Source organism: Mustela erminea, chromosome 3 (assembly GCF_009829155.1).
Source record: "Mustela erminea isolate mMusErm1 chromosome 3, mMusErm1.Pri, whole genome shotgun sequence".
In the NCBI taxonomy this organism is placed as follows: Eukaryota; Metazoa; Chordata; class Mammalia; order Carnivora; family Mustelidae; genus Mustela; species Mustela erminea.
In genome coordinates this window covers 158,456,960-158,526,382 of record NC_045616.1, presented here as the reverse complement: position 1 = coordinate 158,526,382, position 69,423 = coordinate 158,456,960, and the positions used below count along the sequence as shown (strand labels likewise).

At 48.6% G+C, this 69,423-nt stretch overlaps 3 protein-coding genes across 14 annotated transcripts in view; 1 reads left to right on the top strand and 2 right to left on the bottom strand.

The window, feature by feature from the left end:
* Nucleotides 1-2,046, bottom strand: part of LOC116587090 (GTPase HRas-like) — a 7,439-nt gene extending 5,393 nt beyond the window's left edge. For 4 of the 5 annotated variants that reach the window (XM_032337797.1, XM_032337798.1, XM_032337800.1 and 1 more), the window contains exon 1: nucleotides 1,893-2,046. The gene's annotated coding sequence lies outside the window, so the exon portion shown is untranslated. Of the gene's footprint in view, nucleotides 1-1,210; nucleotides 1,456-1,892 lie in introns of all 5 variants that reach the window. The other variant, XM_032337799.1, reaches the window with a different exon arrangement.
* A 7,391-nt stretch (nucleotides 2,047-9,437) lies between these two features.
* FASTKD3 (FAST kinase domains 3) lies at nucleotides 9,438-19,715 on the bottom strand. Of its 3 annotated transcripts, none has more exons than XM_032337790.1 (7): nucleotides 19,633-19,715; nucleotides 17,271-18,744; nucleotides 16,582-16,667; nucleotides 13,412-13,586; nucleotides 12,165-12,234; nucleotides 10,744-10,858; nucleotides 9,438-9,810 (listed from the first exon to the last, which is right to left on the bottom strand). In XM_032337790.1, the coding sequence occupies exons 2-7, from the start codon at nucleotides 18,709-18,711 to the stop codon at nucleotides 9,712-9,714; spliced, it is 1,986 nt and encodes a 661-aa protein (XP_032193681.1). In that variant the 5' UTR covers nucleotides 18,712-18,744; nucleotides 19,633-19,715; the 3' UTR covers nucleotides 9,438-9,711. The 3 variants fall into 3 exon arrangements, with proteins under 3 accessions (XP_032193681.1, XP_032193682.1, XP_032193683.1); XM_032337791.1 differs by lacking the exon at nucleotides 19,633-19,715 and adding an exon at nucleotides 19,159-19,615; XM_032337792.1 differs by lacking the exons at nucleotides 9,438-9,810; nucleotides 10,744-10,858; nucleotides 12,165-12,234 and adding an exon at nucleotides 12,241-12,351.
* Nucleotides 19,716-19,801: 86 nt separating this feature from the next.
* On the top strand, nucleotides 19,802-50,565 carry MTRR (5-methyltetrahydrofolate-homocysteine methyltransferase reductase). Of its 6 annotated transcripts, none has more exons than XM_032337787.1 (16): nucleotides 19,802-19,903; nucleotides 20,980-21,140; nucleotides 21,804-21,964; nucleotides 23,687-23,840; nucleotides 25,605-25,722; nucleotides 28,233-28,617; nucleotides 33,811-33,933; nucleotides 35,717-35,870; nucleotides 36,806-36,894; nucleotides 39,219-39,399; nucleotides 41,703-41,745; nucleotides 42,340-42,526; nucleotides 45,657-45,775; nucleotides 46,790-46,882; nucleotides 46,997-47,179; nucleotides 49,994-50,565. In XM_032337787.1, the coding sequence occupies exons 3-16, from the start codon at nucleotides 21,836-21,838 to the stop codon at nucleotides 50,136-50,138; spliced, it is 2,103 nt and encodes a 700-aa protein (XP_032193678.1). In that variant the 5' UTR covers nucleotides 19,802-19,903; nucleotides 20,980-21,140; nucleotides 21,804-21,835; the 3' UTR covers nucleotides 50,139-50,565. The 6 variants fall into 6 exon arrangements, with proteins under 6 accessions (XP_032193678.1, XP_032193680.1, XP_032193675.1 ...); XM_032337784.1 differs by having other exon boundaries at nucleotides 19,810-19,967; XM_032337783.1 differs by having other exon boundaries at nucleotides 19,810-20,590.
* Nucleotides 50,566-69,423: the final 18,858 nt, after the last annotated feature.

The window sequence follows — 69,423 nt, the reverse complement described above, 5'->3', positions numbered from 1 at the left end:
GGCACCTCTCCTGCTCCATCCCCAGGTCCCACAAGGAGGGGACAGCCTCCTACGGAGCACACAGCAGACAAGCCCATGTCAGGATTCACGGCCAGGGGCAGCAGCACCACTCCCGTCCGTGGCGGGGTCACACTCATCCACAAAGTTGGTCCGGATGAGCTGGATGGTCAGGGCATCTCCCCCACACCTCCAGCGCCCACCTTCCTCCGCATAGATCCTGAAGTCCATTCTTGTCTCACATCACTGGGATGCTGGAGAAGGTTCTGGTCAGCCTCCTGGCTGTTGGCCCGTCTCCTGGACTGAGCCTTCCGGGCTTTACCCTCGTGGTTCCTCCCTGTCTCGGTAGCGGTCTAACAGGTGTGTGTATTTTACCTTGACCCGGGGCTTGCCCTGGTTCTCAGCGGGGCGTTGGCCTAAGTGTCTGCTCACCATCTCAGGAGATGGGACCGCCTTCCTCTTTTTGAGATACAGAATGCAACCTGTGCTTGGGATTCTACTCCAAGCCCTCGGGAGGCCCAGAGAGACACATTTCTGAGAAAGAGCTGTGACTCCTGTAATCTGTGCCTTTGGAAGTAACTAACTTAGGTTAGCCACTCACAATGGCCACCAGGTACCCAGACTGGAATGATCTCTTTCCCCACCCTCTTGGGAAGGAGACCAGAAAGGGGAATAAGTTTTCTGTTCAGGACTCAAGGATTTCCTGGAGGATTCATGGCCCTCACGTGTTACAAACATTACACTGATTTACAGTTCCTGGACCAGGCATCTCAGGTCCGCTGTGACCTGGCCTCACTTTCAGGACCAAGAATGTCACAGGGGCCATCCGGGTTCATAGGTACAAGGCGCCCCCCCTCATGCGACAGGTCTCTGACTGTCCCTGGGAAGACCCGGTCCACGGACGCCCCGTGGCTCCTCCGCTATTACTTCGGTGGCCCTCCAGGTCAGCCCCCCTCCCGGACCCAGGTTTTAAAGCACCTGGTCCAGCTACAGAGCTGCCCGCTCTCCACACAGACACAGCTCTGCCTCCCGCCCCGATTCACCTGCACGTACCCTGTGTGGGCTCACCCCGCTTTCCCGTCTCGCTAGTCCCCATATCATCTGGGTCTTCACTCACACCCGGAGAATCAGCACCAAACCCGGGATTCCGGTAAGGACAGACCGTCCAGAGAACCCTAAGGGGACTGGGGAGGCAGGAACACGGCCCGCACACCAAGGAGTCGCACTGAATCCTTGCAGGCTGGAGCTGGTGTGGGGGGCACGCGCCCACCAGGGATCCCCGTTTTCTAAGATGCATGCGGAGATTTCGACAGGTAAAATAGACCCGAGGTCTGGGGTTTGCTGGGACACACTGGCTGCTGGGGACGCGTGTGGTGAGCACAGGACCCGGGGCTACACCTGGCTGACCGCACTTGGGGGTTCGTCATAATATTTGTCTTTACAAACAGAGGAAATTGTCTGAAATAAAATGCAACAACATTCAGAACTGTAGAAAAACACCAAGAGGAGCTGTCCCTTTGACCCATGCGACCCTCATTTGGTCCATGTGTGTCCTTGTCCAGCCGAGTCTGTGCTGCCTGGTCCCCGGCTCCCCTTAGTGTCGCCGAACCACAGCCCTACCCTCTGTCCCCTGCCCTTCATATACTAGCTGCATGACACCTTTTGGAGTTCAGCTCACATAGGGACCCCGGGAGGCTCTCGACCTCAGACCCTCAGGGTGCGGGGAGGGGGCACCTGGCTCGTCCACAGCACTTCTACCATGTGGCAGTATTTTGTTTGCTGCCAACGTCCCCTCCTCTCCTCAGAGAGAACCCACGTTCCCCACACAGAAGCCCAGGGGGGTCCCCAGAGTATTGCCTGTGGACCCCAGCGCCCTGCTTGCCCGGTGACCTCACCCGAAGCCATAGCAATCCCAGAGCACGATGTGGTTGAGAAGGTCTGGTTTCAGTCCATACTGATCTGCTTCATGTCCCCAGAGAAGAGCGGGTCCTGCCCGGTCCTTGCCTGTGGGCAGAATGGGGGAGGTGGAGCCAGCAACTGCAAACGGAATCCTAACTGCCACCAACTGCCCTTCTAAGCAGGAAGTGCTGTTAGCTGCCACATGAGCGTGTCGTGCAGAAACCTCCTTCTGTCCCCTGCCTCTGAAGCTGGGACTGGGCACCTGGGCCCCACGTGCCCGTGCTGTCTGCGTCAGAGACTGTGCTCTGCCGCCCTGGGTGGGGAGGCGACTCGGGATGGTTAGCCCAAGGCCCCTCACCTCCCCCTGCCCCAGGGCCTGTCCCGCAGGACTGAGTACCAGCCTGGGCCCTGAGCTTGACTGCACTAGACAGCAGAAGCGAAGGCAACAGAAGCAAAACTGAACTAGTTTGACTCCCCCAAACGAGAGAGTGTCTGCTCAGCCACTGATGCCATCAACCAAACGGAAAGGAAATCTACTGACTGGGAGCAAATACTTGCAAATCACACATGTGATAAGGTTCATATTCATAAACATATAGAACTCATGTTACACAATAGCAAAAATAAAAACATTAAAAATAGGCAGACGGTCCCAACAGACTTTCTCACAACAAGCCCTACAGGTGGCCAACGGGAACATGAAAAGATGCTCAACATCCCCGGTCGTCAGGGGACGCAGATCTAAGCCACGGGAGTGACCGCCTCACCCCCGTCAGAAGGGCTGGCATCAGAAAGACAAGAAACACCAAGTGTGGGCGAGGATGTGGAGGAAACGGATCCCTGGGGCACAGTTTTTGGGAATGAAAGTTGGTGCAGCCCCTGTGGAGAACAGCGGGGAGTTTCCTTGAAAAATTAAAAATTAGAACAACAACAACAACAACAACACCCTCACCGAACAGAATTACCTTGTGAATCAGCAACTGTGCTTCGGGGAGTTTATCTGAGAAAAGCGAAAAGATAAATGTGAAAAGACGTCCGCCCTCCACCCTTACTCCGCGGGGAACGACCCCCGTGTCTGGCGAGGGAGGAACACACAGAGAGGACGAGTGTGGACACACCCCGGAATATTCCTCAGCCACGAGCACGAGTGAAATCCCGCTGTTGGCAGCGACATGCCTGGGCCTCGGGGGCATCGCGCGAAGTGAAATCAGTGAGACCCAGAAAGACAAACCCGGACGGTTTACGTGGTTCATGTGCTCCAGCGCACACGTGCGCGAGCGCCCGCAGGCACACGGGGCACCCCGTGGTCCTCAGATGCCGGGCAGTCTGACTTCCCGGGTGCCGCCCCGGCGAAACTGTCCCTCACAGGGGAAAGCCACCTGCAAGAAGGTCTCGGGGGGTGGGGGGTGGGGGCGCGGGATGATGGCAGCAAACCGCATCCAGCTGCGCGGTAAACACGCTCAGGACCACCCAGGTGCCCCCTCCCAGCACCCCAGGGTCTGCGACCCGCGGACCGAATGAGGGCCTCACGGATCGAAGGGACAGCACTCTTGGTGTTTTCCTATAGTTCTGAGTGTTGTTGCGTTTTGGACCCTTTCCTCTGTTTGTACAGATAAATAGGTGAGTGAACTCCCTAATGCCGTCCCGGTCCGGCCTCGGGTCCTGTGCTCACCACACGCATCCCCAGCAGCAAGTGTGTCCCAGCAAACCCCAGACCTCGGGGCTATTTCATCTGTCGAAATCTCCGCAGCATCTTAGAAAACGGGGACCCCGGTGGGCGCGTGCCCCCCACACCAGCTCCAGCCTGCAAGGATTCAGTGTGACTCTTGGTGTGCGGGTCGTGTTCCTGCCTCCCCGGCCTCCTTAGGGCTCTCTGGACGGCCTGTTCTCATCAGAAGCCCAGGTCTGGTGTTGATTCCCCTGGTGCGGGTGGGGCCCCTGACGGCACAGGATGCCAGCAGGATGGACGGGAATGCAGTGGGAGCCCAGGAGGGCGGGGTGCAGGCCGATCGCTGCAGGAGAGGCAGCTCGGTGTGTGAGAGCTGGGCGGCTGGCTGTGTGCTTCAGAGCCCGTGGGCCCGGGGAGGCTGACCTGGAGGAGCCGCCGCCGGACAGCCGTGGACTGGGCCTCCCCACGGGGCTGTCCCAGACCTGACTCGGGAAGAGACACTGATGTTCCTCCACTCAGGGAACCGCCCTAACACCTCCAAACCTAGGGGCCGTTGTGACAGCCTTGGCCCTCAGACTGTGGCCGGGTCACAGCTGACCTGTGATGGCTGGTCCAGGGTGAGCCAGCATCCAGCAGCCCTGCGGCCCCGCGGCACCCCCCCCCCATATCCATCACCCCATGACCGCTGCTGCACCACGCACCTCGCAGAGAAGGCCCCGATGTGAGAGGCAGGCCCGGCCCGGCGCTCACCTGCACACGGGATCAGGAGCTTTCTCTAGGCTCTCATGGCGAGTGCTGCGGCTTCTGGGTCGGTCTGCTGCCATCCTCGAAAGCAGCCTGTTCTCTCCATGGACTCGGGCCCAGCTGCATCCCCAGAAGGGACTCCGTGTGCAGCTCTACCGGCCTCACGGGGGGTGGGAGCGCATTGCGGGCATCAGAAAACCAGCGCACCAAGGAGGGTCAGGCCACAGGCTTGGAGGAAGAGGCTGGTCGGCAGAGGGAAGGCGAGAGAGGACTCCTGGGTAAACCGGAGTTTATTTCAGTTAGAAACACGCGCTCTGCAGAGCACACCGTTCAGAGCACGGAGGAGAGCTGTGGGCTGGTGGGGGGACATATTTCTGTTCATGCACCAAAGGCAGATGGAGGACATGTGGCTCAGAGACCGAGAGCCCGACGCAGTGCACAGGGGACACAAGCTCTGAGCAGACACTTGAGCAGAGAGGTCGCGCGCAGGGGGCTGGGCACGCATCCCGTGGGGGGGACAGCGTGAGGAACCAGTGCCCCACGCCAGGACCCCATCGACGCTGCACACACACCTTGGCTGCCTTGGGCTCAGGAAAGGAAGCCAGATGGCGTCTGGTCATGTCCCCGGGATCTGGAACCAGCCAGACCACAGGGAACAGGGACCTCAGGGGCTTCGGGGAGCAGTGTGGGGGGAGCACCTGGCCACCAAGGGGACGTTCATGGTGGGGCCGCTGGTCCAGGGCTAGAGGGCCCAGCTGGTGGCTCAGGGAAAACCCAGGAGCCGCCCAGCCCATGGCGGAGCTGTCATGGAGGCCAACGGAAAACACCAGAATGAAAATCGACTCTGTCACACTGGATGTCTGAGGTAGCTGCCTGTCATTGTGTGGAGACCGGGACCTAAAGACGTCAGCCATGGAGGTGCCCTGAAGACCGCAGGCCCCGTGCGGCTGGATTCTGCCCCGCACAGAGTGAGCGACACACCAGGTAAGGGAGGGCGCAGGTACGGGAGGGAGATGTCGGGCTTCGCGATAGAACATGTAGAAGTAGGATGTAACCTTTGTTTGGAGCCTGACTCAAACAAGCCAACAGTTAAAAATTATTTTTGAGACAGCCAAGGTAATTTAGAATACAGACCAGGTATTAAGTGACCGTAGAGAATAATTACTAGTTTTGTTAGTTGTAATGATGAATACCAGTTCGATTAGTAAAAAAAAGTGTGGCTGGTGATTGGTGGATTGTGCTTGTAGTGGTGGATGTATACTGAAGTATTAGGGTAAAAGTGTGTGATGGTTTGGATTTCTCTACGAACTTCCCAATAAGAGAAAAGGAAAAGAAATAAGGGGAATGAACAGATGAAACAGTGATCAGAAAATTGTTCTAATTTTTCCTGCTAAATAAAAGGACTCCCATGAATTCATTATGCTGTTCTGTCTCTAAACTTTCTGTCTGCAAAATTTTCCATAATCAAAGTAAAAAACAGAATGATTAAGAGATACTGTTTCTTGTAGTCATCAGAACCCAAAATATCACGGAGTGTGCACTCGATGCCAGGGACTTTGGGACGGGTGGGGAGACAGATGCTCGTCTTCTGAGAGGGATTGTGCGCGTATTAAGGTAAAATGTCCTAGGGAGGAGTCCAGCAGCAAAGAGCAGCCACGTGAAGTCAGGCCGACTGACTTTTTGAGCAAGGGAAACAGCACCTCAGGAGAACCAAATGGGGTGATCAGAGGACATGGAAAATGATGGGTTGGGGCAAAATTGAACGGAGCTGGGATAGAGATACTCTCTGCAAAGCAGATCTGCATGTAAAAGGGCTTAACATTGGGCCCGCTGGGGAAGCTGACTCAGAGTCCCCAAAAGTAAGATTAATGTGGGATGTTGTGTCCAAGGCACCCCCCCCACCTGAAACTCTGCATGTAGTTGGAAATGGAGGCTACTTCTTTGTGTCAGAGACCCCCCCCCCCACCCCCTGGCTCCGATCTTGCAGGCAATAAAGGGATGTTCCATTCTTAATGACACGGCTTCAGATGGCGGAGATTTTACAGTGGGAGGGACTCTCAGCACAGTGTCCTTGATGTTAACAAGAACCGCTGCCCAAGTTCACGGTGGTATCCCCAAGATTCACCCGTCAGCCCTGCTCCTCCTCGAGAGCATTCCCCACATGCACCCCTGCCCCTAGTAACAACAGTAAACTTGAACTGAGCGCAACATAACTCATGCACCAATGACAAGAGCTCACAAGCCTTTCCCAGGGTTTACCACTTTCCCGGGACTGGCCAAACAGGTGACAAGGTGTGCCCCATTTTCACTAACCTGTGTGAAGCCTTTAGACTCCGAGGTGTCTGGGCATGTTCCCGTTTGGGGAAATCTCAGCTTTTGGAGGCTAATTCCCCGAGCTCAACACCACCACCAAGCCCAGGTGCCTTCACTGCCCCCAAACACGAGGTCTTCGAGTGGGCACAGCACTTTTAGAGGGAAGGGAGGCCTTCTGGCCTCCCAGAAGCTCATCAAGCACACTGAGTTCTCCTCCTTCCTATTTCTCCTTCTGCCTAACAGGTGTTTACAAGTCTCCATACACACCTGGCCATGCAAGGATGGGCAGATAGGGTCCTGGTCTCCGAGGAACGCCGCCCCCCAGTGGGCATCCCCTAGCCGGAGTCCTTTACCCTCCGTGTCTGGGTAGGACTTGTTCAGGCCAAGCGCATTCCTTCCTTAGAGGCAGGTAAGGAAAGCTGCCTGCTTTATGCTGGCGTTATGGTCACCGCGAGCTCCCAGGGCTCCTACTCCCTGCCCTGACTTCACTCACCTGCCTGCAGAGGATCTACTGCCCCAAAGCTTCCCTTCTGAACTGCGGCAACCCAGGGAGGGTCTGGAGCTTTGCTGCCCCCTAGAGGTCTGCCTGAAGAATATCACCTGGTGCTTCTAGGGTTATGCTTGCGTGCAGAACAATTTTTCATTTTTTAAAATTTGGTTTGCTTTTACTTTTGAAAAGCTACAGCAAGATATTGAAAGATGTCATCGCTGTGTGGTAGCAAGAGCTATGGACTGGACATGTCATTCCAACAATACCATGCTTGTATGGGTAAACATTTCAGCTCAAGAGCCCTGAGGATGAAGTTGATGAGAACTCAACTTTATCATTTTACGGAGTTCGTCAAATTCACTTCCAGCTGGAGAAACCAGACACCTTGTGTCTATTCACTAGCCTAAATTATTTTTGGGACAAGAATGCACATTTTCAGGATTAAAATTGACTTTAAAACAAGGGTCAGTCTGTCTGGCCTCCTTAGGTCAGACTGCCCTGTCTTCGTGCGGGGGGCTTTGCGGCCAGGCCAGGCCTGAAACGCTCTGCATTGCCCAGACTCACCTCCTTTCCATCTAAACTTGGCTCACCAGGCTCTCTGGAAGCCTTCCCTCCCTCCCTGGGCAGGCTGGATTGTTTTCCGTTCCGAGTCTCACACTCTCTTCAGGGGCCAGCTCCTTTGTCCCGGATACTACTGGCGCACCGACTCACCTCACTCGACCCCTCGCCCCTCAATCCTGAGCTCTTTTCTGCTGCCTCTGCCTCTGCAGCATTCGGGGGGCCCAGCCTTGTCTGAGCGCCTTAATGAAGACCTGGCGATCAAGCGAGGGGGAGGGGAGAGCCGAGGAGGCGAGCCCACCAGGGGATGGGACCCCACGTGCGAGGCCGGAAAGGGGGCAGCGAGGTCGTGTGGGCACAGGACATGACAGCCTCAGGCACCGCTCCCCGTCCCACCTCCCTCTGCGTGCTGTCCTTCCTTCTCGGCAGTCGGAGGCAAGCCCTTCTCTAGCTCACAGACTGGGGCCTCCCTCGGCTCTGGGTACTCTTCCAAGTGTTTAATGTATTTGGACTAATTCTCATGTCAACCGTTGAACTGTGCCACCACCCCAAAGCTGATCCCTAGTACTGGGGACTATGCCCTTAGCTGGACATAGGGTCTCTGCAGATCAAGTTAAGAGGAGGTCATTAGGGTGGGTTCTGATCCCATATGGCTTGAGTCCTTGTAAAAACAGCAGAGTCTGGGCCAGAAAAACATACACAGGGAGAGCAGCCATGTGAACATAGAGACCGGAGGGACACAGCCACACACCAAGAGCGTTGGGGCGGCCGGAGCGGCTGCCCCAACGCAGCAAGAACACATCCTCCCCTAGAGTCTGCAGAGGGAGCATCGTCCTGCTGACACCAACGGCCGCCTTCTAGCCCCAGAGCCACAAGAAAGTTTCTGCCGTTTCAAGCTGCCCCATTTGTGGTACTTTGTGGTGGTCGTCCCCGAAAGCTATTTGCAACCCTGTTACAATGTATGATCAACCCTGTGGCCACAGAGGCCCAAGGACATCCGTCAGCAGGTGGGAAGCTGGAGCCCAGGCTGGAGTCTCAGCCACTGAGCTCTACTGAGCCTCAAGCCTAGACTGGAACCTTCTTTCATCTCTCGCGATGGATGAAACGGGTAGGACACTCAAGCTCGCAGAGCTGGTCCATGAACCTGCAAAGTGGGAACAAAACCCAGATCCGAAGGCGGGGGACTCGCAGGAGCTCCGCTGCGGAGCTCAGCAGGGGCTCGGCGTGGGCAGAGCGCGCTGAGGAGCGGAGCTCCCCGACGGGCACCGACTCGCCGGCGGAAGGGCCTGAGCGCCCCACTCCAGAGCTCGCCCGTCCCACCAGCCCGCATCCTGGTCCTCTTCCCTGAAACTTTAACCTGACCTCAAAGGGGCGAGGACGCATCTGGTCCGGGAGACAGTCTGATTCATTCTTGATTCAACACTCAGAAGCTTCTCTCTCTCAACCGAAAGCCCGGCCCCAAGCCCCAGCTGAACAAGTTAACTTTTACATCTCTACACCTTAGAAGGAGGATAGGTAAATAGCTCCATTTCCAACGGAAAACATTTTCCTATTAACTAAAGAGTCACTTCTGCATAATTCTGTAACTTTCCATTTCCATGCTTAGTCGTAGCCTCTTTTCCACTGCTCTTCCTCCTGACCGCGTACGACTGCCTCTAACGAAGCAGAGAGGGAAATAGACAAGATTTCTTCCTTACGCTTGTGACAAGAGGAAGCGAAGGTCTCAAAAGGAAATACTTTCAGTCAGCAAATAACTACCATAAAACAAGGATTTAAAAGTAAGGACAGTCATTACGTTCCTTTATTGTACTCGACCAGTTGCTTCATGTATAAAAGTCCCTCTAAAAGTATTAAATAAAAATAAAAATTTATTTTAAATTTACCACTGGTAAGTGTATACACAGTATAAGGAAAACTAGACCATTTCCAGATCACCGCAGTCCACACACAAACAGCTAATTCACAATCTTCATTCTGGTTTTGTCCTGAACCCCACGAAAACACCAGTTTTTCTGAGTCCTAAAGCCAGTCTTCCTTCCTGTTACCAATGAACGCCCACCTTTTGAGGAAATAGTTTTCTTTGTAAATACTCCACCAATTCCACTCTTGATTTTAGCAACTCAATCTCATAATAGGGGATCTGTAAAGGGAGAGAAATAAAAGACATCATAATGGGTCCACACTGTGAAGTCACCTTGGTGTCCTGGTTTCCTGAACCCCCGTGGCAGAGTGCAGGCTCCCGGGGGGCAAGGTGCACAGCCCTTCGTTGTGTGGCCCCAGGGCCTCCGACAGTGGCTGGCATACAGTTGGCACATAGTCGGGGCTCCAGGAGCCAGAACACGCGGGAACAGTGGTTGGTGCTCTAGGGCCGGCAGGAGCGCAGCCAGAGCCGGAGCATGGATACTCAGAGCAGCAGGGTCCAGTCTGATGGGGGAGGCAGCAAGGGCAGAAGGAGAGCCTGTGGGGGCACTGGGGGCGGAAAAGGGGCCACAGAGCTCGGCGTGGCTGTGGAGGGTCCTGAACGCTCAGGTGCAGAGGGCTTCTCGCTTTCTCCCATGAGCGGTGAATGAAAAATAAAGGCTTTGGACACGTAGTGGGGTGCGGGCTTGAGAACATCCGTCTGGGGACGCAGCTGGAACACGCGGTAGGGAAGGGACCAGACAGGACAGCAGACACCGGGCAGCTCCAGGCACCTTCCTCGCAGGAGCCCCTGGTGGGCCGCTGCTGACGCAACCACGAACGAGGCCGAGGCACAAGGGTGGGGGGGATCCTGGATTTAACGGGTCCTCCCGCCTACTCCCAGCCGTTGAATCGGGGAAACGAAAGCAAAACAGGTATTCTACTAATTTAGAAATTCTAGAAGCAGAGGTTAGCATAGCTTATGGAGAATACAGGGACAGAAGGTGTGAATGTTCTATATTTCCAATATACATACAGAGATTAAGCCTAATGAACAGAGTTGGCCTTTAAACTAGATGTAAGATTCTGGGTGTCCACTGGGACCAGCACCGTGGACAAAGCCAATCACAAGCAGCAACTGCTCTCGCAGCAAAGGCACCCGGAGAAGTCGTACCTGCACCACGTGGAAACCCAGCAGGCGCAGGTGTCTCTGTTTCATGGCTTCCTTTCCCAGTAAGTGTTTGGTATTCAGAGAAAACCTGTTTGGATCATCGATGCACAGCGCTACCCTGAAAAATTGGAGGGAGAAACTTAATTTTTTACTAGTTTTTAAAATTCCTTATTTAAATTCAGTTTCGTTAACAGTGTATTGTTAGTTTCAGAGGTAGAGGCCAGGGACTCCCCAGTTGCGTGCATCAGAGCTCCCAGTGCTCACTACATCGAGCGCCCCCTTAATGCCCATCACCCAGTTAGCCCGTCCCCCACCTCCCTACCTCCCCTCACAGCAACCCTCAGTTTGTCTCCAGTTAAGAATCTCTTACGGTTTCCTCCGTCTTTCCCCCTGCTTCCCTACGTTCATCTGTCCATGTGTTCAATTCCACATGAGTGAAATCATACAGTAGCATTTGTCTTTCTCTGGCTGACTTATTTTGTTTAGCATAATACGCTCCAGCTCCAGCCACGTTGCGAACGGTCATCCTTTCTGATGGCTGAGTAATACTGCACTGTGTATGTACACACCACATCACCCTTATCCATTCATCTGCCAGTGGGCATCTGGGCTTTTTCCACAGTTTGGCTTATGTGGACATCGCTGCTAGGAACACTGGGGGGCACGTGCCCCTTTGGATCACTACGTTTGCATCCTTGGGGTAAATACCTAATAGTGCGGTTACTAGGTCATAGGTAGCTCTACATTTATTGTCTTAAGGAACCTCCTGTTTTCCAGAGTGGCTGCACCAGCTTGCATTCCCACCAACAGTGTAGGAGGGCTCCCCTTTCTCCACATCCTCGCCAGCATCTGTCATTTCCTGTCCTGTTAATTTTAGCCATTCTGACTGGTGTGAGGTGGTATCTCAGTGTGGTTTTGATTTGTATTTCCCTGATGCTGAGTGATGTTGAACATCTTTTCATGGGTCTGTTGGCCATTTGTGTGTCTTCTTTGGAGAAATGTCTGGTCATGTCTTTTGCCCATTTCTTGACTGGATTATTTGTTTTTTTGGGTATTGAGTCTGAGAAGTTCTTTACAGGTTTTGGATACTAGCCCTTTATCTGATAAGAGGGAGAAATTTAATTTTTAAGACAATCCAAAATACTTATATATTCTTAGTGGCACAGATTCGCTTGGGATTCGGTTATTCCTATGTGTCAGCATGATTTCCAGTAGCTCACAGGTGTGCTATCCTTTCCTGTGTTGAAACGGCACTCAAGTTTATTAAGATTAATGTCTATGTTACACGGAATTTCCACAATCGGGATGCTGCATGCCAGTGCCTTCACTTCTAGAACCCCGTCTCCTCTCCCACCCTGGGAAAACAGCTTCGGTTACCAAGCCTGCCAAGTCTCGCCACATCAAACCACACCAGTTTTCTTTACCTCTTATGCACATCTTCATTGACTGTAAATGGCAGTACTAATCCTTCTTCGTCTAATTTAATTTCAACATCTGGTGAGAGAAGAAAGGAAACATTCTCCGTGTGATGCCCTCACAAACACTACACGCCTGTCCTCCTCCTTCTGTTCTGAATTCTTCCACACTGCGATGGGCCAGCCGCGCTGAAGTCTGCGAAGTAATGACCACACCAGACCATGGTGAGAATTGCACTTTAACCAGCTCTACAATCACCCAAGTCAGCCTTAAGTTGAGGCTCCGCCAGGAGAAAACCAGGAGTGGAGCCCTCTAGATAGCGGGCATGACAAGAACCTCGCCTTTCTTCTTCTCCTTCTGTAGAAAGTGGCGGGAATCCTTCAACCCAGAGAGTGAAGGAAGCCCTTTAAGCGAAGCACGAGTATAACCTCCGCAAGTCAGAACTTTCATCACTGCGGCTCCCAGAGCCTCCCCGAGCAACGCCTCCTGCACCCTGATGTGCGGTCGCCGGGCACAGCGGACCACTGCTTCCTTCCCTCTGACGTCCTGCCGTTCCTTCTGTAGAAAGAGCCTGTGAGAAGAAGGTGAGCTATGATTACCTGAAGCCGATAAGGCACTGTCACCTTTGAGCTGATTTTCTTTTACTCATTAATTAAGGAAAAAAACTGTGATGGGCATAAGAATGTGAACACTCTGGTCAGCCCCGTGCAACAGAACTTTCTGTCGTGAAGCAGGTGTTTTCATCTTTGCTGTCCACCACGGCATCCGCCAGCCTCCTGGGTGTTTAAGTGCTTGATGTGTGGCTCATGCAACCAAGGACTGAACTGTGGATGGGTTTTCAATCGAAGCTGATGGAAACTTAAGTAGCCACGAGTACTACTGGCCGCTGCATTGGCCAGCGCTGCCCTGGACGACAACAGCAGCTAACAGGGACGCAGCACGTACTACAGTCCCGGTACCACTCTACACTCTCCCTTGGTCCTTATGCAATTCTGGGTCACTGTGCTTCTTACATTCATTTTACAGAAAAGCAGCAAGCAGAGAAAGATTACTCTGCCCAAAGACATTCCGCTACCACATCCCCTGACTGTCTGGACTGCACCGCCCTACCCCCACCCCGTGTTCCAATGCGCCTTCAGGGAAGGGCGACCCCTGCTACATTTCCAGACCTTGCAGGGGCAACTAAATCCCACAGATTCCCAAAAAGGACAGCATGCCGAGGCTGGTCAGGCACAGCAAACCCCCTACTACTTACCTATTGTGTAACAATACGGCGTTAACACTTTCGGAGCAAAATACAATCTTGCTCCCAAAAGGTCAACCAGTCCAATCTTCACAAATTTGTAAAGCTGGAAATCCACAGGTGTCTCCAGGGAAGAACAAGGAGTAAGAAATGATCTCACTCGGTATTTAGGAAGAAGTTTCTGACCCTAAAAATTAGATGGTTAAACATGAGAAAGGAAGAAACGATACAAAACAAGAAAATAAATCCAATAGTTCAATGTATCTTATAAATATGTTTTAAAAGTAGTCAGTGGGGGCACCTGGGTGGCTCAGTGGTTTAAAGCCTCTGCCTTTGGCTCAGGTCATGATCTCAGGGTCCTGGGATCGAGCCCCATGTTGGGCTCTCTGCTCAGCAGGGAGCCTGCTTCCCCCTCTCTCTCTGCCTGCCTCTCTATGTACTTGTGATCTCTCTCTCTCTCTGTCAAATAAAAAATAAATAAATAAAAAAAATAAAAGTAGTCAGTGGTCACAGAAAGAAAGGGAGGGGCGGAACAATAATGCTATTACAGCTCCAGAAACATCTTTGGAACTCTTAGAATTACTTTAAGGGCCTTGAGGACACTCATGTTTTCAATAGAGGACAGTATGAAAAAGGTGACATTTCAAATCAGGGAAAACAGGATAGCTATACAGCAAATGCTGCAACTGGTAGTCCTCCTGGGAACGAGCTAAGTGAGAGTTCCAGCGAGCACTGTGGACTATCATAAATTCCAGGTGAGATAAAGAGCTAGATAAAGAAAGGGAAATGATACTTTTGAAAACTTAGAAAAATATTTATACTACCTTGGGACAGGTAAAATATTCTCAGTGAGAGAAGAAACCTTAAAAGATGGATAGATTTTACTACAGAAAACTTAAAAATTTTTATATAATAGAAAGATACCATAAACAATATTAAATTAAAATTAAAAAGTAAGAACTATAGGGGCACTTGGGTGGCTCAGTCAATTAAGCATCCAACTCTCGATTTTCAGCTTAGGATCTCAGGGTCCTGAGACGAAGCCTGCCGCCGCAGGCTGTGTTCAGTGTGGGTCTGCTGAAGTTTCTCCCTCTCCCTCTGCATCTGCATCTGCTCCTCCCCTGCACCATGCACACGCACACACACAACCTCTCAAAAAAAAAAAAAAAATTTAAGAACTACAAACCAGGAGGGCACCTGGGTGGCTCAGTGGGTTAAGCCTCTGCGTTCAGCCCAGGTCATGATCTCAGCGTCCTGGGATCGAGCCCGCATCGGGCTCTCTGCTCAGTGGGAAACCTGCTTCCCCCACCCCCTCTCTGCCTGCCTCTCTGCCTACTTGTGACCTCTCTCTCTGTGTCAAATAAGTAAGATCTTAAAAAAAAAAGAAGAACTACAAACCAGGAGAAAATATGTACAACATACACAAATATACAGGTACTAGTATCTCCATCTCACAATGTGTTCTAGGATGAGACAAAGAGAAAAAGGACAAGCAACCGAACAGGAGCGTGAGTGAAGAAACGGATTCGAAGAGGATTCGTAGCAAACGTAAATGACCAGGAAGCACTGTGGAAGTACGTTCAACTCGTTATTGCTCATGAAAATGCAATTTAAACATGTGACACAGTAGTGTTCCTCATGGAGCCGAATGGTAACAATTAAAGGACTGATAACACACAGCGACAGAGGGGCAGGGCCATGGCCGGGGAAGGGACATCTACAGCCATCAGCGCCAACAAGTGTGTAGGTAACTCAGTCATCTCACTTTCAGGAATCTAGTCTCTAGATTGAAAAACAAAAAGGCTCCAGTAGGGAAGGACACGTAAGAATGTTCACTACAGCCGCTGATGGAGAGAAACACTGGGGAAAAACCTGCGAGTCCAACAATGATGGAACAGAGTAAGTATCTGGAAATGGCGTGCCATTCCTAAAAAGAGCACATGTCACCTTTGTGTACTGTCCCCAAGGAATGTCCATGATGTACTGTGTATACATAAAAGCACCCTGTCCTGGCAGTAGCCCCATTCCAAGGCAAGAGAGAAACCAGGACAGTGTTCGTGCCTGTGTCCATTTGGACATAAAAACTGCGGTCAGCACTGCTCCCTCAGGGACGGAAGGAGGCTGGGCTAAGTCACTGCTCTTAAGCTGCCTCAGCACTGTTGAAGCTGCTTTAAACAAAATCGCTGGAGGTGGGGCAGGGGGGAGAGGGTGGGGGTAGCCTAGTTGGTTAAGCATCTGCCTTCGACTCTGGTCATGATCCTGGGGTCTTGGGATGGGGCCCCGCACCGGGCTCCCTGCTCAGCAGGGGGCCTGCTTCCCCCGCTCCTGCTGCTGCTCCCCCACTCCCTCCATCAAATATGTAAGTAAAATCTTAAAAAAAAAAAAAAGAAGAAGAAATAGTGGTATCTCCATTTTCACAACTTACTGTGAAATGAGCTACTCTATTTATTTATTTATTTGACAGACAAAGATCACAAGTAGGCAGAGAGGCAGACAGAGAGAGAGAGGAGGAAGCAGGCTCCCCGACGAACAAAGAGCCCAATGCGGGGCCCGATCTCAGGACCCTGGGATCATGACCTGAGCCGAAGGCAAAGGCTTTAACCCACTGAGCCACCCAGGAGCCCCTGAAATGAGCTACTCTTAAAGGCGATCCAATGTGACCCGGAGGACCAGGCAAAACGAGCAAGTCTGGAGATGCCATCTGGGACCCCACACACGGGGCCTGATTAAGTCAGGACAGTGACTCTCTAGAGGCCTAGATGGGAAGCACAACCTCCACCTCAACTAAACAGAGAAGAGGGAAATTTCTGGTCTGGCTTAAACAGGTGCTTGCAATCATTTAAGATTTGCTCAGTCCAGAGATTCGCAGGTTTGTATTCAACAGCTGTGGGGAGCGCTAAAGCCCTTGACAGCCCTCAGAGGGAATCTAGGGGCGCTCTGACTGCAGCACTTGATGAAATATTCCAAGACACCCTGTAGCAGGAAACGGTCCCAAGACGGCAGCAATGGGGTAATTTCTCAAAGAAATGTTACCTGGTGGCAAGTAACTCCAAGTGAATGAATGTTCTGCTTTCTGATGTGGTTAATGAGGTAAAAAGAGGACAAGCTTCAAAGACTAGGGGTGGGGACACAAAGCAAGCTGCCTGCATGGCGGAATCAGGCAGCACGGCTCTTGCTCTTACCTTATAGAAAGGGCATTCTAGGACTGCGGTTAAGAACAGTTGGGTCAGCTGTGCGAGGCTCAGTCTGTCCAAATATGATTCTTCACCTGAAATAAAAAGCGTTCCGGTTGTGGTTACATTTAGATTTTGGTCTGTGTGATGACAGAAAGGAACATCCAGGAATGTACAATGTATATTAACCGCCCCGGAAGTAATGTACTTTTAAACGACCCCGGCAGAAGAATGTGTCAGAGTTAAGTACACTTGCCATCCGTGAGATCTCATTTTAACTTCCACGGAACTCAAGCTCCAAATGACAAAATATAATTAAAAGAAACAGGTATGTTAAAATCAGTACGGAATCCCTTGAACTGGAGACATGGACACCCGACATGTCTGGGTGGCCATCCACTGAGATGACGGATGCAGCCTTTCAAAACCGGGAAGTCTCCAGTTGCCCTCACAGCTTCTGACGTGTTGTGATTATGACCGGGGCCACGTCATCCCACAAGACTCGGGCCGGCAGTCTGTTGAGCCAAAACTCTTTTCCCTGTGTGTATTCCATCACCCTGGAACTCTATGTTTTGATTCGCACCTGACACTCTTATTAAGGTTATTACAAAAGAGGCAAGTGTATGGGCAGATAGGCGCCTCAAAAACCTCACATGTTCCAGGGTTAATTTCCCCACTTGAACTTATAACCAACCCACCTTGCAGCTTTTGAAGAAAATAAGGGCTGAATATTTTTGCCATGAAGTTGACCGGATGGCATTCAATTAGTGAACACGAATGGAGAATTTTCAGTAGTGTTTTGGGTGGAAAATAATTGAAATGAGTGAGCAACGTGTTTTCTAGCTTTCTAAAGAAAGCAGAGGCATTGGGGGGCAAGTAATTGAGTTTTCCAAATGGTTCGATTAACTCAGAGATCTGATGAGGTGAGAATTTTTCTGATTGGCAAACAAAGGTTTCTGCCACTGCATCGAGGATGGGTTTTGAAAGAATCCGCTTCCTACTGCAGTACTCCGTGACCTTGCTGACAACCTCAGGATCCAAAGTGAGACACACTGAGGCTACATGCTGCTCGAGGGCTTTTGTAAAAAATCTGTCGTTGTGCCCAAAGTATATGAAAGCCTCTAAGACTTTTCTGAGCTCTTCATTAGTAAAACGAGGGATATGCCTCACAACGTATTTTCCCAATTTTATAACCAGAGGAAGTGCCTGCGTTTGATCAAGAACCACCAGGGCACTGAGGATTTGGCTCATCGATGTCGGACTCAAGCTGTAAACTACGGACAGAGCAAAGTTGTTTAGCTTATTAAGAAATGCTTGGTGTTGGCCCACTTTTTCAGTACAAGCCTGTAGGATTCTATAAAGAGCCACGATATCCTCAGGGGTAAATTCTTCCAACTTTTCCCTTTTCAGCTGACATATCACCAGTTCTAGCGTCGCGCAGCCCGGCCCCTGCAGTTTGATCAGACTTTCCCCAAGAATACAAAGACTGTGGACTTCCAGGCCACCCCCTTTGAGGCGACGCTGGCATTCTGCCACCAGGCTCAGACCCAAGCTACTGTGGGGATCCACATGCAACAGAGTCAGAGCTTGCAAAGTGGTCACCAAAACCGTGTCTGGCAGACCTGAGGGTTCCTGTTCACACTGAATGCACAGCGCCTGAAAGACATGGTTCTTTAGTATTTCTTTTGGCAGCTTTTCATCACCATCTTTTCTCTCCACTTCACAAATCCGCTGTAAGGCGCCTGCTGCTAGAGTATCAGGCAAAGTTTGCAGTTTGCAGCTTATAAAACTCAACACTTCTTCTGAGGACGTGAAGCTGTTTAGTCTCCTGTAAAACGTCTGCTCATCCACACTTGTAAGACTTTGTTCAGGCCTGTCCCAGTCGTGTGCTTGAGAGAACACCGGCTCATCAGCCGGATGAAGGTCATTTCTGTTTTCTGAATGGAAGTTTTTACAACAGCCGTGATGGAACCTGACCCGGAGAGGCTCAGCCTGCGGTGAACAGAACCACAGACACAGACGCTCCTCGGCTACCTTGTGAACATGAATCACAGGATGGTTTTTCAGAGCGGCCAGAGCTCGGTGGATCCGAAAATCAGATAAATGGCAAAGGTTCCTCCACAAGGTAATTAAGGCCATGCCATCAGATTCTCCACACTTCTTGATTTACCACTAAAGGAAATTAAAAAAAAAAAATGTTCAAATACATACAGTGCATAATCCAACCACATGATTGCTTAAGAAACCGAGCAGGAGTACTGGAGACAAGTGACTCATAAACCCAAGTACCCAACACCAGTCTCCGCAACGGCAGCTTGGAAAAGCGGCCGGCATCGAAGAGTAATCCTCACCGCTACCTGGCATCCTCCCGCCTCCCCCTGCTTTACCGGCAGCGCTAACCCTCACCACACAAGGCATCAAGTACTTCTACTCATTCTGCAGATGAGAAAACTGAGCCCAAAGAGGTTGCTTCATCCGGTTTGCACGGCTCATCCGCGGCAGAGCTGGGACTCACACTCGCGCGGTCCGCACCCCGAACACGCCTCCTGCGCGTCGGCTGGCCGCACTGCGTTTGGGAAAACACACCCAAAAGGGGCAACGGTAAAACGGCCCCAGTCCGTCGGGGTCCACGCAGAGCAAGGCTCCGACGCGGGGAAACGCCCGAGGCGTCGCCCTCCTCTCGCAGTTCAGATCCGGCCAGGGCTGAGCAAGAGCGGGCTCTAGTTTGGGGAAAAAGGCAGATGCGAAAGAAGTGACACGACGCAGCGCACGGAGGGGAAGGTGAGAGCTCCGTGTCCACCTAAGCGCTCGCGTGGGACCTGGGGACACGAGTGGGCAGGCCAGGGGGACGCGCGCCCCAGGAACCGCGTCTTAGGAGGGAAAGGACCCCACGCGCCGGGCGCCTGTAAACCCGGCGGCCCGGGAACCTGCGCTCCAGCCCGGGGAGTGCAGGGGCGGCGGCCGGAGAGGAGTGGGCGGGCCATGGCGACACGGACACCTCGGCAGCGCCGCGGGCTCACGTACGCGGGGCCGGGACACCTACCGCGCTGGGACCCGTACGGCGCTCAGACCGCGGGAGCTCCGAGCGGCGCCGAGCCACCGGAACCTCGTGGGCCTCCGTACGGGCAGATGCCCCACCCCCAGCAGCTAGGCGCATGCGCAGAGAGAAGGCCACGCCCGCGCCGGGAGCTCTGTGATTGGCTCCGTTCCTTCCCGAGCTCCTTATTGGTCTTGGGCGCTAGGAAGGTGCGCGCCGTGACGGAGCGCGCCGCGCGGGACCGCCCTCGCGTTCCTGCTCTTGCCCCGGGCGCTTCCGGCTGGGCACGGTCCGGTGAGAGCGCTGGCTGCGGTTCCCCGGGCTGTCGGTCCGCCCAGTTGGAGCCCGCGGGGAGGCGGTACGGGTGGGGGAAGGCACCGGCCTCTGCGCCCGCACGTCCCTCTCGCGGCCGGGCTGGGCCCTCACGGGTGGGTCAGGGACAAGGCCCGGTTGGGCGGAGAACGACTGGGCGGGCTGCGCCGGAGCCTGGGGCCTGGGTCTCCCGTCGCCTCCAGGGAGCGGGTCGGGCCCCGCGGCGGCGCCGGCACGGGCGGCGCCGGCCCCGCCGGTCCCTGTGGGCGCCTCCGTGGGCGTCTGTGTCCCGAACACTTCCCTAGACTGGGGGTCGAGGGGACCCAAGGGGGCGTCGGAAAGGGGTGCGGCGGCGGGGGTCACGCGGGGTGCTGCTTCCCCGCTTCTCCGCCTGCGGGAGCCGGGCGGGTGCCGGGATCCGCCTCGGAGAAACGGGGTCACGGACCTTTGTAAGGTGGTGGTGGGCCTGAGGGGTTCCTCCTCCTCGGGAGCGCCCGGGGCTGTGTCTGGCGCCCCGAAGAGCTCGAGGTCCTTAGCTGTGGGGACAGTAAGCGGTGACATTTCCATCACTGCATTTCCACAGTTGCCGCTGAGCCCAAAATGCGTGTCGATTCGTTGGTTCGGGTGACTTACTGACCGCCTGCTCGGAGCCAGGCGGCGTGCTGTTCCGTAAGGGCATTCCGTGCGCTCAGTGTTACCCGACACAATCCTTTAATTTCTTTGCGGCTTAATTTATCCCTAGACGTACCTGGCCAGTGGATATAAAACTTCTGATGGCCCATTCCGAAACGCCAGCATTTGATACGGATTTATTGAAATCTGCCCCTGCAAGTTGGCAGTCAGTCCCCCGGTTTTGTCATTATTTTTTTAAGTGTAATTTACTGAGTAATCTCTACACCCGTTGCGGGTGCTGGAAGTTCACCCCCTGGGGGTCAAGGGTCTCACACTCTGGACTGAGCCAGCCAGGCGCCCTCCAGTGCCCCAGCTTTAGATCCTGGATGAGTTTAGGGAGACAAGTCTGTGAGAGGCCCGTGTTTTACTCCTGGTTTTCTCTTCAGGAAACACATCTTAAGCTTGAGTGGATTGGAAATATTTCCTCTCTCTCCGTGCGTGTATACGTGTGCACTCGCGTGTGTCCGTGCCTGATACTGAAGTAGAGCGGAGTACGTAGCTTCATGCACGTCACTGCTGTGATTAGCTTATTTGGCATTCGGAACAGGTAGGAACAGAATCGTATACTTCCAGTGGAATTCTTACACTTTTTTAAAAGGAAAGCATGTATTCATCTGAGAGCGAGAGCATGCGTACAAGTTGAGGAAGAGGAGAAGCAGACTCTCCACCGCGCAGGGACACTGCCTCAGGGCTCCATCCCAGGGCTCGGAGTTTATGACCTGAGACGAAGGCAGGTGCTTAACGGACTGAGCCGCCCAGGCGCCCCATTGCATTTGTTAACATAAAAACATCAGATGTATTGAGCACTGCTGTCTCAGCTGCGGTTCAGATCTCCACAGCTGGTACATCTTTGTCGGGGCGGGGTGCTGTTACCCCATTTCACGGGCGAGGAGCTGAGGCACAGACCAGTGGAAAAGCTTGCCCACAGTTCTGCCGTCGTGCATGATGGGCGCCAGATTCGAGTGCGAGTAGTCGGACCCCAGCGTCCCATTTCTGAACCGTGGATTTAGAGCTTTACTCCTGTATTCTCCCTGGTTGGATGAATTCTCTTTTTTAGACTTGCTGAGTATTACACTCACGTACTCAGAGAAGCCTGTTTCATGTTATGTGTGGATATTGTCGGAGGCTTTTAGAAAGACTGAGGGAGAACACCTGTGGTGTATGCCTCAGTTAGGAACAAAGAGAAATCCCTGTCTCTTCTGTTCCACAGTGTGTTGAAGCTGTAGCACATGCCGTGAGGCGATGAGGAGGTTTTTGTTACTCTATGCTACACAGAAAGGACAGGCGAAGGCCATAGCGGAAGAAATATGTGAAAAAGCATTCGCACATGGATTTTCTGCAGATCTTCACTGTATTAGTGAGTCAGATAAGGTGAGCGGCTACTCATGGATTTTACTGTGTTTTATGCTCAGAGCATGTTGGTTGGGAGGTGATGTTAAACAGCAAAGTAGGCTGCTAAATGTCTCCATGCTCCCTTTTCTTTCAACACTTAGAAATTTATTTTGTCAGCTCTTGTTAAGATTTGTCATTTTTTTAACATACAAGTGTACATTTGAATTTGACCCAACAGTTTCAAAAGCAAAAACAAGTAACTACTCAACTGTGAGGGGTAGTCGTAGTGCTTCCTTTCTCTCTCGTTGGCTGTGAGAACTAAACAGATGAGTCTTTGCTTGCACTTGTGTGTTTTTCAACTCACGAATCCCAAGTGCCCCGTTTGCATTTCCTCAAAATAAAGACTTTGGCATTCATGTCAGAGTTCCTCCAAGTGAAGGACTGGGCAGTTCCTTTGTGGACTACAATTTAAAGCAGGAGTGGAAGGTTCTAGAGAAGATTCAGCTTCTTTACGGCAGGGAATGCTTATTTTTAGGCTCAGTCTCTGCAGAAATTCCTACCTTAGGTCATGGAAGATTGTAACAGATCTGTATTCTTCTTTCAGTTAGTGTGATGGAGTTTTCTGGATTTTACTGTCTTCTACAAGTCAGTCTGTAGCAACTAGCGGGAGCTTTTTATATAAGGACAAGTTGATGTGCCAGCCACTAACACTTTAAAAATATCCCTCAGTACTTTAAAAATTAACCTCAGTGTAGCCGGTATACTCAAGTTCATAGTCTCCTCTGGCCTTTTCCACATCTGTAGTTCAAAGGACTAGACTGTCAGCAGCACAAGTGAATTATAAACTCCACTCATGGGAGAACCTTCATGTTTCTGTATGTGTCAGGGTTAAGATGACTCCAGATGTAGCCACTAACCCCGCAGGGAGCATCCTGGAGGATTCTGCCAGTCAGCAGTTCCTGTAATCCTACAGCAACTTCGGTGTTGGTGTGGAGGGTGCCACACGCTAGAATATAATCTGAATCTGTTACTGTAAACAACAAGTTGTCAGCACCATATAACTAGCCCTGTTTGGCCCCTTGGGCTCACCTTACCACCTAGGCCAGCAGCTATTTGAACCTTAGGTGAATGCTGCCAGTCATGTTAGCGGTCCTGTTTGCTCTCCCCAGCTCATTGGTTTCTCTAGTTCTTGATCCACGTTTAAACAGATAGCTGTCTACTTGCTAGGTCATGGTAGTCCTTTTTAAGACAGAGTTACATGAACTGTAAAAGTTCACTATACAGGGTGTGCTGTCTCCTGTAAGCATTGAATCACCTAGTAATCTGTTAGCTCAAATCCTTGTATCAGCATTTAGAAGAAGTGAATCCCTCAGTCAGATTCGATGATACACATGAGCAGTAGAGATCATGGAGTCATTAGGAATAGAGAGGGTGAAGTGTTCTCTTTGGAATATTTAAATTAGGTGAGGCTTAGAGTGAAGAAACTTACCTGTAAGTTGCCGACTTTTCTGCCGATGGTTTCCATTCCCCCGCTCCGTATTCCCAGCTCCCAGGATCCGGAGGGGGTGAGGAGTGGGCCAGGTTCCATGTTATCTGAGGAGTAACCTTGCACTCCCCCCCTCCTCATCCTCTGCTGTGAAGCCTCGTGCAGCACACATGCCTGGTTCTTGATAGAGGAGATCTAGCTGGTTGCCTTGCTGATGTGTCAAGTCAGAACTCTGTACAGCTGTAGATCCCTGACGCGTGGTCCTCGTTTTGTAGTATGATCTGAAAACTGAAACAGCGCCTCTCGTGGTGGTGGTTTCCACCACGGGCACTGGAGACCCGCCCGACACCGCGCGCAAGTTCGTGAAAGCGATACAGGACAAGGCCCTGCCGGGAGACTTCCTTGCTCACCTGCGCTACGGATTACTGGGTATGGACCGTGTTTGCGCTCTGCTGGTCCTCGGTTATTCCCGGTTTAATTCTGGTATCTGAATGTATCCTTCAAAACCATGATATAGAGTTGTGTAGATTTTGTTGTTGGTTTTCTTTTTACGGTTACATGTTTTCTATTTCTTTTTTTTTTTTTTTAAGATTTTATTTATTTATTTGACAGACAGAGATCACAGGTAGGCAGAGAGGCAGGCAGAGAGAAAGGAGGAAGCAGGCTCCCTGCGGAGCAGAGAGCCCGATGTGGGGCTCGATCCCAGGACCCTGGGATCACGACCTGAGCCGAAGGCAGAGGCTTTAACCCACTGAGCCACCCAGGCGCCCCATGTTTTCTATTTCTATGGTGTCCTGTGTTCTGTGAATGCCTCCCTTGTCTTCACTTCATAGCAGCTCCTCTGTGGAGCCCCTGGAATAGCATTTTTTTTTTTTTTTCTTAAGATTTGTATTTATTTGACAGTGTAAGAGGGAACACAAGCAGGGGGAGCGGGAGAGAGGGAAGCAGGCCTCCTGCTGAGCAGGGAGCCCGATGCGGGGCTTGATCCCAGGACCCTGGGATCATGACCTGAGCGGAAGGCAGATGCTCAATGGCTGAGCCACCCAGGCACCCCATTTACATTTTTTTAATTCAAGTTTTTTCTAATTTCTGTTTTCAAGAATGAACATGTATGTGTTGCTTTAAAAAAATTCCTCAAAAAAGGTATCAACCATTCTAGTCACTGTTAGGCCATTTATGGACCCTCCCATGCCCACTGCAGTTGCTTACCCTGTTCTTTTTTTTTTTTAAATATTTATTTGGCAGAGATCACAAATGGGCAGAGAGGCAGGCAGAGAAAGAGCGAGGAGGAAGCAGGCTCCCTGTGGAGCAGAGAGCCCGATGTGGGACTCGATCCCAGGACCCTGAGATCATGACCTGAGCAGAAGGCAGAGGCTTTAACCCACTGAGCCACCCAGGTGCCCCGCTTACCCTGTTCTTTTTGTGAAAGTATGTGGAGATGATTAAACAACTGAGAAATTAACACTTTTAACCCTAAATTTTTAACCAAGTATGAAAATGTTAGTCCATTTTCTTGCCAGGAAACAGGAGTTCCTGTTTCACCTAACACAGAAATACAGGAAATTCTACTGCAGACGTACCTGTCTATGCTCTCAATTAGGGGTCATAAAATCTATAAAGGGCCAGAAGATAACTGTCTTAGGCTTTGCAGACCATGTGTTCTTTGTAACAACTACTTAACTCTGTTGTTGCAGCTGGAGAGGTGCCGTAAACTATATGAACAAATGGGCTTGGCTGTGTTCCAGCACGACTTTATAAAGACAGTCCAGGGGGCACCTGGGTGGCTCAGTCCAGGAGTTGTATTTGGCCCATAGGATATAGTTTGCAGACGTGTCTGCACAAGATCAGAAGTCTGCAAATACAGATACTGTTTTTTTTTTTTTAAACCTATCTAATTCTTCTTTTAAGATTTCCATATTTTTTCACAGATTCATGGAAACAAAAATGTGAAAATATTTGTTAACAGTGGCCAAGAAGTGTTTCTATTTTGATGGGTCTGTTACTGTAATATTGTAAAATAGAAGGCAAATATTTGCATACTTAGTATTTACCCAGGGCAAACCTCAGGAGACATGAAGGTGTGCATTATTCATCAGAGCATGGAATGGTATTGTTTTAAATATTTGTTCCGTATAGCTTCTTTAAATTTAAACCTTACCGTGTGTGCACTGATAACCCGTTTGGGCTCCCTAGGGCTGGGTGATTCGGAGTACACGTACTTCTGCAACGGTGGGAAGATCATTGACAGGCGACTTCAGGAGCTGGGTGCCAGACATTTCTATGACACGGGCCATGCGGACGACTGCGTGGGGTAAGAGCAGTGTGCTTCCCCTCCACATTTCCAGTCAGCCCCTCTCTCTACTGCATGAAAGCTTGTGAGTTTATGAAATATGATGACTTTTGATTTAGCACTGAAGCTTTTATTTTAAAAGTTATTTTCCTTTTTTTTTTTTTAGCTTTTTTTAGCCCTAGGACCAAAGATCAGCCAGGGCTTGATTTCTATATTCTGTTCACTTGAAGTGCCTCCAGATTCTGCTGAAAGAAGAAATCTGTAAAGATGCCCTGGAGGCATTTGTAGAAGTCCGCATTTTCTTTAGGAACTTCGATCGCCTGCATGTTTGCTTTCTGCCCTGCACACACAGAGACTGGATGCGGGTCCTCGCGCGGAGGCTGCCCATCCCGCCTGGCATCCCTGGCAGTGAGCGCAGGCCAGAAGCGTTCACGCGCCGGCACGCTGTGGGCCCTGGCTCTCTCTTTACCGTCTTAATGGCTGCTTGCCCTCATGCCAGCCAGAAGTCTAATTCCTGTTTCCATTAGTTCACTGGTGGTTTTACAGCCCAGCATTTCACCCTCTGGGCCACCTTTGAACTCCTCTTGATGTGTTTATTCAGAGATCGAATGGATGTTGTCCTACAGCTAAGTTTATCGTTCAGCCTCTGGCTATTTCAGCAGATAACAGCTGACCACCTCTTTTTTTTTTTCCTACTTGGTGTGCATATTCTCACCCGCTTGATCTTTGCTTATGAATGACGACAAATTCAGCACATGCTGTGCTTTTCTGCATAGCACCGCCTCGCTTGGGTCTGCCGGAAACACTTCTGTTTCCGCTTAGCCCGCCCTCCGCTCCCTCATGCTCTGTCTGTGAGCGCGTCGCGCTGGTCTTTTCGCCCGGCGCAGTGCGTATGTTCTTGATCGTGACGAAGCTCTGCCGTATTGCCTCGCGTGTTCACCTTCTAGTCTGGTCTCCCTTTATGTTGATTTCTTTGTGTGGGTTTTTGTGTTTCTTGTTTTTTGCCGGAGTCATGTTGCCTTTATTTATTGTCTTGTATGAGCCATGTGCTTGCTAACTTCTTACAGAACCCACGCGGCCTGTCACTGAATCCACATCTTCTTCTCTTCAGTCTTTCAGCTGCCCTGTTCGTTTGCTGGATCCAGCGTTAAAATTCCTGAAAGTGTTTTCATCAACCTGTAGCTCTTCAATTTTCAGCCTAACTACCTCGCTTGAGTTTGCCCTCTTCTAAAATTATTTTCAAGGAGATACCCTGGCGTAGTGTCGTAGCCCCCACACTGATGGGGACAAGGATGCAGAGTGGGGTCCAGTCGCCTGCCTGCAGATCCTTGATAGCCAGCCGCCTTCACGGAGCACTGACATCTTGGTCGTATTACTTACTTGTGTGCTCCACTTTCTCCCTCTGTGAGAGGGGATAATAGTGTGTGTCGTGGAAAATTTGGGGGAGGAACAAATGACTTGATGCAGGTTGTCCTCTTAGAGTAATACTTGCCCTGTTGTAAGTGTGCGGTGAACACTAGCTCTCCTAGTGGAGGTGTTAGCGACTTAATGTTTTTGAGCTGCGAAGATGGCTTTTAAACGTAGCTGTCGTTGCTGAGCCCAGAGTTTTATGTCCTTGCTTTCCCAAAGGCTCTGAAGGATGGATTTGTACTAACGAGATTATAGCCAGAGTCCTAGTAAGACAGAAGTCTGAAATGTGCCTTTTTCTGTCACTTAACTTTATGAATTAGGATTTACTTGACACCTCCTTTGAGTTGTGATTAAAAATGAAAAGGCTGTGATTTCCAAGATTCTGATGCATGGTTTCTTACTTGTTCAGTTAAAGTTTCTCCATTCGGGGAATGTAGGGAATATTATTGTTGGCTTGCCCTACTTTGTCTATTAGTGAATACACTGCCACATTCTAAAACTTCTCTATGATTCATTCAGCTTTCCTACAGGAATATTAGGTTTTCTTTCTCTTGTGTTCAGACACCCTGAAAATTTCATCAGGAATGTTCAGAACCAGTTAAAGGTTTGAACTCTTAGAATACCTAGCATTAATCCAGAGGGATTTCTTGGTGATATTTTAATTTGTAGGGGAAAAAAATTCACTAAATTAGGGGGAAGAAATGATGTTGTATTTGACATATGTAATTATCACGTGATACTAGAGTAGGCTTGGATTTGGGATAAGTTCTGTTATCCTCATCAGAATTTCGCAGGCCTACTTACAATTACAACTTCTTAAAATAGTACCAACTATATTTTAGGAAGTTAAGAGCAATCCCATTCATGCTACCTATTATTGAAATGGCTTCATTTCTGTTCTGACCTTTATGCTCAGATTTTTTACAGCTGAAGTTCTAACAAACACACTGTAATGCTTTTAACTTAAGCATAGGTATGTTTTGTATTCCGAATAATCATTATATTTAGTGTTTTTGACATTTGCATAGCGTTCTGCCAAGTAGACTGCCATTATCCCATGATTTTGTATTTAAATGGAGAACTTAGGCATTTTTTTCCCTTTTTTTATTGCAACAACCCAGTTTAGAACTTGTGGTGGAGCCATGGGTTGATGGACTCTGGGCTGCCCTCACGAAGCACTTCACGTCCAGTAGAGGAAAAGCGGAGAGAATCGGCGCTCTCAGGGTGGCATTGGATGCTTCCCAAAGGATGGATCCTCTGAAACCAGAATTACTACACATTGAATCACAAGTTGAACTTCTGAGATTAGGTGATCCGCGGAGAAGGGATTCCGAGGCGCGGGGACAGAATGCAGTGGATGGAGGTCGGTCAGGTGCCCCAGTGGTGGAGTCGGAGTCCAAGTCCTCGCTCACCCGCTCGGAACCGCCGCTCTCACAGGCGGCCCTGAGCATCCCTGCCGCGCCGCCCGAGTACCTGCACGTGCGCCTGCAGGAGTGTCCGGGCCAGGTAAGTGCTTTCCCCCTCCGGCCGCCGGCTGCAGAGCCTCTGCTTCCCAGAGCAGCCGCTTCGTCGTCCTTACTGCATTGCAGCAGGGGTCTGCAGGCCGGCCTGGTGGGCCCACGCGGCCTGCCTCGTGCCTCGGAAAGTAAGGCTTATCGGGACCCAGGCCTGCGCGTCCGTCCCCGTGTGGCCCGTGGCTTCTTCTGTGCCGCAGTGGCGGGGTTCGGGGGGTGGCAGAGGGGTGCCTGGAGGCGGGCGCGCCTGAGATGGTTACTGTCTGGCCCCTTCCAGAGAAGGTGCCTGGGCAGAAGCGCTTGCATAACGTCATTTCTGTCTTTGAAGCAAGAATAGCTAAGAGCTCAGTTTCTCTGTCATTTTGGAGAATTCATTTGTTTCTTAATTTCTATGTGGGTCAGGTGATGGCAGGTGTTGTGGGCACTCAGGAAATGACCTCAGCTATACTTGAAGTGCGACTTCACAGCACAATCGCTTTTCCAGCAGGGACTTTGTGCCCTGGGTGCGCCACTTTGGGGATTATTCTTTTTCTTGGTGAAATTTTACAGCCTGGTTTTTGCCTATATTGTCATTTTTTTGTCGGGTGTGTTTTTTCTCTTAATAAAGAAGTGTCCTTAAAGTAGTCTCTAAATTTTGAGCATTAAGTTGATTAACAACTCATTTCTCCTCAGCACTGCCAGCGTGCGGCACCCTGACACTTCTTCCATCAGGCCGAGACTCTCTGCTGCAGCCCGTCTTTCCGGGGAGCCACGCCCTCTTTCTCTAGCTTGGCTCAGGATGGGGCGCCCCGTGGGTTGTCTCCCATAAGCCTCCCCGGGGTGCAGGATTGCGATTTCTTGTTTCTTGATTTATTTTAATGAAGCAAGGCCAGCATTTTAGAAGCAATTTAAGTACAACTTAGAAGCAATTTAAATACAGCTTTCTAGCCCTTAGAACTGTTGGCCAGCACCTGATAGGATAATGTTTTTCTAACATCTGCTTATGGTGTTTTCCTAGAGCATTCAGGCAAATGTGTTTATAGAAACAGCTGTCAGGTGTTGCTTTCCACTTACGCTCCATTATTGTGCAAATTGTTTAGTTAAGTGAGGTACTTAGGGTAAGTATTTTTTCAGGCTTGGGAGTAGAGGGGAGTGAACAGTGAGCCTCTGGCTGGACAGCGGGTGGGTGCGCGGGCAGGGTGAGCGTCCCCCTTGCAGGCCGCAAGGACAGTGCGTGTGGCAGAGGCACAGGAACGTGAACGTTCCTGAGGAGGAGGTCTGAGAACGCTTGGGGTATGGCACAGGTCATTAAAGAGGCTTCAGTTTCTGGTCATGTGGTGGAGAAATATTTAAGATCTCACCCAGTTAACGCATATTCGTGTACATTTGCTCAAGGGATATGCTTAGATGACAAGGGGTTGGAAAAAGATTTGGGGGGGCCTCCTCTTGGGATCCTCACATTAGGGAACTGAGAGGGGGAGGAGGAAGCAGCACTGGGCAGAGCGGGCAGCTGAGCCTCAATGTCCTCTCGGCCAGGCCCGCTCCACACAGCGTCAGTTCCCCAGCGCTGTGTCTCAGAACCTGTGGGGTCTCCGGGTCTTGTGGTGCAGGCCGCAGGGGCTCTCGTCCACACCATTGCTCAGACCTGCTGCACAGCCCTTTCCTGCTTGGGCCCCCTCTCACAGCCGCTGCCCGTTGTGTCCCCTGGTGCTTGGGTCGGCACTGTCATCCCAGGTGTGGCAAGTGCTGGTGCTTGCAGGGCCTGAAAGGCGTGCCAGCTCTTCTCCCGCTCTCCAGGGGACGTGAGGTACAAGATGCACTAGCGTGTCCTGTACTGGAGGGGGCGTCCTGACGTGCCTCAGGCTGCCGGACTCCTGGAAAACTGGCCTCTCAGTCTGCACAGGGCCTGGCCTTTCCAGAAACTCCCACACACTGGCCACTTTGCACATTGCGTGTGAGTCGGTAGTGGGTAGTGGGTAGTGGGTAGCATAATGTTCCTAATGTCGTGGGCTGGCGTGACGTTCTGCGGAAGGTCCAGATGTTCTGCGTCGATTCGGGCTGTCCTGAAACAGCTGGCAGGAGCATTATCACAATCTGGTGTCAAAATGGTAAATGGAAATTGTTCCAAGTGAAAGTGTGCCCCACTTTAGGGGTAGAGATGGAAAAGAGCCCAGCGGCTCACTCTGTCCACATGCCCTGTGCCTGAGGCCATTTTAATCCGCCCTTGCAAAGGAAACCATCCATCGTGGAGGCCGTCACTGGGGCTACTGCTAGTGTTCCTTGCACTTCATTGTTCTCCCCCAGCATCCGCCCGGTTGTGTGCAGGGACTGGGTTGGTGAGTTAGATGGAGACCATCCCTGGTCCTGTACGTTTTTTGGGGTAGTATTGATACAGTACCGATACCTGCCATTCCTCAGGGTGGAGTATTTATCACTTTCTACTTGGGTGAGGGGAGAGGACAGCGTCAGATTTAGAGGCTTCCTCTTGGTCTCCCCACTGTACAGCCCTTAGCCATGGGCCAAGAACTGAGTGGACCCATGGAACCAGCCCTGGCCCAGGATTCCCATTTACAGCCTGGCCCTGTAGGTTGCACTCTAGTATGTGGCCCATGATGACACTTTGAGTTCCTGGGTAACAGCATAGCTGGACCCTCTTCTAGCAGTTCCTGGAGTATCTGGGTGTTCCCCTTGGCCCAGTGTATGTTTTCCGCCTGAAAGAACTTGACCGAGTATGATCTCTGCGATGTTGCTGAGTCTCCCCCACCACCTCCCCTACCCATGGGAGACTGCGTTCAGCCACCCCTCCAGCCTTCCTGCTGGGATACTTAGGCCTCCCTCCAACACCCCGCAGGACTTTGCTGACTAAGCGCTCCCACGTCCCTCTGGTCTTCGGTGGTCCGCCCTTATTCTTGGCCCGGTCCGTTAGCTCGGGCCGGCAGAGAGGCCAGCCCTGAACTTCTCCATGATGTCGGTGCCCCTCACTAGCACTGTCCTGTCGGCCTTGGCAATGGAGTGTGCTCTGGGCCCTCCAGGGAGCAGCAGCATCTCATAGATTTTGGCTCTTCATAGTTTCATCCGTTTTTCTCTGTCCACTTCTCTGAGCCTTTTACTCCTGTCATCTGGTGCTGACCATGGAACTGTCAGCAGTTCTTCCTCATTTAGTGTGGACTTTAGCTTCCTCCTTGGCCTCATAACCATCTCTAGAGGCTGTTGCCAAGGTGTTAAAGCCAGTATCCTGAGATAGTGCTCCCAGTGAGCAAAACTTCTCTGTCCAAGTTGACATTCTACCCTTGTTGGCCCGGGACCTCAACGTTCCGTCTTGTGCACACGCTGCTCGTTTTTGCTGGTGTGGTTGCTGTGTCCTGCACACTCTTCAGAGCATAGTCCCTCTCCTGCCTTAGCTGGCCCAGCCCATCTGAGGCCTGGTGTGTCTGCCTTGAGCCTCACTGGCCCGGCAGCCAGGACAGGAGATGGGACGCAGGAGCGGGGATATGGGCCTGTCTTGCCGGACGGAGGTCTGAGTGCGAGGAGGACATTCTTGCTCTTCTTAGGAAGAAGTAGTCACTTGTGCAGGCTCAGCAGGTTCAAGGACATCTAGGGAGTCAAGATTTTTAACCCACATGCCCTCTCCCAACTGCCGGCAGGCCATTCTTTGCCTCCCCGAGTCAGGTCTTAGCATTCTAGCAGCAAGAGATGAGCAGCTTCTTCGTGTGCTGCAGAGCTGTCCTCTGGCTTTCACACTTAGTGCTTAATTGTTCATTAATTGTTCTCAGTCTTTTTGCATTTTTTCCAGAGTTATCATGGAAGGCTGGCAATACCCACAATTCTGCAGGCCTTATCAGTGCCATTTCCCCATAGATCTCAAGCACCAGCTACTGCGTACACTCTAATGCCTTCCCTCTTATGGTGTATCATCACACTTAGCTCGTGCACTGTCATCACCTTGTGCTCCCTCTCTCCCAACTGTCACCAGTGTTGTGTGCTCATTGTCAGCCAGGTGGGCGATGCAGCTCCAGACGCCCATGTAGCATCTTCCTTGAAACCGGGCTAGCGCCAGCTGTCACCGACTGGCTTCCTTTGAATAGAACTGTGTGATTATTTCTTAGGTTATCCCCTTGGGATCCTCACCTTGGGGAATGCAGAGGACAGAAGCAGGAGTGGGCACAGTGCGAAGTGCACTGTGATGTGTCCCAGCAAAGGCCCCGGCTAGCCTCAACAGGGTTCTCCAGAGCTAGGATGGCCCTTCAACATTGTCCTGAGTTGGGGCAAAGGGCTGGGCCTTTATAGTCCTCGATGAGCCGTTGGATGTGGGCTGCCTCTGAAAGGGGGTGTGACCTGGGAATGCTGAGGTCACTGAGATGACTCTGAGCTAGCTGAGGGCCATCTGCTGACAACGTTACCAGCAGCCTTGCCGAGGTCGGTCTTGGGCGGCATCTCCCAGTGCCCCATATGTCATGACTGTCAGGCTCTGAGTTTGATCCTTTTTCTAGTTTTTCCAGATAGCCATTTATCCAGTATTAACTGATGAGCATTTTCTAAGTTTCTGTCTTCAACAGAACTTAGAAACATCGAGTTAGAAAAGCAGACGTAGTGCAATGAATTGGGTTTCTTTGCGGTTTCCCAAGACCTATGCTATCTAATATAAAAGCTACTAGTCATGTGTGACCACTCAAATTCAAATAAATGAAAATAAAACTAAGAATTCAGGGGTTTAGGCACATCTGGCTAGTGGCTCCTGTACTGACTGACGTAGGTGTGGAACATTCCCACGCCAGGGCCCGCCACTCTGCAGATTCTTGTGAACCTTTCTTCAGGCGTCTTCCAGCCCTAAATATGTCCTTCCTTTTAGAATCTCCTTCCTGAAATTGTGCATGCATATGGTCTCCTTTTGCATGGTTTATTTTGGAATACTCTTAGACCTTCACAGGAAAATGCTGGTATCTGTTATTTTCAATATATATATCCCAGAAATTTAGTCAAGGAGTTTAAGTCAAATGATAGTCAAGGAGTTTAAGATACAGATGAGCTGTCTCTTCTGAAAGATTGAGAGGCCTATGTCTGTAGCCATCTGTCTTAGATAAGAATACTTCAATATCTAGGATGTTTTATAAAATCCTATTGATCTTACCTGGTCACTAAGTGAAGCAATAGGCGAGTAAGATGGAAAATTGCATTTAGTAATATTTTATCACATTTGTTTCTCAAGGAGGAAAGCCAAGCATCTGTGACTTCAGTGGATCCAATTTTTCAAGTTCCAATTTCAAAGGCAGTTCAACTGACTACAAATGATGCCATAAAAAGCACTCTTCTGGTGGAATTGGACATTTCGGTAAGTTAGAGCATTTCTCTCTCAGCGCTGTTGTCAGGAAGCGCGGAGGCCTGCGCGCTGCCGTAGTGCACGCGCTCGGGAGGGAGGAGCGCCTGTACCGGAGCTCCGGCCTCTACTCTTGACCCCTCGTTCTTCCTCCTCGCCTCACACCCGTTCTCGTCACTTCAGGAAGGGGCTAAACGTGACGAGTGACCCCGCAGGTGACTCAGTTTGAAAGACCAGCGTTGCTCCCTTACCCAGGAAGCCGCGGAAGGGTCATGGAGTCAGAGCAGCCTTTTCGGTGTGAGAGGCGTCCTGAGAAAGGCCCCTGCTCACCCGAGGTCAGCCAGTAGTTGGAAGTCGAGCTCAGGCCGGACGGGCCTACAGTGCTTCGTTTTTCACAGTGACGGTCTCATTCCTTTGAGACTCTGGAAGAAGTCACAGCCCGCTCCCCACCCCGCAGGAAAATACTTACCTAGAAACATTTTTCATGTAGCTTCGGAGGCTCCCGTGCTGCCTCTCACCTCCGTCCACAAGCCCACCCCTGCCCCAAACCACTGGCCTCGGTTAAGAAGCCACCTGCTAATCCCGTAACCTCAGGAAAGCTTGACTTACGTCTTCGGAGTCACTCTGCTTGTGTTTCGATGGAGGTGCTGGGAGGAGGGTTGTGCTTGCAGGAAAGGGTGTGTCAGGGCTGTGCGTGTAGATTTCAGTGAACCCCTCCTGGGGAACGGATGACAGGCATCAAGACCAGGTGGTTTGCTTACATACTGTTGGATGTTCCACATTCCACATTTTAATATCCATATTGTTAAATACTCTTTGTCCACCAAAGCATTTGTTTTTTTATTCTGTTCTATACTCTTGTCATAAAGTGGTGAGGTTTGGCCAGTAGGTGGGGTCAGGCTGTGCCCGTCACAGGCCAGGGCCGGGAGCACGTGTGGTCAGAGGCTGTCTCCGGATGCTGCCCTCGCGCTGCAGCCCTCCATAAACAGCCGTGCGGTGGGGGGCGGCTCGCCCAGCCCTCGTTCACGCACAGTGCCCTGCCAGGTGCTGCGGTGGCCTGTGCTCAGTAGGGAAAACTAGTGTCCTCTCCGACCCGTCGTCTTCCCCTACAGAAAGGAAATTGAGAACCAATGTGGGCAGCCCTAAATGGTTTCTCTCCCTCATCATGGATGTTTTCATAAGAGGGGTTTTTACATTGGTAAAACATTACTTACTGAGACACCTTAAATGAGAATAGTTTTAACTAACATGGTAAAAAATACTGAAATGATTTAAAGTAAAACACTGGATAACTGAATTTTTTTTCTTTAAAGTAACTCTTTGGGTGCCTGGCTAGCATGTGACTCTTGATCTTGGGGTTATGAGTTTGAGGCCCATAGTGTGTATAGAAATTACTTAAAATTAAAAAAAAAATGATAATTTATAATGAAAGATTCAGGGCCACCTGGGTGGCTCAGTTGTTGGGTGTCTGCCTTCAGCTTGGGTCACGATCCCAGAGTCCTGGGATGGAGCCCCACATCAGGCTCCCTGTTTGGTGGGAAGCCTGCTTCTCCTTCTCCCACTCCCCCTGCTTGTGTTCACTCTCTCACTGTGTCGCTGTCAAGTAAATAAAATCTTTAAAAAAAAAAAAGATTGTTTGGTTGGGCTCATTTGTTTTTTGCAGTTAGAATCATTTTGTTTCTAATTCATATTTTTAAAGGATCATATAGTAAAAAACATGCTTTTGTTACCCCATAACTAAAACTCTTTAACTCTTGGACTTTTTTTTTTTTTCCTCTTTCATGTTGGTTGTTTCTAGAAAACAGATTTTTCCTATCAGCCTGGAGATGCCTTCAATGTGATCTGTCCCAACAGTGATTCTGAGGTACAAAACCTTCTCCAAAGACTGCAGCTCACGGACAGAAGAGAACACTGTGTCCACTTGAAAATTAAGGAAGACACAAAAAAGAAAGGTACACCCCTGATCTCTTCTTAGGATGTCATTGGGCTAATGGTGACAAGTCTAAGGACCCCCTCCCCAGCCCTTTTGTGATGGCTGCACAGGTGGTCCGAGGTTGGCCACGGGTTGGTGGACAGAATCCCAATACTCTCTCTGGTTTGTGGGTTTTTTAACTTTCACATCAGGTACACTGAATGAGAGGATGGTGGATTTTATGCTTATTTGGACACTACTGGACAGAAAAAATGTCCAGTAAGAATGCTGGAAACTCTGCATCCAGAATGTAGCTATAGTCTTGGAGAAGTCGGTGGATTAGTTGAGCTGATTTGTTAGTTTGCTTTTTGAGTTAGCATTATTTTGTTTCTGAGTTATACAAGAGTAGTCCTAAAATAAAAGTTTATTATATGAACCTTTTTAAAGTTTTTTTTAATCATGTGTATTTCTCATAGTATATTATTGCTGATTTAATATGTAAAACATTTTTTCATGATTAAAGGAAAGTTTTGGTTTTTTTTTTTAAGTTATTTGCTTAGAATCTTGAACTGGAGTTCCATCAGTTTGAAATCCTTTTTGAGAATAATACGCAGTGTTAATGGACAAGTGCCATCTTTTGGGTTTTTGTTCCTTGGCTTTGGATAATTACCCTCTTGTTTGGCATACTTTGATTTGGTATCTTTATGAAACACACCAGAGATTTATCTTTGGTAGATTTAAGATGTGGCTAATAATGCTATTGAATTTATGATTCTTTTTTTAATTTTTTTTTGTAAGGTATTTCTCCCCTCTGCATGCATTTTGAAAATTTTTTTGACTCCGCAAACATGGCCGCAAATCATGTTTACATTGCTAGCACTGTAATGTGTACAGTTAATTGTATTTTTAAGAAAGCAGAGATGTTTTGTTCTTTACTTTCTGTGTCACGGACTCTCTTCCTGTCTGTCTGAAAAGGAGCAGCCTTACCCCCGCACGTACCTGACGGACGTTCTCTCCAGTTCATTCTGACTTGGTGCCTTGAAATACGAGCAGTTCCTAAAAAGGTACTTTTCTTTGGGTGACTATTTAAAAGTGTACTAGCGCTGTGTAGGATTTATTAAATCTGATATTTGCCCTTTGAAGGCTTCGAAAATAGGGCTTTCGTACCATGTTTTCAAAAATGGATCCTAAAGGTACATTGTATTTTTGTAGTTGTCATAGATATTTTTGTGTTGCGCTTGTATTGAAATTTTGTTTTGTATTGAAATAAGGTTTTTAAAGTAGCGCTTTTTCTTATTTTTACTGGATATCCACTTGATGTGCTACATTAATCAGTGATTCAGGTGACCCCACATGACCTTGTGTCACCCAGCTGCCCTTTACCTTGACCCTTTCTGTGACTGATGACAGGAAGTTTAGGAGAGTTCAGGCTTTCCCCAACTTGTCACCTGTTTAATGTTGAGATCTCTTCTGTGTGAAAGTACATAATTCTTTATTGTTAAGTCAGAATTCATCAGGAAACGTGAAAGGTTCTGGGAGATTTGATTGATGTTTGGATGAACGTGGAGAGAATGAGGCACTAGATGACAGCAGGGTTCCAGGAGCTGTCTTTTAAAATGTGCTCCTCTCTGGGCCTGTCCCTCCCATGGGTATGAATGGGGACACCTCCCAGCTGTGCTTTGCCACATTCGTATCGCCAGTGCCCGTAAATAGTGCTGTTATCAGGCTGCCCTCCGCAAGGCCTTTTTTATGCTCTATCTTATTAATGTGCTTGTTGCATGCAGTCTTTGGGAAGCAAACTCCTTTAGAGAGAGGCTCAGACCTAGATATGATTTGAATAAATGTGGTAGTCACTGTGATGAGAACTTCTTGAATAAATACAGTCAGTTTCACAATTTTTGTTCAGCTCTACAGGTCATAAAGCATGTATAGGTAAACACGTTTTTCCTTACTATAAAAGTAACGCACTCATAAAAATTCTGGACACAGAATTAAGTAACTTGGGAAACAGAAGTCCTTTATAATCAAATCCTGAGGCTTAATGCTTGAATTTTGTTTTGCTAAGAAAAAAATGAGATCTTCTAGTATGTATGCTGTTCTGTCATGTCTTCTTTACCCAAATAGAACTCGGGAGTTTGTATACCCCAGCACGGAGAAGGTCTCTTACCAGAGGTCCGCGCAGAGACACGGGTGCACATTCGTCCCACGCAGTTTCCCAAGATTGTTCCGCGTTTGGTTCTGAGCTGGCGTTTTGAAGAAGGCATGCGATGTGCTGGTCTCAGGGTAGTTTCGGCAGGGCTTCTGAGCAGGGCCATGGGGACCTGTGGCCCTGACGAGGAGTGATCCCTGCTGAGGGAGTCCAGGACACAAAGGTGCTCGAGCCATGGAATAAAAAGTCCCTGTTAGCATTTCACTTAGCATTTGATGTAGTTTGTGTGCTTAATTGCTTTGTTCTTAACCCTTGAGTGGTCAGAGCTGTATGTGTCGTATTTGGAATATGTTGAAACCAAAAGTCGTTATTGGCAAGTTTGGTCTTTTGTCCAAGAGTTTGGACTTGGCTCTGTCTTTGGCGCTTGGGATTCCGGATGTTGTTGCTTTGCTTTCTTCGTTTATATTCTCCTCCTCGTGCTCCAGTGAGTCTGAGATGACTAAGAGTCCATGTGCAGGAGGCTTCTAGAGGTTCTGGCCCAGCTGGTCTTTTCAGCCTTCGTCCCGTGTCCGCATGCCTGGGGCCCACATGGCACTGCGTGTAGCCCCGAGAGTGAGCCTTTGCCTGCCTCCTGTGCGTTCCTGCAGCGGGGCCATCGGCTTAGCCCTGCTTCACACTTTCTTCCTGTGGGCAGCCCTCAGCCCACGCTTGCGTTCTGGCGCACCTTCGGCTTCAGAAGCCCCTGTGTGCCCCTGTTGGGGTAGTTGGCCTCTTGCACGCTGTCCCTCGCCGGTGAGCCCTTGTCAGCACAGAGCTGTCATGCCCACTGCCTGTTGTATAAAGAGCACTAGCAGTTGTCAGGTGGACGCAGAAGTCTGGCTTGGAATCATCCGCTGAGAGAAGAACAAGCATTTCGTCTTGAGTTAAAGCGATGCGTTAGGAGATCGCTGGGCATTGTTACTCAGATTATCGGACACGTAATTTGAGATCATACTTGGGACTGATGAGGTTGGTTTAGGAAACAGGAAAGGTGGCTAAAAGGAGAACATGGAAGGTGATTTTTTTTAACAGGCTGACATTAAAGCAAATAAGTTAAATTCTCTTTTCTTGATCGAACTCCAAAGGGCGCTGTCACTTTTTCTTGGGTCACTGCGCACATCCCCAGCTCGATCCTAACCAGATTCTAGCAGCCTGACCGCACGAGGTACTTTCAGTCTGCTCCCTTTGCCTTGGCCGCAGGCGTTGCTACGAGCCCTCGTGGACCACACCAGCAACGGGCGGGAGAAGCGAAGGCTGCAGGAGCTGTGCAGCCGGGAGGGCGCAGCCGATTACAACCGCTTCGTGCGGGGCGAGCGCGCCGGCCTGCTGGACCTCCTCCTCGCTTTCCCGTCCTGCCGGCCGCCGCTCCGTCTCCTGCTCGGTGAGTGCCGCTCCGCCAGCCCCTGCGCCAGGGGGCCTTCTGGCGCACAGCCCTCTGCTTGTCGGCCTCCCGCCAGAGGCTGTCTGGCACGTGGGGACACGTCTCATTGGGGAAACATCCGAGTGTGTTCAGGGCCTCCTGCGAGTGGGAAGGAATCCCTCTGCCGAGGTGGACTGGCTCCTGTTGCTTCCTCACCATCCTCACCAGCCCTTGCTCCCTCCCCATAGCCAGCCCTAATTCTCTTTCCGGGCGTCAGCGTGCAGCATCCTGTCTACTCAGTTAGCGGGTTTTCAGAAAGCTTTGTTGTTGTTGTTTTTTTTTTTAGTCCAGTGTTACCTAAAAATGAGTTTCCCAACAAAAAGAAAAGACATTTTTTTTTCTTCTTTTTCAAAGCTGAGGAACATTAGATGTAATTGACAGAGGTTAATGCGGTGTGCTGTCTGTGCGGAAGACAGAAAGGCTGCATCGGGCCAAGTTCACCTCCGGGATCGGTGAGGGCAGTGGGGGGAACGCCCCACCGCCGGCCATGCCAGGGCAAGTGGCCTTGTTCAGAGTGCTCCAGGCTTGAAGCCGGGACGAGACCTGTCACCAAATACTCAAATGTAAGGCGATTCTGGTTTTTGTCCTCACTGGCTCCTGGGGTCTTCATGCCCACAGAAGAGAGATCTGCCTGAGGAACTGGCGTCAGCAGAGGGGGTTTTGGTGGCGGCCTTGCTAGGGATCGGGGGCATTTATGAGGGGCAGCGACTGTGGGAACTGGACGGGATTCTTAAACCTTGCGTGCTTCCTGCGCTGGTAATGTTCTCCTCTCCTCTCTCCTTCCCTGTGGGGACAAGAAATAAAGTCTCCAAAATTTGCATTTATCTTCGGTGATAGGAAAATGTGTGTTGTACTTTTCACTTTTAGGCTCCAGGATCCCCCGATGTCCAGGACAGTTGGGGGTGCCCTCCTTAATTAAGTCAGATCCTGCTTTCTCTCCCTTTTATTATTCCTTTTCCCCCTCAAAATGGTGACGTTACTAAATGACGTGGCTCTTCCCACTTGCCTGTATTCAAACACACACTCCTCCCCTTCTCCGTTTAGAATGAATGCAGGGGTCGGGAGGATAATCAGAACACATGTGGGGAAGTTGTTGGAACGCTTGTAAAGCTGTCCTGCGTATGACAGTGTTTCAGTTCTTTGTGTGGATTTGCTGTGTTGTTTTTTTTTTAAGCTTGTATATAGCATTTATTATGTAGTTCTATAAAAACTGATAAAATCATTGAGACTTAAAGAAATATATTTTCCACTTCTTTAAGTAAACATATCTAGAGCTTAGTATTATGTTGAGCTCTCTATTAAGCTTATTCTTTTATTTATTAAATTTTAGAAAGGTCTTTCTGAATCTTTGCCAGATAACTATTGAAAATATAACCTTGAACAGAAAAAAATTTCAGAGTTTGTCTGTGGGCAGTTAAGTATTCAAAGATTGATTCTTTGACCTGCTTTTACTTATTTATTTATTAAAAGATTTTATTTATTTATTTGATAGAGAGACCGTGAGAGAGGGAGCACAAGTAGGGGAAGCAAGAGAGGGAGAAGCAGGCTTCCTGCTGAGCAGGGAGACCGATGATGTGGGGCTCGATCCCCCGTCCGTGGGTTCATGACTCGAGCTGAAGGCAGGTGCTTAACCAACTGCCACCCAGGTGCCCCTTTGTCCTGCTTTGAAAAGAGCTCCAATGTATCAGAAACCACTGGGGCCTGGGTAACTTAAAGGTTTTATCATGATGCTCTCATTTTGTTTTTATAGAAATATAAGAAGGAAAAATATTTCCTTTTTTTATTAAGAAGGAAAGATATTTTAAGCTTAGGTATTTCCCATTTCCCATAATCCTTAATATAGTGATCTTTAACCTTTTGGGGGGTCATGATCTTATTTCAAATATGAAAACTCAGGGACACTTCTGCAGAAAACTGTGTGCACACAGAAAATTTCATGGGTTTCTTGATTCTGAAACCCATTCGTGGATGCTTTTATTATCCTTCGGTTTAAGAAACCAGCCTTTAGAATGACACTGATTCCAGGTAAAGAAATTCAGTATGTCTGGTTTTTAACGTGAGGAATTGGAAAAAAATAATCAGTAGAGACTTACTTAGGCACAGTGAATTTACACTTGCTCTAAAATACGATTTAAATGAAAATGTTATTTTGGGTGTTCTAAATAAGAAAAATCCAACTCAGTCTTGAATTTTTATAAACCCTTTCATATAATTCTCAGTAGCAGTGAATTAATTGCTTGTTTGTTTTGTTTTTTTTCTCCCAGAACATCTTCCTAAGCTCCAGCCCAGACCATATTCATGCGCGAGGTACTGATGTTTATTAGCATACAACATCTTTAAAAAAAAAAAAAAAAAGCAAAAACATAGAGCATCTTTCTCCCAAAATGTGAATCTCTGGCTTCCACATCCTTATTACCCAGGGAAAATATACCTGATTTGTGGACAATAGCCGGCATGGTAAGGAATGGAGGAGGCGGGTGTTGGGACTCCCGTCCTGTGGGCGTGCAGAGAATGTAGAGTCTCCAGCAGCACAACCACATTGTGGTCCACAGCCACGTTTCCCCAGGTCGGGCTGCAAGTGCCTCGCTCCTCTACCTGCTGCCTTTACGGCCGTGCCAGGCCATCTCCACTGGGCACCAGAGGCGGGCAGCGGGGAGATGAAAAGTTGTATCAGTCTTACGGAGTCTTAAAGCAAACAGGTCGTTGGAAACTTTTCTGAGTATCACAAAACGGGGCAGGAGAGGAGGAGCTTTTAAGTAGCAACAGAAGTCTTTCCCCTGAAAAGTAGAGGTAGAGGACAGCCCACAGGAAAAATCCTTCGGTTTAGGAAAAAAGGCTGCATCTGGCCTGTATGCATTAGTCCTGATGCAGAGTTTAAAACTGACCTGTGTGTCTCTGCAGCTCAAACCTGTCGCACCCAGGGAAGCTTCGCTTCATTTTCAACATCGTGGAGTTTCTGTCTCACACCACAAAGGAGGTTCTGCGGAAGGGCGTGTGCACAGGCTGGCTGGCCGCGGTGGTCGCACCAGTTCTTCGTCCAGACATGCGAGTGTCCCGTGCTGAAGGCGGGAAAGCCCCGACTCCAGAGGTACTGGGAGTGCACGGTTTGGGCGTTACTAGAATTAGGCTGTTCGCCTAGTTAGGAAGAACAGTGTGGTCTGCCCTGTGTTGCCCGTTACCATCAAGATTATTCAAAGGAAAATGTTTGTCCTACTTGAATTTTAAAATCTCTGTTGGAAAGTCAGGAAAACATTACTTTTTTCATTTACTATTATTTTTTTTATTTTTAATTTTTTTAAAGGATTTATTTATTTATTTGACAGAGGGAGACAGAGATCACAAGCAGGCAGAGAGGCAGGCAGAGAGAGAGGAGGAAGCAGGCTCCCTGCAGAGCAGAGAGCCCGATGCGGGACTCGATCCCAGGACCCTGAGATCATGACCTGAGCCGAAGGCAGAGGCTTAACCCACTGAGTTCATTTACTATTAAAATCCATGTATTTCTCGAATATATCAAGTGTGAATTTTCCATAATACTCTTTTCTCCTTCCTTGTCATATTCATAGAAAAGACAGTCTTTTTGGCTAATACTCTTGGAAGACTGAGCACAGGAAATGAGCCAAGTAAAGACTGAAGTAAAGACGGAAGGCCGGTGTTGAGGGACAACCTCGTCTTCTGTGTAGACCATACCGTGTCCCAGATGAATCCTTACTTGGCAGTCCATTCACAACCAAAGAGTAACTTTGTCCTTCTTGGGGTAGTAGGATTTTTGCCCTGTTTCTTCCCTTTTTGTCTTAGTGTGGTGTAGAATCCAAATTAGCGCTCTTCGTGTGCCGGCGTAATGAGGGGGAAGCACTTTTGAACCACATAGGAGAAGCATATTCCTTGATAATTCTCGAGTGAGTGAGTGACCAAACCGTGGACACATTTACATGCAGACTTAGTGCCATCCTTCATGCTGTGATACAGCACTTGGCAAATCTCACTCAGGACCACAGTGTAAGGAACAATTTAAAGTCCTTTCTTGCCCGTAAGGATGGTTGAAATGAAACAAAACCTTTCAGGTGTTATCATGAAGTCGTCTTTTTCTGTGGTATTGAAAAAATGAACATGTCGTTTGTAGCATTATCTTAGGACTGGTTTGGTTGCTGTAAGTTATTGGAGTTGAAAAGTTCATGCCCTAAGGGGAAAGTAAGACTTCAGTATATACCTGAGAGGGCTCATGGGAAGCTGCTGCTTGAAATTGCCCTTTTCCGTGGTATTTTCCCATAATGCATCAACAAAATATTAAGAACTTGAGACACTGTTCCTTTTTTGAAAAGAAATATTATGGTATGGACATAAAAGTATTATGTCATTTTATGATCCTGTAAAAATGGATGCTTTCCAGAAAGTTCAAGAAATAGATCTATCCACGACCTATCCCAGACACCCGGCATGGGCGCCGTCCACGCATTCATTCTTTCCTTCCTGCTGCCTTTTTCTCTTTTCTCCCTTTTAACAGATCTTCATCACAGACTGCCTGCTCTTCAGGCACTGGAGGTCTGGGAATAAGGATACAATTTAAATTGGCGCTTAACTGCCCATAATTTATAGGAAGTGTGGAGAATGTTCACATTCACATGACCCACCCACACTCTCCTCCAGCTGGCGGATGTTGACAGATACCCCGTCCGTGGGAGGCTTAGGGCGCCCCCCCATGGTGTGCGGTCTGGCTGTGTCCCCTCTGAGCAGGAGCGCCGCACGCCTGCTGGTGGGCCTTGTTTCTCCTCTTTGACAGGAGGCTGGGTGGATGCGGGTCAGGGACGCCCCTGGGGCTTGGCTGCCAGTAGGAGGTACCTGGGCTGCAGAGCTGTAGCCCGCCTGTGGCCTTTAAGGCGACCAGGCAGAAGTGTTTGCTGTTGTCAGCATTTGAGGTGACTGCGGCGAGAGAGGGCCAGTCCTGGTCTCCGTACAGTCCCTGGAACGCAGGCGGTGTGCTCTCGCTGCCCGCTCCGGTCCGGCCCAGGGTCTCCTGCTCTGGTTTGCTTCATGGATCTTATTCCCAGTCATTTTACAGATAAATGTTTGATTATTGTCTCTTCCTCCCAGTAAATGTAGGCCCACGAGGACAGGGTTTCTGTTCATTTCTGTATCTGTGGTGCGTGTCATACTGAGTACCGTCCGTGGGACTGGTAAGTGGTGGGTCATTGAGACTCGTGTGAGACGAGTGAGTCTCATTGCAGAAGGCCGGCACTCCTCTCCCATCGCTCTGCCCGTTCTTTCCTGTCCGTCCTGTCAAAATTCGAAAGGTTTTCTTTACGTTAAAGGTTAAAATGTGCGCCATGACACCCAGAACAGATTGCTGTGACTTGGTGTAACTCACTCATGGTGAAGTGACACGGGAACCGAAATATTTTTAGATGGATTCCTCGCAGGTATCCCTAGCACATGGTTTAGGAGAAAAATCTTTTGTAATTTTAGCAAAAAGATTGTCTTTATCTGTGCGTGCTGCTTATTCCTCTGGTTTTGCACAAACACGTAACATTGAACTTAGATTAACAAACATGACACAGTCCTTCAGCATCTTTGGAGCGACCCCCTCAGTTTTCCTTCAGGTGCCAGTTTGCCCTTGAAGCACTCACTCCATCTGGATGCTGGTCTTTGTTGCCCCCTTATGTGCAAACACAGAATCCCAACTGCGGTTTGCCCTGCACTTCTCCATAGAGCAGATGGAGGTCTGCCTCCTAGGAGGTGTGTGGTTCTCATGGGCCTAGGAAAAGGACTTGTATCAGTGTTCTCCCTTGGAAATACACTTGTGATTTTTAAAGCACCTTTGATTTTGATGGAAAAGAAAAATTTGCGGGGTACCTGGGTGGCTCAGGGGGTTAAGCCTCTGCCATCGGCTCAGGTCATGATCTCAGTGTCCTGGAATCAAGCCCCATGTTGGGCTTTCTGCTCAGCGGGGAGCCTGCTTCCTCCTCTCTCTCTCTGCCTGCCTCTCTGCCTCCTTGTGATCTATGTCTGTCAACTAACTAACTAACTAAATAAATCTTTAAAGAAAAAAAAAAGAAAGAAAAGAAAAATTTATAAGACAGATTTTGTTTTTCTCTGTAATGACAGATGTGTTTATGGTTTCAGTAAGATTTAATGCTGCTGTTTTCTTTAGCGAAGATCATCTTGGTTATATGCTTTTGCCTAGGTTTTCTTTCAGACTTATGAGCATTGGTTTAACATTCCAGATATCCATCTCTCCTCGAACAACCAATTTTTTCCACTTACCGAGTGACTCCTCTGCCCCCATCATAATGGTGGGTCCGGGAACTGGCATAGCGCCCTTCATTGGTTTCCTGCAACACAGGTATGTGCTTTCTTTGACTGCTGAGAAAATGTATCCCTTGTGATCCTCAGTGGAAATATGGTAGCCTTTTTATCTCTTTAGAGATTTTCTTTTAGATATCAGACTTCAGTTGTGAAGTTTTTATTTTAAAAAATTACTGTCAAATGTGTGATAGAATAGCATAATTTGTCACCATGGGAAAAGTAAGCGTGATGTCTTCCAGAGGTTTTGTTTTGTATTAGAACTTCCCTTTCTACTATAGCACTTTCTTTTCCCCCAGCTCTACTATAGTTTATAACGTATGTAGCTGGGGACAAATTTCAGACACATCTTTATGCTGTGATGATGTACGGGCTGTTCCTTAACTAGATAGATTTGCTACTAACAGAGATACAATTACACCAGAAGTTTCCAAGTTAAACCCAAACATCAGTAGTTTTCAGCCGATTGCTATTCTAGAACTATATGACATAAAAGAAATTGTGCTTCCTTCCCTGTTTGTGAGATAATGAACAATTCTTCATGTGCCGGTCCGCACTTAGTGCTATAATATCCTTTGGACAAGGTCTTTTTGTTGTTTTTATCCTTGGTTTTTTCCTTTAAGGAAGCAGAGAATAATGGCAGACATACTCAGCAAGTCTCCTTGCTGGGTCATTCCTGAAACCGTTCACGGCAAATAGTTCTACCGTTTAAAACCCTGGGCACTTTCTCTTATATTGATTGAGAGTTAATTTTATTCACAAAGTTTCTGTTAATTTTTAATGTAGAAATTAGTGTAGGTTTCACACTGGGATATTTTGAATTATCCTCATAGATGTCGTACAGAGCTTGTAGGTGTCCGTAACCAACAGATGCACGTGCTTGTCCGGGTGTCTGCTGGGGCGCTTGGGTCTCTGTGGACAGGACGACGTTACCTCAGTGGCTAAACTCAACAGTGACGGTGAATCCTGTCTGGATTGGTTGGTGACGTTTCTGACCAAATAGATGGGTTTTACATATTCTTTCTATCCTATCTCTGCTTTCTTTTCCACGTAGAGAGAAACTCCAAGAACAACATCCAGATGGGCACTTTGGAGCAATGTGGTTGTTTTTTGGCTGCCGACACAAAGATAGGGATTATTTATTCAGGTACTGTGTGATTCTGGTACTGGAGGACTCAGCAGCGGGCCTACAGTTCTCGTTTCAGACCTTGTAACCGTCAGTGACAAACCTTTCAGTGTCCTGTTACATGCTGTGTTTCAGGGAAGAGCTCAGACGTTTCCACCAGCGTGGAGTCCTAACTCACTTGAAGGTTTCCTTCTCAAGAGATGCTCCTGTTGGGGAGGAGGACGCCCCGGTGAAGTACGTGCAGGACAACATCCGGCTTCACAGCGAGCAGGTGGCGAGGCTCCTTCTTCATGAGCGCGGCTGCATTTACGTGTGTGGGTACGTGGCCGTCACCCAGAGGCTGGGCAGACGAGGGCAGCTGATGGTGTTTACTGAATGGACCGGGACCATTAATCTAGACAGGGACGAGAGGTTTGATTCTTAAGTACTGGAATAGAAATACAAGTTCTGAAATGACTTTAATATACATTTCATAGCCGAGATGTTATCATTATCAGGTAAATAGAAGTGAAATCAGCTCTTGCATTTCAGAGTACATGGTGCCATATGGATACATGTTTTAGCCTCCAAAAGTTCTGTTTGGTGTGAAGATGCTACTTTAACTTGAAGTCTCAAGATTGATTTGTTATATGCAAGAATATGTGATTTGTGCATTTGACCAGGCTAAGAAAACCGTGGCTTTGACTCAGAATGGAGATCTCAAGATTTTTTTTTTAAGGCATAATTTGTATTGTCAAAATTGGCAGTAAGCGAGGAATCATTTTTATGTTAAGTTTTATATACTTTCTGAGGCAAGATCGTTACAGAAACTCAAAATTGCCATGAAAAATGAAAGTTTTAGAAACTTACCAACTTGTTTTAATGGAATTCAAAAATACTGTGTTAATTAAAAAGGTCTTTTGAGTAAGAAATAGCTATTTTTAATTCTGACACATCCCAGGCATTTAAAAACTTATATACATCACCAAATTAGGTGTGGTATTTTTTTCTTTCTCTTTCTTTTTTTTTTTTTTTAAGATTTTATTTATTTGACAGAGAGAGAGATCACAAGTAGGCAGAACAGCAGGCAGAGAGAAAGGGGGAAGCAGTCTCCTCGCTGGGCAGAGACCCTGATGCGGAACTTGATCCCAGGACCCTAAGATCGCAACCTGAGTTGAAGGCAGAGGCTTAATCTCTGAGCCACCCAGGTGCCCCTTGTTCTGTTTTTAACTGTGATACAAAGAAGAAATACTGGTATATGACCTAGAATAGATATAAATATAATAGAAACAGGTTTTATAAAACAGAACTTTTTCTGTTTACTTCTCATGACATAGTGTGATAATTTTTGTTTCATTGTTTTTTAAACACTGATTTTGCCTTCTAAGTTGACTTTATGACCTGTTCATGGATTTTTGACTCTCAGTTGAGAAACCCTACTTTAGGTTGATAAAGGGCATAGATTCTGGACGTTGTGCTGGTTTACATTTTCATTTAGCTTTTAAAGAAGTGTCTGACCTTCACTTTGTAGAGGATAGAGCTGTCAGTGTTGAAGAACAGGCTGGAGTTTTAAAGATTTATTTATTTATTTGAGAGCAAGAGCGTGAGCACAAGTGGGGGGAGTGACAGAGGCAGAGGGAGAAGCAGACCCCCATCTGAACAGGGAGCCTGATGCAGGAATCGATACCAGGACTCTGGGATCGAGACCTGAGCCGAAGGCAGACGTATAACCAACTGAGCCCCCCAGGCACCCCCAGGCTGGAGTTTTAGATGTGCGCCTAACTAATAGAGGCACGGTCAGTTGTACAAATACATGAATAACTGGTAAATGACAGCTTGGGAACATGTCAAATGTCCCAACACATTAGCCCAGAAATCGCTTTACAATCCCTGGGGCTTTCATTCCTCTGTCGGCACAGCGGAGTTGATCGTGTTCATGGTGGCCAGTGGTGTGGGCTCGGAGGGAGGCCCCATGGCCCCTAACGCGGACCAGCCCCTCGGAAGGAGTGAATTTGTGCCTGAGTCCAGGGGACACTCCCAGGCAGGGGAGCCTTATGCTCTGATAGTCAAGTAAGAAAACGGGGAGGGATGGGCCTGGGTGGCTCAGTGGGTTAAAGCCTCTGCCTTCAGCTCAGGTCCTGGTCTCAGGGTCCTGAGATTGAGTCCCGCATCGGGCTCTCTGCTCAGCAAGGAGCCTGCTTCCTTCTCTCTCTCTGCCTGCCTCTCTGCCTATTGCGATCTCTCTCTCAAATAAATAAATAATATCTTAAAAAAAAAAAAAAAGGAAGACAGAGGGGCCGGTAGGTTTGGCCGCTGGCGGCTGCTGGTGCCTGGGGAGCAGCCGTGGGACTGGCTGCTCCGTCGTCGTGCTTGAGGGGAAGTGTGATGGAGGAAGTTGCAGTGGCCCCTGGAGACCCCCTTTTCAGGAAATGTCAGTGTAAGGGACAGGACAAGCTCTCTTGCTGACATATTAGTGTCCTGTCCAGTTTTCGTCATTCAACAGCATTCAGTGCCTCCCGAGTGCTGTGGCCCGGCTCAGGTGTTGAGAGATGCAAGGCACAGCGAGGCCCGCCCCCGCCGGCAGGCCGCCCGCTCTCTGGCGGGAAAGTAGGCGCCATGGCGGGGCCGCAGGGGGACTCGGGGGCCCCTCCCCAGTCCTGTGAACGAGTGCGCTGAAACCCGTCAGCCCCGAGAGCCGGGCCCACAGCTGGGGTGGCGTGATCGCGTCTGTTGGTGATTGGACGCGTGTGTGTGCGCACACGTGTGGACATGAAGGCTTGTAGGCGTAAAAGCCGGTTGCCCTTGGGAACGCAGGTTCCGCCGAGTGCCCGGGAGATGAAGGGCGGGGATGGCGGTGACGCGAGGAGCCGGGTCCGTGAGGTCCCTCCACACTAACCGAAGACTCAGCTGCTCCTGGGACAGGACGCCTGTGAGGGGCTTTCAGCTGTGAATGACGGGGTCGGCTTTGTGGATTGGGTTGGTCCCTGGGGAGAGGCCTGACGGGTGACAGGCTGGGACACCTGTTGAGACGCTTCCCAGAGAACTAGAGGCCAGGGTGGGGGGTGGGGGAGTCCGTGGGAGTTAGATCTGTGAATTATGGAGGCTTTGGTAAAATTCTTGTTTTCTGAACACAGATGCGGTTCTTTTTTCTAGAGATGCTAAGAATATGGCCAAAGACGTCAATGACACCCTTGTGGAGATAATCAGCAAACAGGCTGGAGTTGAAAAGCTAGAAGCACTGAAAATGTTGGCTACTTTGAAAGAAGAAAAACGGTATCTTCAGGACATTTGGTCATAAAATAAGAAAAAGGAAGAGTACGATGCTTTTTTTGGCTGAAAGTAGTAAAAGACTGGCTGAAACAGACTTTCCATTTTTAAAATTAAAAATGAAAATTTTTGGAGGAGGTAGAGTGGAGCGGCCATCTTCCCGCGGCAGCAGCCTCCCGATCGGGTTTTCCCGCAGCGCTGGCTTCAGCCTGGAGGCCGCCTGAGCTGAGGGGCGGCCACCGTGTCCTAGAGAACATCACAGGTGCCGCCTCCGGGTCACAGGAGGGCGTCTGTCTGCGTGTGATGAGGCTTCCTGGTGTGGATATGGGCACGCGCGCCCACCACATAGATGGTTACAGCCTCTCAACTTCTGTTGCCAGTTTTTAAAATAAGGACAAAATTATTTATTTTTTAATGAACTCTCCCATAAAGAACGCCTATTAATGTATTGAAATGAACTCGGTACAGCGTATCTGATTACTTGTTCACCTGGACAGCGCCGGACTTGCGAGGGACAACGGTGTAAAGCCGTACGCGGTCAGCAGAGACCGATCGCGTTCGAGCTCGAGTTCGAGTCCCGGGCTGCTGGCGACTGATCACCTCCGCTCTCCTGACGCTGGGCAGTGGCGCCGGTCTCCAGGGCCAGCAGCCGTCGGCGCCCACACAACCGTTCTGTCCCGTCCTGCGGCGTTCAGTCAGTAACATGGGATCCTTCCCATTACGTGACTGCGGGCTCCGTAAGGCTCTGAGCACGTGTGAGGAAGGAGAGGCCCAGCTGTGGTGTTCGGTGCCTTAAGTGCCTTTTGACCTAACGAGATTTTCAACTTACCATGGATTTATTGGGATGTAACTTCACTACAAGTTAAGGAAAATCTGTATAACCTTATCAAATGGTTATTTATTACCAAAGCTATATTTCTGATAAAATATTAAGGTAACGCTTAGAGATATTTTTAAAATGACTTTAGAAATGTGAAATAGGATTTTTATCACAATTGATAATATCACAGTTCTAGAATTTAGGAAATTTGTACCCTGTGTATAGGTGCAAGCCAGTACATATTTTAGTAAAACTACAATCCCTCCTACTCTTCCTCTGTGCTCTTTTTGGCATATTTTTTTAGTTTTTGTACATTAATCCCATGATATAAAATTGTATCCTGGGCTTAAAATGCCTGCTTAAATTAGTATCTTTGTATTTTTAAAAGTTCTACCATTCTGAATGTTTATGTCCCTCCAAATTCCTACGTTCCAGTCCTAACCTCCATTATGATGACCTTAAGAGGGGGGGCCTCTGGGAGGTGCTTAGGTCATGAGCGGGGAGCCCTCCGGCCTGGGATCAGGGCCCTGAGGAGGCCCCCCAGCGCTCGGGCTCCTTCTGCCCACCCCACCCACAGCCCACTCCTGGACTTCCAGCCTCCAGGACGGAGAGAAAGAAATCCTTATTGATGAGCTGCCACTGTCTGGTGTTTTATTACAAGCCACCCAAATGGACTATGACAATTCCTAGTGACAGATTCTCTTAAAATTTGTCAGAACAGAAGACAGGCTAAAAGGGTATGATTAATTTTTCTAGGCTCTGGTGTATATTGTTTTTTTATTCAAGAGATTGGCATTTCAAAAACATCTACCTGTCAAAGGTTTCTGGTCATTTTGAAAAAATAACAGTGTTAAGATTTGATAAGGCTTTATGGCTGTTTAATGTCTAGTCATATGTCTTACATCTTGTAATGGAAACAGACCTACAAAGTAGAACATGTCAAGCAGATCTGGTTACAGACCTAATTCTATGCATATGCTGTGTACATCAGCCAAAGCCGAAGAGATGAGAACATTCAAAAGAACGATGTTCTTCACTGGTAAGTGTCACAAAGTGGAACAAGAACTTGTGTTCTGTTGTCTATGAACGTGGCCCCAAAGCTGACCTGGAAAGAGAAACTGACAAATACGCCTTCCCAGTGGGTGCTGGCACCTGCCCTTAGCCGTCTCGTCTCCCTCCGGCAACCCCCTTACTTCCTTAGGCAGCAGTAGACGCCCAGCGTGCTTAGGTGTGCTTAGCGGAGTTAGGTCTCTAGAAGGTCCACGGCCTGTCTTTCAAGGTGGTTTCGACTTCCCAGGGTCAGGATTATGTCCCTCTTACCCCCGTGCGCTGGACACAGTGCTGCTGTAGGGCCAAGCCTCAGGCACTCCCCGGGGGCCTCGCCAGGTAATCTGAGCTGTGTGTAGGGGTGTGGAGCGCCCCCGACTACCCAAACTCCATCAGATCTTGAACACAACTGGTTCCACCAACAAGACATCCTTTCCAAACTCAGTCATTCCATCAAGCTGCTGTCGGACCAGTGGTTTTCAGTACCAATGCTGATCACCGAGGAGCTGGGCGGCCAGCTGTCTGCAATGTGGGTTTTTTTACTAGAGTGCTAACTACACCCAAGCATTCTTTACTCTGCGTATCTGGGCCGAAGTATCCTATACTGAGATAAGACAGGATTCGAATTTGACAGTTAAAAAACTAGTATATGTTACATCTGGAAAAATAGTTCCCTCATTGCTTTCCCATATACGTGATTGGAAATTGATTATGAACTAGGCCATGGAGAAAACAGTTGCATAAAATAAGGCAAGTTCTCTGACCCTAATGGAGTTAACACTAAGCTGTAGAAAGCAATCCACAATGCACATAATAAGAACACAGGCCATTGACTCATGGTGTAGGAGGAAATACCGGATCACAGGGTATTTGGGACTGATTTAGACTACTAAATGTGAGTGTGGGGTACAGCCAAAACAGTACGCAGAGGGGGCGTTTCCTGCATGCCACAGGTGGTCGAGAGTGCGTTGTCAAGTACTGCTCAGTACTGCGGGTACAGCCGTGAGCGAAACTAAGCCTCTGTTCTCAGGAAGCTCACGTTCGCAAGTGGAGAAGAGACCTGTCGGTGAGTAAGCGATGGCCTGGTTACATGCGTCTGAGGAGGTGGTCCACGGTGCGGTGGGAAGGAGTATTCCAGGGGCCAGGCAGCCTCGGGGGAGTTGGGGACAGTCTCACTGGAAAAGGGAAAACTTGAACAAGAGAGCCGATGTGGGAAACAGGCCAAAAAAAAAAAAAAATGTTCTTACTACTTACAGCCCATCGACAGGTCCTTGAAACAGGCAGAGTGATGTTCCTCCAGGAGCTCAGCTCCTCAAGGTTAATACCTTGCTAAGGGCAAAAGGCGATCTTGGCCAGACTCTCCAGGATCCCGTGAGTCTACTTTACTCTATAAAAATTCCTTTGGGAACTTCCATTATCTCTACCCCCAAGATACATGTTGGCAGTCATCCCCGAAGCATATGACCCATCGATAGACATCTGAAGGGTCTCCGTGATCTGGGAAGCAAAGGCAGAAGAAAAACTTAAATGTCCTTACTACCTACAGCCCATTGACAAGTCCTTGAAGCAGGCAGAGTGACATTCTTCTAGGGACTCAACTTCGCTGATGTTGACCCTTTGCTACGGGCAAAAGGCAATCCTAGCCTGACCCCTGCCCCCCCAAGATACATGTTGGCAATCACCCCCCAACCATATGACCCACCGATATACATCTGAAGGGTCTTATGACTTAGGGTTTTATCAGGTGGTAATAAATGACCTTTCCCCAACAATATCTAGCCCCCTCTGGTCCTGGACAACTTGCTTCCAAAATTCCTTAGACTTAGGAAGTCTATCTCTAAACCCTAAATCTATCCCTATCCCTAACCCCCTCCCAACTTGAAAGTGTACAATCAGCCACTGATGACCCCAGTGCAGCTCTTTCTGCCAATAGGTGCTGTCCCTGTGCTTTAAAAACCCCCACCACCTTTTTGCACCAAATAAATAGTTCTTTTCTGGCCATTGGTTTCAAACCCTAACGTCTCTCCTACATTAGAGCCAGCCACTGTGGATTTCTTCAGGCTGAGGGGAAAGGACAAAGGCCCTGAGGACAGTGTCTGGTCATGGGAGGAACAGAGAAGGGGAGGTCTGATGGTGTGTGCCTGGAGGTCATTGCGGATTAAGGCGTCTACCCTGAGCGTCCAGAGAGGCACTTGATGGGAGGAGTAATGGGATCTAGCTTCCACCCTGGAGCGCTTCCTTTGGCTGTCCTGGGGAAGCCAAGGATCAGAGCAGCAAAACCTCTTGGGGAGCTGACATGATGCAAACAAGGGGTCAGATCATCGAATCAGACTCAGAGATCGATTGTACCTTTACTAACGCCAGGTGTGTGCAGGTAATTTCAGGACACAGGTGAAGGGTGGAGAAATCTAGGACCCCCTCCACTGCTCCTCCTTCTTCCCTCTCAGGTCCTTAGGTCCTGGCTGAGAGTTAACGTATCCATAAATCACAGAGGGGGCATCCCTCGTACAAAAGGAGTTATTTAGGTCATGAAATGTCTTCATTTTACGTGAGAAAAATCACACAGTGAATGTAACACTTTCTGGAAAGCCAAGCCTCATAAATTTTCCATCCTAGGTTTACTTACAGTGTGCGTGCTGGACACCCTGAGTACACCTTGCACAAAGTATTTAGTAATTGCATTAAGAGTATGAAACAATCCAAGGAAAAGAAAGAATGTTAAGCAAACCCACCCATATGCTGTTTAGAAGAGACAAGCTCTACTTTATGTTTAAAAGCTTGGAATGGGACATGCCATGCACACAAGAAAGCAGATGCACTTAATATAAACAGGAAACTTAAAGCAAGAAATGCTAGTAGAGATATTTTCATGGTGATTAGAGTTAATAAGGAAGACAAGAAAAATCCCAAGTATGCATTAATAACAAAACTCCAAAATACATACATTTGTCAGAAAAGCTAAGAGGAAGAAAAGCCAAATCTAAAATCCCGATTGGGAAATGCAATACTCCGTTCTTAGTAGCGGAAAGCACAAGCAGACAAAGCAGTAATCATTTAGATTTTTAGCAACAAAACCAATGGGACTGGTAGACATAGAGAGCATTCTGATACCGACCCCTTCCAAACTTCTGTTCTACTTTACACTGAGTCTCTGCCAGAGTTGACCAACTTCCAGAAAGATGGTGACCATACAGTGGACTTTCTAAGAATCGAAAGTCAGTATCTAAATGAAACTAGAAAACTCCCCAGCCATTAAAAAATAAGTAACACACCACTCCCAAGTCAAAGAAGAATCACAAAGGGATTTAGAAATTATTTTGAAGAAGAAAAAGGGACATACCAGATTTGTAGTTTGCGGCTTGATCAGTGCTCTGGGTCTCCATGGGTGGATCTGAATTCGTATTAAAAAAAAAAAAACCCTTAGGGACGCCTGAGTGGCTCAGTTGGTTAAGCGACTGCCTTTGGCTCAGGTCATGATCCCAGCGTCCTGGGATTGAGTCCCGCATCGGGCTCCTTGCTCTGCAGGGAGCCTGCTTCTCCCTCTGCCACTCTGTCTGCCTGTGCTCACTCTCTCTGTCTCTCTGACAAATAAATAAATAAAATCTTTAAAAAAACCCCCAAAACCTTAAAAGTCAATGATTTAAACTCATATATTGGGAAGTTAGAACATGATCAGGAAATGAAACACCAAGAATACGGAAGGATATTTCGAAGGTGAGAGAAGAACGGAATAGGAAAAAAGTGCACAACAGAAAGTAATCAGAAAGCCAAAGTGAACTGTTCAGGATTTCCCCAGCTTTACTGAGGTATAATTAACAAATAAAATTGCATGTATTTAAGTGTACAGTGTGATGTACTTTGCGAAGTGATCACATTTACAAAGGGTACCAAGGTTACGAAGGGGAAGACGCTTTTCTCGTCACATGCTTACCACTTGTGTGTGAGTGAGATGATTTTCTCTTTTAGCACCTTCAAGGGCGCGCTGCCACATTCGCGACAGTCACCACACAACGTGTGAGATTCCCCAGACCCTATTCGTCTTCTAACTGGAGACTTTGAATCTTTGACCAGTGTCTCCCCATTTCCTCACTCTCCAGCTCCTCCCCGACAATCCCCATCCCACTCTCTATTTCTACGATTTTGACCTTCTGGGTTACGTTAGATTCCACATATGAGTGATACGTGTCTTTCCTTGTCTTTCCTTGCTTACTTCAGGCTTACTTCACTTAGCGGCATGTCCTCTGTGTATATTCATGTCACAAAAGGCAGGATTTCCTTCTTTCTCGTGGCTGAATAATATTCCCTTGTATAGATTTGGTAAAGATAAACCGAGGCATAGTGAAAGTTCCAAGATTTTATTGGAACAAAAATCAGTTCAAATCGGACAGCACCAAAACAGAAGTCGTTAGGAGTGCTCCCCAGGATGGAGCTAGGCTTTTCCAGAAATGCTTTTCCAGAAAAGACAGGGAAGCAAAGCGAGGACATTATTGGGTTGGCTATGGCTTCAGGCACTGCATTATTTGGGATAGCCTGGCTGCCTGTGATTGGCTGCCCTTCGATGTTCATTTCTTAACCCCGAGGCATTACAGACCATTTCCCCAAAGACCCCCAATTCCTTTTATTAGAGAACCCTGACGACCACTGATCTCTTTTCAATACTTCTCATTTTGCCTTTTTCCAGACTGTGATATGATTAGATTATACAACATGTGGCTTTTTGGGTAAGTCGCCTTTCATCTAACAAAACGGCTTTAAGGTGCCTCCATGTGGCTCCGTGAATCGGTATTGAGTCCCACTTTATCACCAAGCAGGATTCTGTTGTGGGAATGCATGACTGCTCACTCATTTGCCGACTGAAGGGAATCTTCTGTGTAAACACAAGACTTTAGTTCACTTGCAGAAACACACAGGAGTGGGATTTCTGGGTCAAATATTCAGTTTTCATTTTATTTTCCTTTTTTAGAAACACAATCGTAGGAAACTGCAGAGCTGTCTTCCAAAGCGGCTGTCTCATTTTGCATTCCCACCAGCAAGGACCAAACGCTCCTGTATTTATTCTGCGAGCAGACTGGTCGGAGCTCAGCGCTGTTAGATCTCGCTGTGGGTGCCCTCCAGGCCCCCAGCCGCACAGTGAGGGATTGGTGCATTTAAGCAGGGAATGCAAAACTTGACGTGGCAGCAATAGTCATTAGAAACACAAAGAAGCAGAACTTGGGTTCCTTCAGTGCTGTTCGTCTCTATGACCATTTGAAGTTTTCCTTCCTGGTGGCTCTTTTCAACCTTTGGAAAACAATCATTTATTCCTTTCCACCTCTTTATGTAAGTGGCAAATGCTCTCAGAGAGAGGTAGAATCATGAAAAGGCTCCCCCTGCTGGAAAGATGTGCTCATTACGAGGCTCCCCACAGAGCAAAGGCCAAGGTTGAAGTCGGCCTGCACCTTGCAAGGGCGTCGCAATCTGAACATGGAGAGGCCAGGAGAGGTGCCCCTTCGATTTGTTCTCTGCTCTACGCCATGTTTTCTCCGAGCCATCTTTTTTTCTGATGTGAAATTTTAAATCAAGTAAATCAGATAAAAAATACTTACAAATATCCAGAACTGACCCTAAAAATCAGAGCGAAACACAAGCTTTGAAATCGTTCCTCGAAGATCAGCGCACAGTCCCGCCAGAGAAACCCATTAACTCTGCAACCAAAAACAGAAGCAAATGGAAATTTACACAGAAAGAAAAGAATCAGATTTCAAGGCAGAATGTCAGGGGAAAGGAGAGAAGGTGTTGGCCTCGCGATGGCAGAAGGAACGGTGGGGCTTATTTGAATAGCTTTATTAATGTCCCCAAGAACAGGCCATTTCTCCTAAAGTGACAGCTTCAATATTCTCAGTGTCTGTCAACCTTCAGCCGTATTCTCAGGTTCTTTTGGATGTTTTCCCTTAATAGAAATCGATGGTGAGGGGGCGCCTGGGTGGCTCAGTGGGTTAAAGCCTCTGCCTTCGGCTCAGGTCATGATCTCAGGGTCCTGGGATCGAGCCCCGTGTCAGGCTCTCTGCTCAGCAGGGAGCCTGCTTCCTCCCTCTCTGCCTGCTGCTCTGCCTACTTGTGATATTGATATCTGTCAAATAAATAAAATCTTAAAAAAAAAAAAAAGAAAAAAAAGAAAGAAATTGATGGTGAGGTTTCTGGGGCAGGTATCTTCGGGGAAATGCTTCAATGGCAGAGACATCGGAAGGCTGTTAGAATCAACCCTGAAGAAACAGAGATACCAACACTATTGCCGCTTCTGGAAATTATTGTGAAACGTGATTTGTATAAATCTCTGACAAACTCACGCTTGTACTGGAGACTGTCCTAACAATTCACATGTCTGTTCCCTCATGTGAAAAAAGATTTTTTTCGAAATTAGAATTTAGAAAGTATTTTTCGTTAGCTATGGGTGAAGAGGCAGGACAAATCTTATTTTATGTCCGTTGAACATGAATGTGCTAAAACGTTAATTTTGACAAATACATAGACCTTAAGGATTGAAACTAGACATGGCGGTGTAGTTCATTCAGGTGTTAGACCAATATGTAGCTACAAGTCTCCCTTGTTTTTCAAAAAAATAGCGTCTTAGTGTATTTTGTATTATAATATTTATTTTACCTTCTTTTTAATTGGTACAATTATATACACATATCAAATTCAATAAAAGGGAATTTTCTCTGTGTTTCTTGCCTGCTATTATTATTATGTGTTTCATTAACGTAATTACTGCTGGAAATAATTTGCACAGAGGAGGTGGGATCTGCTCCGGGTGTGAAACGTGCTAGGTAGGTCACTGCTGGCCCAAAGCGTGGTTTCAGAAAGAGGGTGCGGCCTGGGGTCATAAGAATAAAAAACAGAGCGTTCTGAGGCAAGAGGTTTCTATCACGTGGGAGGGAGAATTTTCTTAAAAAAAAAAAAAAAAACAGAAAGAAAGATGAAACATGTAAAAAGGCTACCATGCTTTATCTCATGACTGTGTTAAAATACAGAAATTGAATACAGATCATCTAACACGTGACTGCTACTTATTTCGCTTTTTACACGGACAGAAATTGCACTTTTTTCATTGTTCAGCATCTGACACTACCTGAAGAATGACAGACGGCGAGTGTGAGGGGGCTGAGGTCTGCTGGCGTCTGTGAGCCCCACGAGGGAAGGGGATTTGGTCGGGAATCCTTCATTCCCTTTGACTTGTCATGTGGCCATGTCAAAGGGGTCACCAGCTCCACACCAGCTCCAGTGAGCCAGCTGCCAGCCACGAACACCAAGGCGGGGACATAGGACTGCGCACGGTCACACACGTGCTTTCCCGAGAGCCTGCCATGGCATGGCCTGCTTGGGGGAACGCAAAATACCGAGGCCCGGTATACCGAGTGGTGACCGGGTGGTCTCCACTCCTGTCCTCTGTCCTCTGATAGCAAAGCAGACAACCCAGTATCTTTTAAGTCATCCAAGTGAAGAGAAAATGCACCATTACTTCTGTGTGTATTAAATTACACTCTGATTTTGGAACCTTTTTAAACTTCTGTTTTCAGATACTTTAACCAAAGCTGATCTTTGTTGTAAATATCAGACCAGAAGCCAAGCACACAAATACTCATTTTCCAACGGGGTGTGAGGAACACGGCTTCAAAAGGCCAGGCGAGTTCGTGTGGTTTATGGCTTCGAGTTCTGCTCACCACAGTACCCACACTTTGGGTATGGGTTTTCTGAAAACAAACAACAAACCAATCAGCCACACACCAAAAACAAAAACAAAAACAAAAACAAAAAACAAACCCAGGACACTCCTTGACTCTGACCACCCAAGATAAGACTTAATTGCTCGGTATTTCTTCAGTGGCTAATGATGTATTTAAAGTTACTGATGGATATAAAGTGCCACTTCTCGTTCTTTCTCTCGGAACAGAATCCTGACAGCATTGCGAGCTGGAGGCTCCAGGGAAACCAGACACGGTGAAGCCAAAAGATACACCTGCCTCTTGGTCTGCTTCTCACGACTGAGGCCTCTGATTGGCAGACTGGGCGAGAGTCTGGGTCACATTGTCTACCTTACAAGAACATTTTTACACCCGTATTGATCTTGGCAACCGGGTAGGTATTCAAACCTAAGTGAGCAAGAGTTTTGATGATGGCCCCAGAAAGTAAGCATTTAAAACGGTGTTTGTATGGGGGCTCAGTTGGTTAAGGTTTCAGCTCTCGGTTTCCGCTCCTGGTTTCCGCTCAGGTCATGACCTGAGGATTGGTCCTGGGATTGGGCCCCGAGTTGGGCTCCACACTCAGCAGGGACCCGGCTTGAGATTCTATCCCTCTGCCCTCCCCCCACATGCTCTCTCTAAAAAATAAAGAAATCTTAAAAAAATCTAAAACAAAACAGTGTTACTCTGCTTTATCGCTACTGTTGCTACTCCTACGAGGATTACTGTCGCTGCTGCAGTTGTTCCCCGAGGGACATTCTGGGGATGGGTGTGCTCCGAATTTCAGAGGAGCGTTTGACGTATGGCAAGGTCACTCTGGTGTGTTTTCCGTTCCCTGGCGTGTGTCCAGCCCACCGCATGGCTCTGGAGCAGACATCCGTCTCCGTGGCCCTTGATTCAATAGCAGTTAACTCAGCACCTTCCGCCAGCTTTAATTCACTTTCCAAAGGTTAACAGGCAAAGGAACAGGTTCAGAAAAGGTCTAAATCATGTTTCCATTTTTCCGGACGGATGACTTCAACACAAGAGCATGACTCCATTGTGTATAAGAGCAGTTAAATCTTGCTTTTATTTCAGAACATATCTGGAGGTTGTTAAGATTTTTTTCTTCCGGATTTTCAAGGGGAGGTGAGATAGTTGTATTTTCTTTGTAAGAAGTTTCTAAGTAATATATGTGAACTCTGTATCACAAGACCTGCTATAGCTCTGGGACTTTTCCACATGGAAAAATTGTTTCCTCAAGTACACCCTTGTTCGACAGCAACCACAGATACATACGCTAGAGTGGGGCAGCTTGCTACTGACCTGCATCTTTCTGTCTAACTCATGGTCAAAAGGGATGGGCTGGTAAGGGTCAACTTGAAGTTGGACTAGAAGATTCCAGACCATGAATCTGACTTGTTTTATGGTAATATAATCCGATAATCCCCCACATCCAATAATTTGGGAACACAATGCTATTCAAGCAGCCTTGTGGGTCCCTTAGTGATGCTTGGAAGTACTTCAATAATTCTGGACCAGGTGTCCAGCACTGGTTGTACAATTCCATGAGACAAAGTCATTGACTATTAAATCCAAAAAATCAAAGGGAAAATGGAGGAAGATACTTCTGGTCTACTTTCTTTCTAGACTATCAGATCGGCGGATCTGCAGTTCTGCTTGCTGGCTAAATGAAATTTTAGTAACTAAAACTCAAAATAGTCCCCCCTGCCCTGGGAACTCTGCGTTTTCCATTTAACTTTCATACTCATTCATCCGTCCACTTGTCTGTCTGTCCCCCCAGCCGTCCGTCCGTCCGCCGTCCATCCATCTGCCCCCACGCTCTCTGCTCCTCTCCACTCACGCGCCCGTCCGCCCAACAGAGGCTCACTGAGCCGCTGTTACAAACCTGCGAGGTGCTAGCTGACCCTCGGGGAAGGCTCACTCGTGAGTGGGAAACAGTTATATGAATTGATAAATAATGTGATAATCAATTCACAAGTACTACATAAATCAAAGCACAGTATACTACTAAGTACCGAAAGGATCGAAAATATGTGTCCCTAAAAAAAAAAAAAAGAAAGAAAAGAGAAGAAAAAGGAAACACACGCCTCTGCCCGTCTGCTCCGTGACTCCCACAATCCCTGCTCCAATCCCGTCTCCTTCTCCAGCGCGACAAAATTGCTTGTACCCACCGAAAAAGAGGTTATGCTCACAGGTTTCTCTGCACCTGACGTTTGGAATGACCCCTCCCCCACTCCCCATTCCCCTCCTCTATGTGACCAACTCCTGCCTGTCCCTCAGGCCCCAGCGAAGGATGACTGATGGCTGTCCCGTGTGTGCCAGCCTGTGCAGGGAGCTGGGGGTGCCGCAGTGAGCGGGGCCGTCATGGAAGTTCCTGCTGTTCCCGAACGGTCACGGGGCACAGTCAGAGGCAACATGCAGAGCCCTAGACAGCGCTCAGGTGGCCGTGAGGCATCGATGAAGGGGTCTTGGGTTACAGGGAAGATCAGGTGTAGTGAGTCAGGTGTGAGGGCTGCTCCCAGGACTCGGCAGGAGGAGCACAGAGAGGGCTAACGCACTAACCAGGACAGCCAGCCTCAGGACTGCGTGTGCACGCAGCGTCCTGTCCAGGAAGACAGACGCTCTTCCCGCTGACGGAATCCCCGTGGGCTGCAAGGCAACGTCCAGACAACTGGAAATAATTGCTAATAGATGGACCGGGAAACAAGTGCAAAGGAGCACAAAGCACAGCATCCTCGCAAGGGGAACAAGCATAAAACTGACGGGGCTCTCCAACCTCCACGATTACCTGAGCACTGGAAACAGCCATCTCCCTAGCTTCTTGGATTTAGCCCCAAGGGCAGTGCAATTGAAGATGATAGCTGGGTAGCGTCGTGTTGACTTTGAACTTCACATGTGGGAATGATTTAGGAACTGGATTGTGTTACAAATGTCACATAAACCTCTAGGGCTCCCTCCTTCGGCTCACATTTCACACAGCCCTACGCTCCGCAGCCCCAGGAAGCCGCTTTGCACGGGGAATGGATTCCGGGCTGCAAGACTGGGGAGGCGATGTGTTCGGTCAGATCACTTACAAGCTGGTGTAAGAATTCCTTGCAAAATGGACCGGGATAAGCACTGTTGGGAGCGTCACAGGGGTAACTGGATGCGTCACTTGTCTTGCGCAAGATCTCCTGATTGTAGAAAGATCGTGAACGCATACACTTATGCTTTTATCTCTAGAGACGTCATGGGATTTAGCAGCCAAGGAACCCCCAGCTACAGGGCTGGTTCCAAAGTGGACTCTTCTACTGTCTCCGTAAGTCAATAAATCCCTCTGAGACCCTGGTCCTTTGTACACTTGTATACTCAGGCAGCCAAATTTTTTGACCCCTGGGATTTCCTTCCCGTAATAGCGGCAATGGTTTTCCTACTCCTTAGCATGTGGGTGATTCAAGCTTGGACTAATATTATAGTCAGAGGGGAGAAAAGATACCAGAAAATCTGTTGAGATAGAAAATTTTGTGGGATTGTTTTTGAAAATTACAAAATTCTAGGCAAATGCTTGTATTCTTACTACTGATACAACTTTTGTCAAATGTTTGATTCCTCCTTATTTTCTTACATATATTGTTAGATAATAAAATGCTGAGTAGGCATTAGAAAGGAAAACGTCAAATTCTGCAAGTTTATGCAAATTATTGCAATAGTCTCCCAAGGCTGCCTTAACACAATTCCACTAGGGGCTTAAAATAACACATTCTGGGGTCATAGGTGTTAGGACTTCAACACAGGAATATTGGGGAGACATTACTTAGCCCATAATAGTTATTGAATAATAGACCTTTTACTTAGGAAACAAATTACCTTTTTTTTTTTTTTGAGAGACAGAGAGAGAAAGATAATTTTGTAAAGTGGGAGAGGGAGAGAGATGACCTCAAACAGGCTCCAGCCCAGTGCAGAACCCAATGTGGGGTTTGATCTCAGGACCCTGAGATCATGATTTGAGCCAAAATCAAGAGTTGGACACTTAACTGACAGAGCCATCCAGGCACCCCCCCCTTTTAGTTTTATTGAAGGATAACACACATCAAATGAAGCGCACATACTTTATGTGCACAATTCGATGACCTTTGACATACATGTACACCTGTGAAACTATCAAAACATCAAGATAATGAACTCCAAAAATTTTGTTGTGTCCCTTTGAGATACATGCCTCCTTTCACACCAATAACCCTACCTCAACCACTGAGCTGCTGGATGTCATTATACATTACTTTGCATTTTCTAGAACTTTCTGTAAATGGAATCATACACCATATACTCTCTTTTCTTTTAGATTCTTTTGGTGACCATAATTATTTTGAAATTTATTCATATCATTGCATGCAATCAATAGTTTATTCCTTTTCCTTGCAGAGTAATATTCCACTGTATGGACATGCCATGATTTGTGGATTCATTTACCTGTTGATAACCAGTCACATCTTTCCAGCCATTGGCTCTTCTGAATAAAGCTGCTATGACATTGGCATACAAGAACTGTGTGGCCATGTGCTTTTCTACTCTTCAGCAAATGCCTAGGTATCAAATAACTGGGTTATACGAGGATGTGTGTTTAACTCTGCCAAACTGCTTTCCAAAGAGATTATACTGTCTTATGTCCCTTTGGCAGCATGAGATCTCCATTCCCCAGTTTTTTAAAGACTTTGTTTTTACAGCAGTTCTCAATTTACAATGAAACTGAGAGGCAGGTACAGAGATTTCTTACCGCCCCGGCCCTCCCCACCACAGAGCCTCCCCCATTGTCAACATCCCTCAGCAGAATGGATCCTTTGTCTTAGCCTAGGATGAACCTTCACTGACACAACACTCTCACCAAAGCCCATGGTTGACGTAAAGATTCACTCTTGGATTAGGACAAATGCATAACGGTGTTTGTCCATTATTATAATAGGGTGCAGAATATTTTCACAGCCCTAAAAATCCTCAGTGCTCTGCCTATTTCCCTCTGCCCATCTTCCTCCCCCCATAACCTCTGATCGTTTTACTGTCCCCGTACTTCTGCCTTTTCCAGAATGCGTTGGTCGGTATCGCACATAATGAGCCTGTTCAGATGGACTTCTTTCACTGAGTAGTATGCACTTCTGTTTCTTCCATGTCTTTTCATGACTTGATAGCTCGTTTCTTTTTAGTGCTGAATGATATTCTATCGTCTGGATATACTACTAATCCATTCACCCACTAAAAGACATTTTTGCTGCTGCCAAGTTTGGGTGATTATGAATAAAGCTGCTCCAAACCCGTGTGTACAGGATTCTGTGTGGACATGTTTTAAGCTCCTTTGGGTAAATGCCAAGGAGCCTGATCGCCTGATGGTAGGGTAAAGGTCTGTTTAGTTTTGTAAGAAACCGCGAGACAGTCTTCCAAAGTGGTTGTAGCATTCCGTGTTCTCCAGGAACGCATGAGAGTTCCCATTCCTCCACATCCCTGCCAGCATTTGGTGACGTCAGATCTCCAGATCCGGGTGGGGCAGTCACCGTGTAGTGGCCTGGCCTTGTTTGCACTCCTCTGATCACACCAGGTGGAGCATCTTTTCATGGGCTAACCTGCCACCTGTGTATCTTTGGTGAGGTGTCTCTTAATGTTTTGGGCCCATTTTTTAACCAGGCTGTTTGTTCTCTTACTGTTGAGTTTTAGGAGTTCTTTGTATATTTGGGAGAACAGTCCTTAATCAGATGTGTCTTTTACAATTTTTCTTTTCCCCTAGCCTGCGGTTTGTCTTTAATTCTCTTGATACAGTCTTCTGTGGAGTAGGAGTGTTTGTTTTTCATGCAGTCCAGCTTATCAGCGACTTCTTTCATGGGTCACGTCTCTGGTGTTGTATGTAAGAAGCCACTGCATGCCCCAGGGCACCTGGGTTTCCTCCTGTGATCTGCTGGGAGTTTCAGTCCTGTGTTTTACATTGAGGACTGTGATCCGTTCTGAGCTGATTGTGTGAAGGGCTTGAGATCTGTGTCTAGTTGCATTTTCTCACTGTGCTTGTAATTTGCATTTGCCTAATGAGTAGTGATGGTCCGCTGATTTTTAGGGGCATCTTGAGATCTCCCGGTCGGTTCCCGTCTGTGGGCAGTGGGGCAGCAGGGCTCTGATGAACCAAAGAGCTGGGGCAGGGAGCACCATCCAGGATTGACAGCTGGCAGTGAGATTCTACCAGAAATCCAGCACGGGGGATCTGACTCCGGGGCCATGGTTCAGCCCCAAAGGCAGCAAATGGCCACATCCTCCTTCTCTTTCCTCAGGGCATTTCTGACCAAAATCAGCCACAGAAACACACATAAAACACAAAGTAGAAAAAAGAATCGCCACCTACAGGTTGTAATTTTTATCATAAAACAAGCTTCTAGAACTTCAAGTCATGTAAAAAATAGGTATTCTTTTACACATATATATTTTTAAGAGGGAGATAGACTTTGTTTCCTCAACTGGGAAGGACGGAGGGAGAGAGAAAATCTCAAGCAGACTCCACACCGAGCACGGAGCCGACACGGGGCTCGACCTCACATCCCTGGGACCATGACAGGAGCTGAAATCAACCGTTGGAGGCTTAACCAACAGACCACCCAAGTGACCCCCAACACAGGTATTCTTAAAGAGAAGTGTGAAAGTCAGCATCCTTCCACGACTTTGTGCTTCCAGAAGCATCTGTGGCAAAGTCCGTCAGTAGAAGAGAGGAGGCTTAGAGGCAAGTTTTTCCCTCAAATGTGAACCCACCTTCCGACACTTTCTGACCATTCCTCACCCCCTACCTTTTGTTCCTTCTTCTAGGGACCAGGACTGACAGAATGAAGATGCCCCATGGACCCCCAAACCTCGTATACAACTGTACACATGCCGGTGCAAGTGCTTGGCCTCTAGAGAGTGCCCGGGAGTGAGACGGCACCGGAGTGTTCAGGGACGCGTACCCGGAACATCCGCGGGAATCCACCGATGTCTCCAGTTTGGCGTGAGAAGTAGAACAGGGCCTGATGTGCGGTAATAAGTTAACTTACCGTTAACTTTCCATCGCCCCAGAGGGCAAACAGCACACTCGGGTTCAAGTCCACTGTGACTTCGGACTTTTCAGACTGTGCCGTCCGGAGGGCACCTGAGCACTTGTGTGTCTCTCACGCGTGTCGGGTAGGAGGGCTGATCCAGCCCCAGACCACCCCCACTGGCTCGCTCGGCGGTAGGACACCGGAGTCCAGCAAGGGCCTCGCCCACCAGGACGACATGATGCAGAGCCCACTCCTGTCACCAAATGCTGCTTCTGCGCCAAATATGGGTACGGCCCGGAAGCATGCCTCGCCGCGATGCTGCCTGAAGCGACAAGAACTTCACAATCGCCGGAAACACGGCGTGACCACTGAGGCTGCCCACGTTAACACATCCACAGAGGCTGGCGGGAGGTCAGTGCATCTCACTGTCAGCCCGATGGGTGAAAATAAGCAATTATTCAACAGTGATGGTTGAGAAGGCTTAGGAAGACAATATAGACTTCTTCCTTTTTTTCATTGAGAAATAAATCAGACTTTGCTCAGAAAATCGGTTCCCTACACACCTACCAGTGCGGGCAGGGGGTGGTTCTAGGTCAGCTTACTGACCAATAACAGCAAAAAAGCATATTTAAAGGAAAGAGCCTCACTAAGCAAATTCAAAAGAGATTTACTTGGCACTATTTTCCTCTTATCCAGAAAAGTGTAGGCCCTAGTGAAAATTTCCAGCTTGGCTATTTTTAGTTGCATAGACTATATAATCCTCATAAAGATGTCAGTTGGCCCCAGTGCCCGCCCCCCGCACCTGCACCCATGATTCATCGACGATGACAAAGTATCCGCATATGGCGAGCACCGTACGTCTCCACACGTTATAATCAAACGCCATCAGTGCCGCAGAAAGCACTCTTCTCGGTAGGTGGCGTTGACCCTGGGGACTCAAAGTGGCTGCAGTATAAAGTGATGACAGCCCCCATGTGACATCTGCTCTCGCGTGCCTTGAGCACAGTTTCAGTGTTCTCGTGGACACCTCTAGTGGCTGGTGGGCTGCCCCCCGGGGCTTGGTCCAACCCGTCCAGGTCCAGCTCTGGAGGCTTCAGACAAAATCCGGAAAGGTCAGAGGTTCGTGAATTGCTTCCGTTTTGTTAGACCAGGGACCAGAGAATCAAGAAGTGAGAAACAGCTGGAGGTGGGGGAGGTGGTGCTTGTGGAATATTCTAGTCACGTTCGACTGGATGATCCAGGGCCTGGAGCTGCCGGCTTGGATACCTGTGTCAGGAATGGGGGAGGAGTGGGCTGCAGCTTCCGGTGCGCCCTGCCTCCGTGCATGCTGGCCGCTCCCCTGGGGAGGCCGCTCTGTCTCTCAGGGGTCCCAGGAACGCGGCATCTGGGAGTCGTAAAGGGACACGGCATAGAGGGGGACGTCAGGGTGTGGAAGGTAGCCCACTCCTGCTGTGGATCCAGTGAGGCCGTGGCGCTCCCCATGGGCCTCGGGCCCCTCCGGGCTCAGGAGGGACTCGGCAGAGCCCTGGGGCCTGTGTGTGGGGCACCTGCACACGCCTGCCTGGTTCTGCTCCTGTGGACGGAATCGTCCAGGGAGGGAAGGGTGCACGTAAGGGAACGACGGAGCAAGAGGCCACCAAGGTCAGGGATGGGCAGCGACGCCTGCAGCCAGGTGTGCAAGGAAGGCAGTGGACCCTGGTGGCTGCTGGCAGAACCCAGTGGCGCAGGTGACAGGCTGGGATCGGTCATGCCCCCGCCCCGCCCCTGACCCACTCCCTTTTTAGTTCTGCTTTGCTCCCCACACCGTGGTAGGCCACATTAGTTGCACACATTTAGAACAAGCGAAACACAAGAAATGAAGACTTCCTCCGTGTTGGACAGTTGTCCAGCGTCCAGATGTGTCTAAACCCCAGACTGAGGTGCTTCTGGGCAGGAAGTTGTGCTGTGCTGGCCAGAGGTCCGCAGGCCTGCCCGGCAGTTGGGGGCAACGAGGAAAAGGGTGTCACTTCAAGGACTGTCCCCTAGATGGCGCCCTGAGACAACGTTTGCAGTATTTTCACCGGCATCAACCTCTTTCCAAGCGCAGGGAAGGTTCTTTGCACACTGTAAGGAGATGCTTCCCGTTTCTGGTGTGAAGTGGTGATATTGCTATTTCTTTTGCCAGTGGGCAATTAAACCGCGAGTTTTTAAACCAAACAATTGTGTAGGTGGCCAGTCTCCTAGTTCCCAGGAAGAGGTGGGGGAGGGAACATTAACTTTGGACTTGACTGACCTGCATAACCTTGAGAAAGCAGCTTGGACCTTCCAAGCCTCCATTGCTCTGTCTATAAATTGGAGATAATAGGGCCCGGCTTCCAGGATGGCTGCAAGCATCGAATGAGAAATTCTCTATAAAATTTCTCCACCGGCGTATGGTGCATGAATGCTCGTTAAACCGGGGTTTCGGGATTTGAGTGGTGGTTCAGAGCACAAGGCTTGGAGCAAGACTGTCTACTGTCATTTCTTTTTTTCTTTTTTCTCCCCCAGTGGTCATTTCTATTGTGGTGCTGGGAAACTTATTTGGCTTCTTTGTATCTTGGTTTCTACATGTCTAATAGGTGCACCACCGCTTAGGACAGTAACTTCCATATTGCAGTAAGGTTTAAATGGGTTCAGTGCATAAAGCCCCGTGGCCAGCAAGGAGGGTCCAGCCTTGCTACTAAGTGTGCA

Bases quoted from the DNA above. Each gene is read 5' to 3' on its own strand.
- FASTKD3 (XM_032337790.1), bottom strand. From the start codon at position 18,711: ATGGCCTTAATTACCTTGTGGAGGAACCTTTGCCATTTATCTGATTTT. The intron at 12,235-13,411 runs GTAAGTAGTAGG...TTCTCTCACCAG, and splicing joins GCCGTATTGTTACACAATAG to ATGTTGAAATTAAATTAGAC. The intron at 9,811-10,743 runs GTACGACTTCTC...CTCCCTTTACAG, and splicing joins TGGGTTTCCACGTGGTGCAG to ATCCCCTATTATGAGATTGA.
- MTRR (XM_032337787.1), top strand. From the start codon at position 21,836: ATGAGGAGGTTTTTGTTACTCTATGCTACACAGAAAGGACAGGCGAAG. The intron at 36,895-39,218 runs GTACTTTTCTTT...CCTTGGCCGCAG, and splicing joins TACGAGCAGTTCCTAAAAAG to GCGTTGCTACGAGCCCTCGT. The intron at 41,746-42,339 runs GTACTGATGTTT...GTGTCTCTGCAG, and splicing joins AGACCATATTCATGCGCGAG to CTCAAACCTGTCGCACCCAG.